The 72,089-nt window shown below is 41.7% G+C and overlaps 2 protein-coding genes across 5 annotated transcripts; both read left to right on the top strand.

The window, feature by feature from the left end:
- Positions 1 to 13,998: 13,998 nt before the first annotated feature.
- Positions 13,999 to 34,316, top strand: def8.S (differentially expressed in FDCP 8 homolog S homeolog). Its single transcript, NM_001087416.1, is given in 11 exon segments — positions 13,999 to 14,251; positions 21,523 to 21,620; positions 22,651 to 22,800; positions 23,108 to 23,249; positions 23,555 to 23,719; positions 25,886 to 26,013; positions 27,301 to 27,414; positions 28,928 to 29,008; positions 29,589 to 29,729; positions 30,189 to 30,298; positions 33,541 to 34,316. Coding segments are annotated over 11 exon segments (1,332 nt in total). The 5' UTR covers positions 13,999 to 14,139; the 3' UTR covers positions 33,632 to 34,316.
- A 1,991-nt stretch (positions 34,317 to 36,307) lies between these two features.
- On the top strand, positions 36,308 to 71,806 carry afg3l1p.S. Of its 4 annotated transcripts, none has more exons than XM_018260534.2 (17): positions 36,316 to 36,818; positions 41,915 to 42,002; positions 43,296 to 43,364; positions 43,452 to 43,552; positions 44,167 to 44,316; positions 51,227 to 51,295; positions 53,575 to 53,699; positions 58,885 to 59,155; positions 59,417 to 59,554; positions 59,652 to 59,805; positions 60,614 to 60,721; positions 67,692 to 67,817; positions 67,920 to 68,030; positions 68,249 to 68,364; positions 69,514 to 69,714; positions 69,949 to 70,143; positions 71,134 to 71,806. In XM_018260534.2, exons 1-17 carry the CDS (start codon positions 36,816 to 36,818, stop codon positions 71,347 to 71,349), a joined length of 2,241 nt encoding a protein of 746 aa, XP_018116023.1. In that variant the 5' UTR covers positions 36,316 to 36,815; the 3' UTR covers positions 71,350 to 71,806. The 4 variants fall into 4 exon arrangements, with proteins under 4 accessions (XP_041417090.1, XP_018116023.1, XP_018116022.1 ...); XM_018260532.2 differs by lacking the exon at positions 36,316 to 36,818 and adding an exon at positions 40,964 to 41,362; XM_041561156.1 differs by lacking the exon at positions 43,296 to 43,364 and having other exon boundaries at positions 36,308 to 36,818.
- Positions 71,807 to 72,089: the final 283 nt, after the last annotated feature.

The raw sequence follows: 72,089 nt of genomic DNA, 5'->3' as shown, positions 1-72,089 counted from the left end.
GACAGAACAAGACATTCCAACTCCACATACAGAGCTAGAGATACCTTTTCTTGGCCATAAATGATAAAAGTGTGCTTTTAGGACAACTTATGTGCCACTTCAGACAGGGAGTAAACTGATTATGGTTAACCTGAAAGTAAAAGAAAAAAAACAAATATATACAAGAAAGGGATGTTTAGAAAATTATTTCAAGAAAAGTTGTTTAACTGTTACAGTAGTATTATCATCATTAAAGGAAATGTCAACCCTATTTCAGCTTACATGGTGTCAGCAAAGGGTGCCTTACTCCCACCTAAACCGCATTATTTTCGTGCCCCAATTCCACTCCTATGTCCTGTACTGCTGTCTTCTTCATCACTACGTTAAGAGTTCCACCCAGTGGCCATTTCCCCGACCTGACGTCATCTTTTCCCTTCTCCCTTTTCTTAATGCGCATGTGTGCATAGCCCCTCCCGTCTAATCTCTCTAAGCAGACATATCTTTCGTCTGCTGTACTCAACTGACTCAAACTGCGCATTCTCCCCACGCCAAGCTCCAAGGATAATTCTGAAGGGAAGGGGGAGAGGGACTTGAGCGAGCTGCTGATATGCAGAGAGAACAAGGAAACAAAGCAGCTTCCCTGTTTACTCTTCAGTGACCGGAGTGGCAAGTATTTCAAGAATGCAGTGAGACCTTTCACTGATAAGATTTTCATTTGGCGGGTTGACATGTCCTTTAAATAATATTATGGGTAATTTCAATCATCAAAAAAATACCAGTGTTTCTGATATAATGCAGTTTAAAAAATAAATAAACTAAAAAAGAACTACATATATCATTCACATGTTAAAGTAGTGTTTTATTTAATGTATTGCATCAATAATATACAGTATATATATATATATATAATTAATCACAAAGAACCGCACTCCAAATTTTAGTGAATCAAGTCACTTTTATTTGCATGATTAATTATGCAATAAAGGTTTTGAACCTGCACGCACAAGAATACAGAAAATCCAGGTTGGAGTGAGGCTGCCTTTGAACACACACATATATATATATATATATATATATATATATATATATATATATATATATATATATATATATATATATATATATAGTCATATGAAGGATCAGCACACACTGTTCTGTAGTGAAGTAATAGTGTTTATTTTCAAACAAAACACATTTTTATCCGACGTTTCGGTCCCACCTGGGGACCTTTTCCTTGAAAAAGGTCCTCAGGTGGGACCGAAACGTCGGTTAAAAATGTGTTTTGTTTGAAAATAAACACTATTACTTCACTACAGAACAGTGTGTGCTGATCCTTCATATGACTATATACGATTTATTGATCGTGCACCACTGGCAACATCTGTCTGAGTGCTGGTACTGTGGGACTGCATATATATATATATATATATATATATATATATATATATATATATATATATATATATATATATATATATATATACTGTAATATATATATATATATATACTGTAATATATATATATAACATAAGGGCAGCACACTGCTACAATATTTGCCTCAGGTGCACAGTAAGGGGCCCATTTACTTAGCTCGAGTGAAGGAATAGAGGGAAAAAAACTTTGAATTTCAAATGTTTTTTTTGGCTACTTCGACCATCAAATGGGCTACTTCGACCTTCGACTACAACTTCGAATCGAATGATTCGAACTAAAAATCGTTCGACTATTCGATTGATTCGAACTAAAAATCGTTCGACTATTCGATCATTCGATAGTTGAAGTACTGTCTCTTTAAAAAAAAACTTCGACCCTCTAGTTCAGTGATCCCCAACCAGTAGCTCGCGAGCAACATGTTGCTCTCCAACCCCTTGGATGTTGCTCCCAGTGGCCTTAAAGCAGGTGCTAATTTTTCAATTCCAGGCTTGGAGGCAAGTTTTAGTTGCATAAAAACCAGATGTACTGCCAAACAGAGTCTCAATATAGGTTGACAATCCACATAGGGGCTACTAAATGGCCAATCACAGCCCTTATTTTGGCACCCAGGAACATTTTTCATGCTAGTGTTGCTCCCCAACTACTTTTACTTCTGAATGTTGCTCACGGCTTCTAAAGGTTGGGGATCCCTGCTCTAGTTCGCCACCTAAAAGCTACCAAAGTCAATGTTAGCCTATGGGGAAGGTCCCCATAGGCTTAGCTATCTTTTTTTTGGTCGAACAAAATTGTTCGATCGATGGATTAAAATCCTTCGAATCGAACGATTTTTCGTTTGATCATTCTAACGAACGAATAGCGCTAAATCCTTCGACTTTAACTTCGACAGTCGAATATCGAGGGTTAATTAACCCTCGATATTCGACCTTAAGTAAATTTGCCCCTAAATAATTTCAATACTTCAAAGATGCTATTCTAATGAAAAATGTTATTCTAATGTTTTTTTTTTAAATATATAATAATAATATATTTTATATTTCCTATGGTAGTGATCTGTCCAAGATCTAAAGGATGGATATCTGTTATGTCTGGGTTATGCATTCTATATCACCATAAAATTATCTTTGCAAATTACAGATTCTGTCAACAAATAAACACAGGGGATAACCCTAGTGGAAGAGCAACTGTGTGTGCTGGTCTGTTTATTTGATCTGTATAATAGGTGGGTACCAAATCCCCCCTCGTTACTGAGCTCCACTACATATCTTTTTAATTCTGGTTGAGTGTGCCTGTGAGGCATTTTACCAATCAATATTTCCCACAAGCGGACCGTTAAACCTAAGGAAACATGGTAAATAATCTCCGTAAGATACCCAGTACCGCATCTTTTTAAAAGCATAGAATTACATACAGCAGAAACTAAATTTATCCTCCAACAGTGTGGGTACAAAAAATTATCAAATGAAAAAAAAACAATATTCTTTAAGTCTCTAAAGTGCAGTCTTGTTTCTCCTGTAATTTTTTAATAGGAGTGAGAAGGTGCTACATGTGACACTATCCTATTATGTATAACTATTATACATCAATATATTTGTCTCTGTATGGGCATAGACATATTTAGGAGTTCAAAGTACCGGTAGTAGTAGTAGTTCAGAGTAGTAGTAGTTCAGAATATAACACAAGTGTTGACTTTTTTAAATTGATTAATTACAATCGATTACTTAATGGATTTTCTTTCTAAAATATTAGCTTAAGACAGCCAGCAACCTGCCATTTACTGAACTGCCTTACATGATGCTACCAGGTTAACTCAGTTTTCCTGTGGCATCTTTGCAGTCTGGGTAAGCACCTGAAAATAGAAACAGGACACACTAAATAGCGTAAGGGTGCTTAAACAATTTATTTTTCATCTATGGAAAGGTGTTACTTCCTGCATATCCAATAGGTTGGCTCTTAAAAATGGAAATAGGGAATTGGTATAGGATAACCGTGTGCTATAATAATAACCCATATTATAATTGTAAATTAATCAGCTGATAAGCAATTTTATTATATACTTGTGGGAAAAAAAAACACTGCAGTATTTATGTAATATTAAAACAGACATACCCTTTTATCATCCAGAATCAAGTTTTTCTCTGCATAGAAGATGCTTCAGAATTATCAAAAATAATATGCGTTGTATAGACATTAATTTTAGCTCACAAGTGGTGGTGCACAAGATGATCCTATCATTTGGTCCTCTGACCACCAATCATACCATAGTAGGGAGCTATGCAGACACGTAGGAAGAGGACCAAATCATAATATATTGGTACAATGTTCCCTCGAATTTCTTTTTGTATGTATGCACAAAAACAATTACTTAAGTGGAGAGGTTAAAAAAAAGTATGAGTACGAGTTTTTTTTAAAAAACAAAATTCTTTGGGTTAATTTATTTTCTGCCCTGTCCTTAAAATTAGTGTGCATGTATATGAGCACATAGATAGCTGCATGATTTTGAGTCACGTATCAATCAAGCAGAACTTCAAATCACTCAATATTTGCTTTTTATAAGTAGATGTTACGTGACTTGGACCACAAAACCCATTCTTTCTTTTGAAATCCAAAAAAATATGTACCCATATTATATAATACAAGAATATTAAGTCACTTCGTGGTTTTTCAACCTAAATATATTGAAATGTCATAGTACACGTACTCCTCAGTGGCTTCTAATATCCTTATAATTAACAGTAGGTGATACATTCTCTGATACTCAGAGTTCCTATATAACTATGTATGGTATCCCAAAACCCAAAAGTCCAAGGTCTAAGCTGTCTGTTCACATAGAGCAGTGGTAATGCAGACAGAATAGAAACACCAGGCCCCCGCTTGAACTCCAGGCAGGCTATTACAATAATTTGGCCTCGAGTCTTGTACTTTTTAATGGTCACATAACTCTTTAGTGACTTTTAATATGGGATACATGATCCCCTTATAATATATGAGAGATACTCAGAGTTCCCTGTTTGACTCAGCCTTGAGTCTTTGGTCACAAAACTCTTCAGTGACCTTTAATATCCTTATAATTTACAATTCAGAATATACTAGCTCTTTTAATATAAAAGATGTACAAAGTTTTAGGTCAGCTTGCACCCACTAGAGAACCATGTGTCAATGAGACACACATACAATACATTTATTAATGCCCTGACTAAACAGACAAGTTCAGTGATTCTATATGGTAACTTATGGACATATGGATATTAACATAACACAGCCCCCAAGAGCCTTACATATACATACATAAAGACCTATTCTGCTACTGTAAGAAATCTAGCACTGATTTCCTTCTTTGTGGCGCTACAGGAGTCCTGTGTCTTCGCTACAGGGGAGAGCAGGTACACCATGATTTGGCGTGCCTCCACCCAGGATCATGACAGACTGGGCTGTAATTCCCCTCCCTAGGAACTTCTTTGATCTGCAATCACACATACATACAGGAAATGTTGATGGATTTATTGGCAGGACACTGTACCTTTAAATTACAGTGATACATACAGCCTGTCAGCCAGGGCCAGACAGAGGTCAGTACAAGAATACCCCCTGGGCCCACCCACCCTGGCCCCCAAGCCCCACCCCAGATCCTGCCCACTCTACATCACAGTTAAAAGTCCACATAGACAGCGCTAAAAAAAGATACCCCCCCCCCACACACAATTTATAAAAAGCTATTGGTTACCAGGGCCCCCCTATAAAAAAAAAACAACATTGGTGCCAGGGCTCCCCTTACAAGTCAAAAAAAAATTTGAGCCCCCAAAGAATATTTTTTTAAAAAAACATTGGCGCCAGGGCCCCCCTTACAAGTTAAAAAAAAATTGCAGCCCCCAAAGAATATTTAAAAAAAAAAAAAACATTGGTGCTAGGGCCCCCCCTTACAAGTTAAAAAAAATTGAAGCCCCAAAGAATATTTTTTAAAAATAAACATTGGCACCAGGGTCCCCCTTAATGTTAAAAAAAATTGGGGCCCCAAAGAATATTTTTTTTAAACAAATTGGTGCCAGGGCCCCCCATACAAGTTAAAAAAAAATTGGGGCCCCAAAGAATATTTTTTAAACCCCGTAACTTTGGGTCTTTTCACCGCTTCAAGACTTCTGCTGTTCAGCTTTTCAGCACATCCCCATTCAAGACTTCGCTTTTCAGCACTTCCGCATTTAGGACTTCGGAAGGAGGTGGCACGGCTTTGGCGCTGTCAAGGGGGGCCCAGCTCTTTCAAAGGTTCAGCACTGCCGGGCCCCCCTTCAGGCCCGGTGCACTTGTGCCCCCCAGATGGCGGCCCTGTTGCTAGCCAGGAGCAACTTTATAGAATAATGCAGACAGAGATCTCTGAGCTGTTGGGTTAAATCCCCACTTCTGTGGCAGTTTCTTCAGAGTCCTGAGAAGTAGTTCCATGCCCTGAGAAGAGCAAGCTTTGCTCTTCAGAGCCCTGACAAGGACCCCCTTTCCTTCTGCACCATAAATAAATAAATAACTTTTCAGCCACTGCAAGAAATCTAGCACTTATTTTCCTTCTTTGTGTTGCTAAAGGAGTCCTGTGTCTCTGCTACAGGGGAGAGCAGGTCCACCATGATTTGGCGTGCCTCCACCCAGGATCAGGACAGACTGGGCTGTAATTCCCCTCCCTAGGAACTTCTCTGATCCGCAATCACACATACATACAGGAAATGTTGATGGATTTATTGGCAGGACACTGTACCTTTAAATTACAGTCAGCCAGGAGCAACTGCATAGAATAATGATCTCTGAGCTGTTGGGTTGAGCCCCCACTTATGTGGCAGTTTCTTCAGAGTCCTGAGAAGGACTCCCTTTGGCTTTCCATGCCCTGAGAAGAGCACGCTTTGTTCTTCAGAGCCCTGACAAGGACCCCCTTTCCTTCCGCACTCTAAATAGAGCGCGCTTTTCTGCCACTGGGGGTTCCCTTCTGACCTTTCCCACACAGAAATCCCTGGGATCGTTCAGCACCTTGCTTTCACTCTGCTGCTTCTCTCTCACAGCACAGGCCTTCCTTCCTGTCAGCTCACAGGACTGGGGACTCCTCCCCCTCTTTGCACAGAAACAACACAGAGGAGATAGAAATGTAGCAGGTGGATGGGTCAGGGTCTTCCTTAACTTTCCCTTGGGTTACTATACCTTGGTTTCGGTACCAGGGCAAGGGGTCCAACTCCCAGCAACTCCCGGTAGGCACGATATAATCAGACTCTTTATCCTCAGGTGGGGCCCTCGCTTATGGTATGGAGGAAGGGATTACCACTTGGCATCAGCACACACCGTATTCACTCTTGATCAAATAAACTTTTGGCGCCAGTGGTTCTATAAAACAGCAGAACATTTATTAAACTGATGGAACACTTCATGAAGCAAGTAGTGGCAGCAGGTCATTTACACAATTACACAGATACGGTCTGATCCTTTGTTAGCTTTGTGAATTGAGCCTTGGCTGCTCACTAACTTTCCTGAACTGATCAGTCACTCCTATAGTGACCTATTATAGTTTCTGACCTGACACTGGCTGCACCTATACTGAGGCCTACCTCACCTCACGCCTTAGCAGCAACACCTCACTTCCAATGGGTGCACTGGACAGAGACGGAACACCAGGGTTGCCAGGTTTTCATTTCAAAACCAGCCAAAGACCATAAAAAAACTAGCCAAAAAGTAGCCAAAAGCCATTTTAAAAGTAGCCCAAAAGTAGCCCAATTCATAAATTGAAAAATCGTAATAAAATAAAGTAAAATAATATGGTTAATAGATCAATTAAGTGTCTGTACTTTTCCCAATAACTTTTTCATTAAAGGGGCCACTTTTACATTTTCGCTGTAAATTGGGACAAATTCTATAGATATGCAAAAAAAAACAGCCTGGGCACTCTCTTAGTGAGAAAGAACAAAATTAAAGGCACCTGTTGTTGAAGTAGCTTGTTCAGTGCAGACTGATGGCTGACTGGTACTGCAAATAATATTGGGTTCTTTTGGGTACTGCCTGGTTGGCACTGTAAATAAGAGGGGTAACACAAGGCATTAAGTTTGCTAAGAAACAATAACACAACCAATTAGATAACATTTACTGTTCACCTGTTTAAAAGCATTTACTGTTCACCTGTTTTACCCCTCTGTGTAAGTCCCCTCCAGCGATGTTCACACGGCCATCTTCTCTTCAAACCTCTTCTTCCGGGATCCGGTGGCGCATGCGTAGTAGGATGCTGCTACTAATGCACATGCGTACAAAGTTCACGGAGTTCGGCGATTGAACTTCGCAAACTTTGTGCGCATGCGCAGTAGTACCGGCATCCTACTGCGCATTCGCCGCCGACAGAGCAGCATACAGGAAGAAGCGGTTGGAAGAGAAGATGGCCCCTGTGAACGTCGCTGGAGGGGACAGAGGGGTAAGTAGCAACTTAGGGGCAATAGCCTGGGGTGAGAGGTAGGTGGGGGGAGGAGGGAGGTGAGGTGTTAGCGCCAGGGGGTTGGATTCCCCTTTAATACTGTAACCCCCTTAGTAGGAGGTCGTAGCCAAATGAATTACGTGCGCACAACCACAGCACCACTCGCATGCGCAACAGAACAATGGGAAGGTAACCTGTACACGTCAAAAAGTTTATGTCATCAAAGGATACAGCTATGGGATCCGTTATCCAGAAACCTCTGAATTACAGAAAGGCTGTCTCCTATAGATTCCATTTTTTTTCCAAATAATCCATATTTTTAAATTTGATTTTCTTTTTCCGTGAAATAATAAAACCGTACTCAAGCTCCACTTAAATATCATTAATCCTTATTGGAGGCAAAAAAATCCTATTGGGTTTAAATAATAAATGATTTTTTTAGTAGACTTAAGGAATGGAGATCCAAATTAGAGAAAGATCCCATATCTGGAAAACTCCCAAGCAGTCTGGATAACAGGTCCCATAACTGTACTGACAGTACTGCGAATACATTGAGCGTTTATAAATGTGTGTTCATAAAAACTGTGCCAGTCAAGACATAATATATCCAGAAGAGCAACAGAAGAGCTTCAGAACATCTTACTGAATGTGGGCTTACAATCAGAAATCTACTGTTCCCTGTACAACATAAAGGAGCATTTGAGTCCTCTTGTAACACACCCAACCGAATATTGTTTTATTGGGGACCGGGCAATGACAGGATTGCAGACAGCTACTCACCAGTCCCGCAAAGCGGCACTGTCGCCGTCGTGTCCAACTCCAAGTCTCCAAACCCAATTCCCGCCAGGAGCAGAGGACCCAGAGAGACAGGCCTGGCCCAGGCGAGGCGTCGGCATGCCGGGCGTGGCGCCACGCTTTGCGCGCCCTGCATGACGTCACGCGGCGCCCTCCTCCTGGGGGACGCTCGCTCGTTGCGTGCCGTGTTCTTCCAGCCTGCCCCTGAGCCCTCTCTGAGTGAGTCTGATTCCCAAGTCTCCGGCTCCGCCCCTTTTAAGAACGGCGTGCAGCCAGCAGTGCGTGCTACTATTTGGGGCGGGCATTGGGCGGTTTTTCCAAGTCCAAACCCGCGGCACCTATTAAAACTAGCCCAAAACTATCCATTGGCGGGTTTGGACTTGGAAAACCCGCCACCACGCTTAAAAAACCGCCCAATTTGGCGGAAAACCCGCCAACCTGGCAACCCTGCGGAATACATGGCAACATCCCTTTTTATAATCTCTGGGGAACTACTCCCCCTCCCCTATGGGAAAAAGGACCCAACCTAGCTTGCTAAGGACCCAGCCTAGCTGGCTAACACTTTCACTGGGGCATGAAAAAACTTTACCCTTTTCTATAGTGACATCTACTGGCAATTCAAGCACACAGAGGCCCAACCAGTTCCCCACCAGCCCAGTAAACAGTGAGTGTCTATGGTATGTTATAGCAGCCACTCTGGCATTTGCCAGAACTCACAGATTGCCAATCTGGGCCTGTACACAAGTACAAGTGAAACACAAGTCACATGCAGGCACCTGTACACACATATTCAAAGGTATTCATAGACAACAGGAAGCAAACACCAATACAAACATACAGTGCATACACTACACTTATTTAAATAGAGATTTCTCACAAATATGTATTCTGGATTAAATGAGTTACCTTTAACTAGAGACAACACTAATTAGATAAGTAAGCATGCTTTTATTGCTACACTTGGAATGTAATGCATACTTCATTATATTTTCTACAATCCTATTTTTCTCTTTCCCTTTCAGCTGTCGATTACGTGTATATATATATATATATATATATATATATATATATATATATATATATATATATATATATATATATATATATATATATAATTTTGCTTGCCATACACTCTCCTCTTCAAGTCCTCTTGTCTCCTACTTTCCACTCTAAGCTTATGTATTAATTTCTTTCTTTTCACCATCATTTTTAAATTGCCTTTCTCTCCCTCTAATGCTGTGTATTTTCCCTGTTAAGGTGGCCAAAAACAGGCAGATTTAAGCTGCCGATTCACCAATCGATATCTGGCCAAAAATCATCCAGATCTCAATTGGTCAGGCTCGATTTTTCAGATCGAGGAACACATTGGCAAGGTTGCCATATGAGCCAATCTTACAGTTTATGGCCACACTAACTCTCCTGTTTCAAAGAAATTTGAAGTGACACACCAGCCCTGTCCATACAAGATGGGTAGCTAGATTCACTCTTATTGTTTATAATTTTGCCTCCAAAACGGTAATTTAGTAATTACTGACAGCATAAGAAAGCTGTATATCAGCAGGAGGTTTAAGATTGATTCACCCTAGCTTTAAGCTTAAAGGGACAGTTTCTACCCCTTTTCAACCTGAGCTCTGTGAGATTTGTGCTAAACATTTTTTTGCATATTGTTTTTAAGTAATATCTATCATGTTTATCATTTCCTGCCCTCAAAGTTGAAAATTAACCTTTCTACATTCTACTTTTACTTCCTGATCCCAATGAGCAAAGTCATTTTCAGCTGCTTTTCAATGCAATCCATTTTACCCTCCATATCATCACTAAACATTTTTTTCCAACTATTTTCTAAATTGGAAGAACTGATTGCTAATTGTTTGGTACATATGTTTATTAGCACCAATCTTTGTGAATAAGCTCTGTTATATTTCCACTGTATATGGTAAAGTTATAATTCAGACATCTACGGACTGTGCCATTTCACTTCCTGAAGTGTTTAACCTTAAGTAAAAATAAATATCTTAATATCGGGTTCATTTGCAATAACCTTCTATAGAGGGTAAAGTCTTTTAAAGAATCCATGTATGATCCAAGATGAGACATGCACAATAGAAATAAATGTAAGGAACGTAATTGAGAAAAGCACAAGAGGAAGGCACTGACGAAGGCTGTAGATAGGCTGCATGGCCATTGGCAAGAATGGCAGATTATCTTCTGCACCTCCCGGATCAATGTTTCTCTTTCTCATGATTTAAAATACTATATGCCACCACTCCTCCTCTTTATCCCAGAGGTTTCCTGCTCCTTCTTCCCCACTTTTTGCCCCATCTTCTGCCTCTCCCTGCCTTAACCAGGATGCTGTTGCAACTCACTTGGAGTAGAAAGACATCGTTACCCATTTCGGATTCGGGTAATGTGTACTTTGCACAAATATATGGGTTTGGGGGGTCAACATGTCTTATTGTGTTTTTACCCCATAAAAAATGCAGTAAATGTGCTGATTATTCAGTAGTTGAAGTTACTTATGGGATAATTTGTTGGGTAACTTCACTTTGGGGTCTCTAAACACCAAAAACTTTGGTAATCCTATGAACAATGGTCATCAAACTGTTTAATGGACCCCTGACATTCATATTTAGGATGTTTTCTGTTTGTACCTAATACTATGTGAGCAATACACACTTGCAAAATTTTAGTTATTTAGTTTAGTTATTTTTTAGAATTTTCTATAGAAACCTCTAATTTAAGAAAAGCTTTGATGTTAGGTTCTTTGGAATAGAAAGACATGATTACATAGATCGTTAGAATGAGTTTTTTTTCAAAAACATGTTTTTTTTTTGTTCCAGGATTATTTGGCTTTGGAATTAGGGTTGCCACCTTTTCTGGAAAAAAAATACCGGCCTTCCTATATATTTATCTTTTTTCCCTATTATTAACATTGGGATCGACCATCATTTTTACCGGCCAGGCCGGTAAAATACTGGCCAGGTGGCAACCTTATTTGGAATGTAAAGTACGCCTTATTCTGGGTAGTGCTTTGAAAATTTGGTAATTTACTACTGGGCATTTTTAATCTAAAGAAGTCAGAAATCTCCATAAAACTATAAATATCTGGTATAGGCACGAGACATATGAGACTTTCCAAATCAGTTACATTTTTGTGAGTAAAATAAAACATCATGAAAAATCGATTGGAAAAATGTTTCATTTTTTTTTATTTAGAGTAAATTTGGTTCCTGCAGAGTTAAGTGCTCCAGTGCACTGCGTGTCAGTCCCAGCGTGTTATAATAAACAGGTATCTCTCTACCATGCACATCTACATCTGCATCTGTCTATTGCACCTGGTCTCTACGTAGCATACTCAAGCCCAGGGTTGCCAGGTTGGCGGTTTTCCAGCCAAGTTGGGCTATAATTTAAAGCCCAGGCTGGTTTTGAAAGTACAAACTAGCCAAGGTATGGATTTGGGCTACTTTTTGTACCTTTGTCTGGTTTGTACTTTGGAAACAAAACAAAGTTTTTCTCTTGCCCTAATGTGCCAAGCCTAGGTCTCCCAGTGCATGTTGGGTAATGTAGTTTTTGTTTAACAATTTCCCGACTGACAAGTTTAATGTAAGACTACAATACCTAGCAGGCAATGGGACTGACTTATGTAGAAGTCGGGTGTTACCGAAGTCTCCCATCCCTCTTAATGGCAGAGACACAAGTGGAGATTCAGGGAGATTTAGTTGCCCGGCGACAAATCGCCTCTTCTTTGGGCGAGTTATCTCCCCGAACTGCCTTCATTTTCCAAAGTCACCATTCTGCTGGCGATTTAGATTCTAGCCGGTGTGAAGGCAGTTTGGGCAGATTAAGAAGAAGAAGAGATGTGTTGTTAATCTCTCAAATCTCCATGTTTGTCTCTGCCCTAAGCATTCTCACATTTTCCAGTAATTTTCCTCAATATCAGACAGTTTTGGGCCAAAAATCTGCTGACCACCAAAATGTCTAGAAGTTGACCTGGTTTACCAATATTTAATGAAATTATATATGTATTAGGGTCCTATGGGACCCCTATACCTCCTAGCCCCCCATGTAGTTACACTCCTGGTAGCAGGTGAATCTGTCCCATTTTGCTTCATGGAAAAAATTGCTAATTTTCACGTATATTCATTTTTTTTTTTAGACGTTGTTTCTCTGCACATATTGTGCTTTTTTTGGGCTACTTTTGAAGTGCCTTCAAAAAGAAATGGTGCATCCAACCTATATAAGCACTGCTATAGTAAATGCAATTTCAATAATAGAATGTAAATTGGGAGGACATACTCACAGTACACCCCATGTACTGTAGGGTGCATATACATAACAATAAAGCCAATAATGTGAGTTCCTCCAGAAATTGATCATGCAGCAAAAATCTATAAATTTATCGGGACATATTAGGACATGGCCTAATGCGTTTCATGCCCAGTGTTGGACTGGCCCACCGGGATAACAGGAAAACTCCCGGTGGGCCCAGGTCTCAGTGAGCCCTCTTGCTTCTAACCATTTAGCTTATTTCATGAACCTTACCTATTCCTTTATGGGCAAAATGCTTAATAATGCAAAAATATAGTAAGTAATTATAAAAGACTAGAAGAATAAGAAGTTGAGAGATGAGGAATAATAGTTTTGAAAGTGGGCCCACTGTCTAAGGTTTTCTGGTGGGCCCCTGGCATGCCAGTCCGACACTGTTCGTGCCTATTGGGGCACTTACTCATAGGGTATGAGCCTATGAGTAAGTGCCCCAATAGGCACAAACGCGTTAGGCCTAGGATTGCTACCTATCCGGTTTTGACCTGGACAGCCCGGCAGGATTCCCTTGATTGACACGGCGATCGGCCGCATCATAGCCCCCCCAGCCCTACGGAAAGTTAGGCTATGTCCTAATATGTCCCAATAAACTTTTTGTATTTTTTTTTTTACTTGCTGCTTGATCATTTTTTGGAGGAACTCAGATTCTTGCCTTCACTTTTGAAGTGCCTATTAGATAGTTTTAGTCTGGTTTTGTAGCTGAAAATTAGACCTGGTAACTCGGCTCAAGCCTATTGCATGGGGGGGTCTCTGTAAAGCAAATTCTAATAAGAGACTAAATTGCAATAAGGAACTAGCAACAACAAGTGACACTAGTTCATATACCTTTTTTGCGCAACCGTTTTCGTGGGGGAAGCGATACCAAGAGTTATAGTCTGTGCCCAATGCAACAACCCACTGAGCTCAACACACAGCACATAGTGAACACATGCAGGAATCCCCTGTATAGCTAAACAGCACTTCGATAACGCCAGAGCGCCAGCATTTAAGAGAAACATATATCATGTGACCATGACATCGCGCGTCACGTGACAGCGACGTCTGAGGCCGAATTGTACTAGGAAATAGCAGCAGTAGCCGCAACCACATCTATTTATAAGGATTTTCTGGGATGGAGTCGTTTTGTTTAAGTCTATAATCCGTTTACATGAGGCGCTGGCAGTTTTCACCTTGCAGGGTGGCTGGATATGGAATACGATGATAAACTGGTCCGCTTCCGCCAGGGTCATCTCAATCCCTTTGATAAAAAAGGGGGAGCAGAGCGCCACCCCGCAGACTCTGAAACGCAGCCTTGCAAAGGTTAGTGTTGTTACATAGCAGCGCCAGGGCATGACACGTGAGAGGGTGATGGAGAAAGCACTGAGAAGTATCTTTATAATTAGGCTCTGATTTCCTTGCCTTCAAATAATATGTAATTCTGCTTTTTAAAATGGCAGTGCAGTCACGGCAGCTTCAGGCAAGTGCCAGTAACTAGGGCCCTATTCTGTGTCTCGGATTAATAAAGACATCACATGAGCTGACATAGGGCTCTGCTATTGTTTTCTCATCTCATAAGAGATTCACTTCTGTCCCATTGATATAGGTCTGTGTGTTTGCTCGTCCTGTGTCAGCTAAACGTGGTCATACATCTGCTTATACGCTGGCAAAAAGCTGGAGAATGTTTCCCTTCTATTCATTCTTATATGTTTTAGAACTGATGCTTCCCCCTGGGCCTTCCTATATATTTATCCTTTTTCCCTATTAATAACATTGGGATCAACCATCATTTTAATGGCCAGGCCGGCAGGTGGCAACCCTATTCCCACGTGGGCACCGAGTTTGGAAGAAAGATTGTGAGGTACAGGATCCCTTATCCGGAAAACCCAATATCCAGAAAGCTCCGAATTACGGAATGGCTCTCTCCCATAGACTCCATTTTATCCAAATAATCCAAATTTTTAAAAATGATTTCCTTTTTCTCTGTAATAATAAAACTAGGGATGCACCGGATCCACTTTTTTGCCGAACCCCCAAATCCTTTAAGAAAGATTCGGCGGAATGCCGAACCCTAATTTGCATATGCAAATTAGGGGTGGAAAGGGGAAAACAGTTTTTACTTCCTTGTTTTTTGACAAAAAGTCACGTGATTTCCCTCCCCACCCCTAATTTACATATGCAAATTAGGATTTGGTTCGGCAAGGCAGAAGAATTAGGCCGAATCCTGCTTAAAAAGGCAGTAATCCTGGCCGAATTCCGAACCGAATCCTGGATTCGGTGTATCCCTAAATAAAACAGTAGCTTGTACTGGATCCCAACTAAGATATAATTAATCCTTATTGGAAGCAAAATTGGGTTTATTTTATGTTTAAATGAATTTCTAGTAGACTTACTAGACGGAGACCCAAATTATGGAAAGATCCGTTATCCAGAAAACCCCAGGTCCCGAGCATTCTGGATAACCGTTCCCATACCAGGGTATAGCTGGTTTCTCACTGCTGGGGAGGTGACTGCCTATGTTCTTTGTACCACTTTACTTGCAGGAGTGCACTTCTGTGGCTGAAACAAATTAGCTTTCTAGGAAAACAATCCATTTTCACAGTTCTCAAGGGACGGTGCTAAAAAGTATTTCTTGCTTGCCACCCCGGGCTACTAATTGCAGTTATTGGTATTCGGTTTTACCCACAGTCACATCAGACTGATAGCTTTCATTCAGACTTTCCTGCCATAATTGGTTCTGTTACTGTTCCTCCTGCTGAATTAGTATGTGGCTAGAGTGGCCACCCGTAGTCACCATAGCTAAATTTGTATTCATGTCATAGGAATCTCCTGTGCAGGAAACCCCTGTAGTGTAGGGGTTCCTTTAATTTGGTTACATATCTATCACCCAAGCACGGAACACCAATGGACTGCTGCTTTTGCCAAAATAGAAGCAGACAGTCTGAAACACTGTTTTGGATTCCCATACAGACCTCTAAAGGTTCTCATAATATGAGCCAAGTGCCATCATATTATCTTTGGATAAAGGAACTTGCTGTAGATGTTCAGTCCTACAATACAAAGCAATTCTGGGTTGGGGACCAAGGGCCCCAGACAATAATGCCATCCTCCTCTGATCTTTAGCTCCCGGCTGATCCTACAGCCCTCTGGTCTACCTCCTGCATGTTTTATCTTGGTACCTTCTGATGTGGGAGACAATATGTTGTAAAATCCATGGTTTGAAGCAAGTTTAAAAAAATTTAATAACTGCTAAGTGTGGCACTTCAGATTGGATTTTTTTGCAGTACAAAAATATATTTACTCATTTTACATTTGTTAGAGTGTTTATTCCTGAAATATATGGTTTTACGGAATTTAACTTTTTGTGGCTTTTGCCCCCCATAATACAGACTTTTTAAAATTGAAGTATTATTCAAAAAATGTATGCACAAGCTGTATTTTTGGGTTGTTTACATGCCACATAATTGTGTAATCATATGTGTATTATGCACCAATGCTCAGAAGGCCCCTGGCATTCACGTTTATTATCATTATACGTGGGAAATAATATGCTAAAAACTGGAAGATCTGATTTGGATTTCAGACATTTCATAGTAACGGAATGAAATTTTAATATTAACTTTGTTGAAATTCGTATTGAACTGTTGATTTTAAGAAATAGTGATTTTTTTATATGACAATAGTTCCAAATAGACAGACAGCTGTTCATAGTGTATTGCTCACCAATACACTTTATTTCATTGATAAATGCCACATGCTTAGGTCTATAGTCTCCCAACAAATGTTCTATGATGGGTTTAGCCTATTGCTTGTTCTCTTATGTTCCCTCTTTTCACTCTCCCTCCTCACTAGACTTCATGTAACACCAACTCATTGAGCCTGTCCGCCTCTCCTTATTCTTGGCAATGCTGCTTTTCCTCACTGCCAATCAGTCAAAGAAACAGTTCTTGACTGTCTGTACCTGACCACTAGATATTGATTTGTTGACCAGTGAACCAAAGAGTGCTGACCACAAAACTTAGCTTGGCCCATTATATGCATAACTATAAAAAATAGATTATCCCTTATATTTTCCCTCAGTGCAGTGTAATGAAAGAGACTTTGGCACAATAATAGCATTCTAGTATGACTGATGGCAGGGTGCAAATGTATGGAAATGCGCCTTTGGTGGGATATATCCACCCTTGAGAATTATTTGAAAGTGGGCAGAATCCCTAGAGGTTTGCGCATACGCAAGTTTCCTGCATTTTCTGATGTGTCTAAAGATTTCGTTGAGGCATGGAATAATACACTATCCTTGTGTTCATCGAAGCTTATGGAACTAATTATTGATTTCCATACCAAACGCCACACTGTGATTCAATCTGACATCAAAGAGGTGCAGTTCAAACTTTTGAACCTTGAAGCCAAATCTGACACTGCGGAACTACTAAATGATATTAAGTTCCGTGTTCATAAATTGGAAACCGATGTTAAACGCAACAAAAGGGAAAAGTTCTTAAGAGACAAGAGAGATTACGAGCTTAACAGAGTTTATGATTGGAACATCAGGACAAACTTTTCGGCTGTTCGTTCCAGATTTCCCAGGAAGCAATTTAAAGGGAAACCACACTCAGACAAAAAAGTTCGCTTTAGGGATCCGGATAACTACATGTCTGAAGGTACTGCATCCTCCTCCTCATATCTGCATACGGAAGGGGAATTATCCCAGAGTGATTCGGAGGATGACATCAGACGACAGGAGCCCCACGATTACAGGAGGGCCCCTTTAGACAGGGATCGAGTCAAGACGCGGAGCCAGCCAGGTGCGGTGGACGCAAGAGGTCTGGATCGAAACAAAAACAAAAAGAAACACAACGACAAACATCACTGAACCGGGATATGGAACAAGCACGATATGATTCACATAACAATGTGATCAATCTATCGAGATATGTATTAACTGACATTGAAATTAAAGTTTTGAACTATGGTTTGAGTTTTGTCCCGGATCATGGCATGCGTACCTTTGACACCATTTTGGACATTAACAATTTCATCCGTAAACTAACCTTAAAAAGACACTATAATTCTAGCAGTTTATTTATAGACGGGCAATCAGGGATGTTGTCAACGGGGGATATCTTGAATCTGGATGATGTGAATAACACCACTGATGCCAATGATACTGTACAGCGTACCGACCAGACTGATGATAACATAGAATTTTCCTTCGATGATTTTTGTACCCTCAATGATATGGAGGATTTGTTGTTAGATTCTTCGAGGAGTAATGATCATGTCGCTCATACCAAGTTGTGCAACAAGTCAAGGTTTTACCCTATTCAGAGTAGAGGCATGCATATCGATATGTTTCAGAGATTGGTTATTGGTGATTTGTCGAAATATAGAAGCAAGAAAAATACTAACAATAACCTTGATAGGAAGGAGTTAAAAGCAATCGCTGATTTGAAAGATAACAAATCTATTGTAGTGAAAAGTGCTGACAAGGGAGGCTCAGTGGTAGTTTTGGACTCTGACTACTATATATCCGAGGCCATGAGACAGCTTCAAGATACTAACACCTATGAGTCACTTGACCATGATCCCACTAACAGATTTAGATCTGCCCTCCGTGGCCTTCTAGATTGGGCCAAAAGTGAGTCCATACTTAATGAAAAAGAATTTATATATCTTGGATGCACGACTCCACGCATTCCTATATTTCACTGGTTGCCCAAAGTACATAAAAGTACATCTAATGTACAGGGTCGACCAATAGTGTCGGGCATAGGCTCTCTCAATGAACACCTGTCAGAGTATGTAGACCGTTTGTTGCTTCCGATTGTGTTGGGCTTACACAGCTACCTCAGAGATAGTACGGATTGTATTAACAAATTTTGTAATACGACTTGGAAGTCTTCCTTTTTGTGGGTCACGATGGATGTGGCAGCACTTTATTCCTCCATAGATCACATATTGGGCACATCAGCTGTCCGTTTTTGGCTAGACCACACCAACCTTTACTCAGAAACACAGAATGATTTTCTCTTGCGCTCTTTACACTATCTCCTGAATACTAACTACTTCATGTTTAATGGTTCCTACTACCTCCAGAGAAGAGGCGCTGCGATGGGTGCTCGGTTTGCCCCTTCGTATGCTAATCTTTTCATGGGGTGGTGGGAACGTTTATTCATTTATGGTGAAGGCAACCCTTACCGTACCCAAATAGTTAAGTATTACAGGTACATTGACGATCTGATCCTAGTATGGGATGGTGATGTTTCTTCAGTGGAGGCTTTTGTTAAATATTGCAATAGTACAAATTGCGGTATTTCCTTTACTTGTGACCAAAATCCTATACATATATCATTTTTGGATATTACTTTTTCGATTGACAATGGCAAGGTAGTTACTGATTTATACCGCAAACCAATCACACGCAATACTCTATTGCATGCGGCCAGTTGTCATCCTTCCAATGTGATACGGGGGGTCCCTGTAGGACAGTTCCTGCGTCTCCGCAGGATCTGTACCTCATGGGACTCATTTAATGAACAGGCCATGCTTCTGTGGGATCGTTTCGTCCAGAGGGGTTACCCCTTTTGGGATATCAAGAGAGCCTATGACAGGGCCGTGGGTACAAGTCGCGAGGATCTTCTGACTGTGAATAACACAATAAGATCCAATAGACATTATCGAAGAAAACAGAGACCTGAAAGACCTCCAGATGAGGCATCAGGCGAAATTGATAGTTTCCCTCGCATAATTACTACCTACTCACATGATAGTTCATTGGTCCGCAGAACAATTGAAAAACATTGGAGAATTTTGAAATTGGACCCCAATCTTAAGGATATCCTACCTTCACGTCCACAATTTACATATAAGAGAGGCTCCAGTTTGGGGTCTATTTTATCTCCTAGTTTATTTGTGGATCCAGGGTTACAGAAACCCACACACTGGTTAGATGTCAAGGGCTGTTACAGGTGTGGGGTTACTCGCTGTGGAGCTTGCACATATATGAAAACATCTAAGGACTTCGTAGGTAACAACGGCCCCCGCAGGTTTAAAATAAATTTCTATGCTAATTGTGGAACCAAAAATGTTATCTATCTCATTACGTGTCAGTGTGGCCTGCAGTATATAGGAAAAACCATAAGACCCATTCGGAAACGCATTTCTGAACATTTGGGTTGTGTGTCACGGCGTGATCACAGCTCTGCAGTTGCCAAACACCTATTGGAACATCATAATGGCAATTTATGCCTTTATTTTCAGGTCATAGATAGAGTTGTTCCGGGGGTCCGTAAGGGGGAAACGGAGACCTCACTTCTGAGGAAGGAGGCCTTCTGGATCTATAAGCTATGCACGGTGGCACCAAAGGGATTAAATAGAGAATGGGAACTAAATTGTTTTGTGGACTAAGATAGTTGCCTAAGTTATTTATTTTTATTTTTATTTTTATTTTTATTTTTATTTTACTTTTCTTATTTTTCTAATTAATTACCATTATGATTATTATTATTACTTTTGGCTAACATTATAGTTCGAGTTCCCTACCTAATTGTGCTCATGTCGATCTTCCCCTGTTCTTATGTGCTCTCAAGAACATCCCGTCATAAAAGTTATTAGTCTCCTATACATATATGTTTCATTGGTGGTTCATATCTGTTTCTTGGCTTTTTCTTGTGTTGCGATTTTGTTTCTTATCTTTAGTGTAACTGTTTAGGTTTTCATTTTTGTATCTATTTTGTTACCAGTAACTGATAAGACATTTACATCCCTTCGGGGTGTTGCAACATTTTTAAATATGAATACTTTGTTATCTTCTTTGAGGATCCCATCTATTATATAACATTGATTCGGCTAATGTCTCTCTCACTGCACTTACTATTACCATATTATTATTAGTTTTTTGATTTAAACTCATTTGGTCAAATCTAATTTAATTTACATTTATTTAATATATGGTTTAGGACCCAATTTTTCAGAATTAATTTGGATTTGAGTTTAGCATATCACTTTTCACTTTCATATTAATTTTAATTTTATTGGCCAAATAAAATTCTAATGTCTGGACCATTCCCTGTAATTAATTAATTAATTAATAATTATTATTACCACCATTATTATTATGATCATTATATATTTTCAATACAATATACATCTTTATCCATATTATAGCTTATATGCAATAACGTGATCTTTTAATTGGTTAATTCATTCTTTTATTGGTGTTGTCTATAAAGTTGTTGTTTCATGGGGAGGTGCTTGAGCTTCTGATGAAGTGACGTATTGGTCACGAAACGCGTCAAGCTACACTCACCCTGCCTGCTTGTACTGTCAATTTTAAGGATTTCATTAAAGTTCATTTGTTTTAACCTATCTTCTGGCTCCACCGCTTTTGACGACCTTCCGGACGCCACCCTCCTTCCCACTCTCAGTGCTTGTTTTGTTTGCAAATGTATGGTTCCATGTGCCAGGTTAAGTTGTTTAGAACAGCTGGCCATTCCAAGGTACCTGTTTCAAAAATACATATATGTTCCTATGTTCAACTCCTATTTATCCAAATTGCTTTGGCATACAAACTAATTGCTGTTTCCTCTGTTAAGAGTCCTCTACAAGTTCTCCACTCTCTGTACCAGAATACAACTACCCAGACAGAGTGATGGACCTTGGAGTATCAGAGGATCATTTCTCCCGGCCAGTGGTGAGTATTCATTGAGAAGAGAACTAAACATTGCATTTTGGTCTGCTGCCTTGAATAAAAAACACAGTCAAGCATTTCAGTTACGACACACATTCTAATTTGTTCTAAAGCTGATAAGGATGCATCACATTAGAAAAATAATAAAACAGCCAGAAGGCAACCCATAGCTTTCTCCTAACTTATACAGGAATTTTAGGAGAATTATTACCAAATGATAACATCAATTTCCAAAGTTAAATATACCCTCTAGGGCTATTGAATGAGAAGGCTGTGCAGGGTCACATTGCAATTACAGTACTTAAAATTATGTCAGGAACATATAGAAAAGAGACTACTCGTTATGGGGCAGATTTATTAAGGGTCAAATTCTTTTTTGGTCAAACACTCAAATTCGAATTGTGAATTATCCAAACTTGATTCGAGTTTGAATTCAAATTTGAGATTTATCATACTCTGGCCTTTTTTGCTTCTATACTACGAAAAAAACCACCAACACATATTAACCTTTAAAATCGAAAAATCTTTATTAAAAAATAACTTACCGAAACGCCACTTGTGCTCCTCTTCAGAAAGGGCAATCGTGCTGTGCTCGATTTCTCCTCCCTGCCTTCCTTATAGGACATTCAAGTTTTTTTAATTTGATTCGAGTTTTCCTAATTCAAATCGGATTCAAGTTTTCGGGTCGATTCGTCCAACAAAATTTGAAATTCGACCCTTGATAAATGTGCCTCTACATGTCCATTGTGGGATAACATTGCTTGTATGGTGCTAGATAATCTAACTTGTGCATATTATATATCATAAAAGGCGACAAGATAATTGCATATGGGTTCCAGAATGTAGCACTAACTTTGCTCTGTGTCCTGTGTGAATCAGCAGTAAGACTGGTTCGTAGCCAGGACTGTCCAGCTGGTTGGCTCTAAGTAGCCTCATCATTCAACAATATTTAAACCCCATTGTTATACTGCTGACTTGGGTTTTTATCTACAATAATTTATATTTTATCTGTCCCTGTTGGTGCAAAATGAAGGGCCTTTTCCTAGCATCTGATATCCAGCAGCTGAGACAGGCAATCGAGGAGTGTAAGCAGGAGATCCTAGAGCTGCCCGAGAACTCTGACAGGCAGAAGGATGCAGTTGTTAGACTCATCCACCTACGGCTCAAGCTGCAAGAACTGAATGTGAGTGACATGAGGATCATGGGGTGTCTGAGACTTCTGCTGTCTTTTGTTTCTTTTCTCTCGTATTGATCTGCTGGGTTTTTTCTTCTATGTATTTGTACGTTTTATAATGGTAATTTGGGTAATTTTCATTGCTGTCACTACTCACTAGAGTCCTGCACCGGGTCGGGAACCCACGGAATACCCACAAAGCAGCAGGGTTCTGATCCTCTTACCATGCTTATCCTTGACCAAAAGAGACATTGTGAAACTTATGTAACATTAAACTAATTGTCTCCCTTCCACTACAAACCTTTTCTGTTCTCAGGACCCCCTTGAGGATGAACCAAATCTGCGCATTTTGTTGGAGCATCGATTCTACAAGGAAAAGAGCAAAAGTGTGAAACATCTTTGTGACAAGTGCAGCACATTTATCTGGGGGTTGATCCAAACTTGGTACAGCTGCACTGGTGAGGGTGCTGACTTTGTAACTAGATTGGTAGGTCCATATCTGCAATTTCAGGCGCTTGGCAGAATGCACTAAATAAGGTCTTGCTTGGTGGCGCATACATATGGGCCTGCAGTGTCATCCTTTGTGCATTTCAATGGTGGTTGTAAGGTGGCCAGAATTGAAACATTTGTGTTTCACCACAATATTCTCAAATATAGTGATTGTAAGAGTTTCATTTACTACTTTATATTGAAGCTAAATAATCCTTGAAGATTATTGACCAAATAATTTGAATTTGAATATTCTGTTTTTGTTTTGTCTTAGGTTGTAGCTATAGCTGTCACAGCAAATGTCTAAACTTAATCACCAAACCCTGTGTGAGATCAAAAGTCAGTCATCAGGCAGAGTATGAGTTGTCTATTTGTCCAGAGGCTGGGTTGGACAGTCAGGACTACCGTTGTGCTGAATGCCGAACTCCCATTTCTTTAAGTAAGTATAACCTGTGTCCTGTAGGATATAATAAACAGGGGTCTTACATTGCTTATTTATATGCTAACAAACAAGGGTTACAGAATAAAAATAGGATTAGGATAGGATAGGTGCTTGATCAAGCGATTAAAACAAACTTTAAATGTGAGAAATAAAGTTTCCCTTTCAGACAATACTGGCCCTTTAACTACAGTGTTAAACATTTGGCTCAACTATTTTGTGTTTACAGCAACTCTTTCCAAACATTTACAGGTGACCCCTCTGACATTCAGTTGGTTTCCTGGCAGAAAAAAACCTTCCTCCCAAACCCAGGCCCCCCTCTTTCACTGCACCATCCGTTTGTCTCACAAGTGACCTCCTTTAAATATGCGGTTTTCTGCAGTGTGTTTGGCAGGCACCATCTTAAACTGCTATTTGGCCTTGTCTTTTGCAAGCTTGCAGGGAAGAGTTTAAGCAGATCTGAACTGGCGTCAACTGCTTGTGCTGCGTGTCAGCAATCACACAGAAGTGATAATCCAATGAGAGATGGTACCTGCCAAACCAGTTGTACAACTCCGCATTTTAAAAGCAGGCAGATACACTTGTGAGGGTTACAGGTTATTGTGGGAGGATTTTGTTCTCCTGTAAAGGAGAAGGAAAGGTAATTTTTTAAACCAATCTTTAAATGTTGCTTGGGTGCTCCCCTCCTGACCTGCATTACTTTCGCTGCCCAATTCGGTCTCCTGCACTCACACCGACCCGTTGAAGTTTCAGCCCTTTCCAAACTTTGCGGCCGCCATGTTGTCCGAGTGCGCGTCACGTCCCTGTCTGAAGTGCGCATGCGCTAAATTTAGTGCTCCCCCATTGCCATTGCCTGTTGCCTTGTACCACCTGACCATAATATCGCCGCTCGCATGGGGAACAAAAGGATATTGTACGCATGCGCAGGGCTTACCAAATTTTTACTGTGCATGTGCAAGCCCTATTACAACAGATTTGGATAGCGAGAGGGATGGATTTGATTTTATATCCACCCTACAAAGATTTTTACTACGATCTTGGATTACAGAAAGAAGGGAAAACGTATAGAGCAAGGAATCCTGTATGTATTTCTCTATTTTGTGGGCAATCTATACAACTTTATTTGTATTTTACCTTTCCTTCTCCTTTAAAGGGATACTATCATGGAAAAACATGTTTTTTCCAAAACGCATCAGTTAGTAGTGCTGCTCCAGGAAAATTCTGCACTGAAATCCATTTCTCAAAAGAGCAAATATAATAATAAATATATTTAATATTCAATTTTGAAATCTGACATGGGGCTAGACATTTTGTCAGTTTCGCAGCTGCCCCAGTCATGTGACTTGTGCCTGCACTTTAGGATGGAATTACTTTCTGGCAGGCTGTTATTTCTCCTACTTAATGTAACTGAATCAGTCTCAGTGGGACTTGGCTTTTGCTATTAAGTGCTGTTCTTAGATCTACCAGGGAGCTGTTATCTTGTGTTAGGGAGCTATCTCGTTACCTTCCCATTGTTCTGTTGTTAGGCTGCTGGGAGGGGGGGAAGGGTAATATCACTCCAACTTGCAGTACAGCAGTAAAGAGTGATTGAAGTTCACAGAGCACAAGTCACATGACTGGAGGCAGCTGGGAAATTGAAAATATGTCTAGCCCCATGTCAGATTTCAAAATTGAATATAACAATATCTGTTTGCTCTTTTGAAAAATGGCAATATCCCTTTAAGTAGGAGAAATAACAGCCTGCCAGAAAGTAGTTCCATCCTAAAGTGCAGGCACAAGTCACATGACTGGGGCAGCTGGGAAACTGACAATATGTCTAGCCCCATGTCAGATTTCAAAATTGTATATAAAAGAATCTGTGTTTTTTTGAGAAATGGATTCAGTGCAGAAGTTTGCTGGAGTAGCACTATTAACTGATGCGTTTTGAAAAAAACATGTTTTCCCATGACAGTATCCCTTTAATATATTTTTTTGTGAGTATGTAGAGGTATAATGACTAGTCTGCTGCTGGCTGAAGAAGCTTTTCTAATGCAGTGTTACCCTTTATGTTCCAGGAAATTTTAAATAAATGATACTTCAGTGTATAGTGTTGTTATTTGTTATGTTCTTGTTTTGATTTGCGATTTTTGTTATACCATGGTATTTTTTTTTTCTTTTGTGGTACAGGAGCTGTTCCCAGTGAAGCACGGCAATGTGATTACACTGGGCAGTATTACTGCATCAGTTGTCATTGGAATGACCTTGCTGTCATCCCTGCGCGGGCCATTCACAACTGGGACTTTGAACCCTGCAAGGTAATACTGTGGAGCAGGGGCAAAGTAAAGACTAAAGGGTTATCAATGACCTTGGGAAGGCAGTGTGCTGGCTTGTTCTTTACTTGTAAAATTGGATTTGGTGCGCTATGTCACAGAATGGCAACCACCTAAAAATAAAGAAAGCATCGATAGAGTGTTAACCTTTATATACCAAAGGTAATGTGCGCTCAGAACTACTCACATGGAGTACGGCAAGTGTTAAACGGTTAGAATCCGTGATCGCTTCAGTGTCTGGTCGAAGTCCGTCTTCTCTGTTGTGTGCCTAGCGGGGAAGATCTTACAATAGTGCAGAACGGCTGGCGTACGGGAGAGGAAAAAGAAGTTTTACGCTTACCGGCCAACAAGTATTCAAAGCGCGTTCAGTCCTCTGTGGATAGCGGTCGGATGTTGCAGTCCTCGTGGATGGATTAGCCAGTCGGGTCCACCATTCTTAGCGAAGGTTGCTGGGAGATGAAGTTCAGCAGCAGGCACCAGATCTACGGCGTGTTACTCCCGGAAGTCGGCTCTTAGCTTTTGTCAGACGCTTCAGATTATGAAGTTTGTCTCTGCTTCTTCTTTTTAGGTATTATCACATTCATGCACATTGAGTCGTAGGGAATGAATGGATGATTTTATTGGAAATAAATAAATAAATAAAAACTTTACAAAGCTTTAGTATCGCTCATAGCCCAACGCGTTTCGTATCCTGGAATACTTCCTCGGGCGAATTTGCGAGTAGTTCTGAGCGCACATTACCTTTGGTATATAAAGGTTAACACACTATCGAGGCTTTCTTTATTTTTAGGTGGTTGCCATTCTGTGACATAGCGCACCAAATCCAGTTTTACATCTAATTACAAGTGGACAAGTGGGTCCATATTTTTGGTGCAGCTGATATCCCCCCCCTCCCCCTTTGAAGTTAGCGCGGACTACAACCCCCTGTACCTAATTGTTCTTTACTTGAATTGCTGCATTCTGTATTTCTATGGGGCACATCTTATCATTCAAAAGCACAAGTTAGGGATGCAGGCTCTGTGGGCAGGCAGTAAGAACAGGGCTGGTCTGCGCTTGCTAACCATACGCCAAATTTCTTATGTCTGGCAAGGCATACAGTGTAGACCACAGTGAGTAGGGCTCTGTTCTTGTGCTCTAAGGGAAACACTTATGCAGTTCTGCATGTAAATGACCCAATAAATGAAATGAGTTACTACACAAATCCACGCAGCCCTTGCCCAGGCTGCACAGGCTCTGAAATTTTTTACCCTCCCCTACCTTCTCCCATTGCAGGTGTCTCGATACAGTATGCGATATCTTGCTCTGATGCTGGGTCGTCCTGTGCTAAAGTTACGCGAGATTAATCCATTGCTTTTTAACTACGTGGAGGAACTGGTAGAAATTCGGGTGAGGAGATGTGACCGTCACTTCCTAGAAAACTTAATTGTGTGGAGTACAAACACTAAGGGATCTATTTATCCTGCTGTGTAAAATGATGCAAAAAGCAGTGTAAAATAAATTGTATACCATGCACATTAAAGGGATTCTGTCACAATTGTTATGGTGTATTTTTTACATGTTTTATTGTTACATTAGAAATAATTCAATCTACCATATACAATTTTATTCCTGAACCAACAAGTGAATCCCTTTAATTATTGTGGTAAATGATTGATGTATATTGCCATATGAACATGCATCTCTCTATGAATTTGTTTTATATTAGGCTAACAAAAACATCAAACCTTTGTGTAATAATTCCAATTTATATACAAGGCAGCAATTGTTCTTTAGTGCTGTATAATTGTGGTGGGGATTGTGCAAGTATGATTTGTAAATATACAGTGACATCATAGCTATATATTGTTGGCTTTGTAACATTAGGTAAGAAGCAATAACCTTTTATGAAAATGTGACATTTTAGGGATAATTCAAATGCTGAACAAATATTGGGTTAAATAAAAACTTAACATTTATTTTTTACTAAGTAAGGTGTCCACACACAATTTAGGGGTATGAAAGGATTTTGGCAGATGGCATGGGAGGAAAGGCCCACTCTCATTCCTGAAATTGGTCACTTTTGTTCTGGCTCTGAAGAACTTGTGTAATGGGCAGCCCTGACATGTTCATGTGGCCATTTGTCTTTTTCTGTGCCATGTTCATCTGTCACAATACTGCATGAAAATAACTATGAGGTTGATTCCATGTTTCAGGTGATTAACTGACAGGGTTGTTGGGCTGATCCAGGCATGGTATCAAGCTGGTTGCTGAACTCAAGGAATTGAAAGGTGGATTTCAGAGAAGACCTAGCTAAAATTGAATAGAGACAGCAGTTAGTGCTAAATGTTTGGGGTTTTTTCCAGCATAGTCTGTAGTGTTCTGAGGTTTTTGTTGTACAGTTTGATAATGTAGATTATTGGAACCCAAATAAAAGAATGGCAAGAAGATAGGGTGGGATGTAAGATGGCTGCAGTAGGGATTATGGACAGTTATTTGGCTGGAATTAATCAATAAATGGATATTAATTCACTTATTGTAAATAAATGGGGGGGGGAAAGACATGGATTGTGAGCTTTGTTCCATGTAGTCGGAGGGATGGTTGGATGTTTTGATGTACAAATGTAGCATCATACTGAATACAAATTATTTTTGCAGGAAACGTTTTTACCATATCTCGCCAAACTAAATTTAAACCTTTGCAGCTGTTTGGCTTTAAAGTTCCTGAGAACAGTTTTTTACAGAAACCGTACACAAGTATGAATAAAATTTGATATATATTCAAGAAATATATATAGTAAAATGCAAATCTTATGAAGGATTCAATATGTGGCTGAATCCAAAAATATAGAGCCCCTTCAACTTAGCTGCAATGTCTTCTCCCTTCTTATTTGTCATGTAACAATTTTCTTCTCAACTACAGAAGCTGCGACAGGACATTCTTCTCATGAAGCCATATTTCATCACATGCAAGGAAGCCATGGAAGATAGGCTTCTTCTCCAGGTCAGAGAAAATATAGACCTTCCACACATTATATTTCTCTTTGGCGCAAGGGACATAAGAAAGAAAATGTTAGCTAATGTTATTAAAAGGGGTGGGTAAGTTAACATTCAGTATGTTATAGAATGACCAATTCTAAGCAACTTTTCAATCGGTCTATATTATGTATTTATTTTAGTTTTTTTTCTTAATTATTTGCCGCCTTCTTCTTCCCCTGTCCAGCTTTCAAATGGGTGTTACTGACCCAACCTACAAAGTAAATGTAAGGCTGCAAATTTATTGTTACTGACACTCGTCTTTCTATTCAGGCCCTCTCCTAGTCATATTCCAGTTTCTTATTCAAATCAGTGCATGGTTGCTAGGGTAACTTAGATTGCTGAAGTTGCAAACTGGACAGCTGCTAAATAAAAAGCCAAATAACACTCAAACCACAAATATATAAAAAAAAAAATAATGAAAACCGAACAGTCTCAAATTACCACTCTCTAATTTATACTAACAGCTAATTCAAAATAACAACCCCTTTAACTGTGAACTACGCTGTACTGGGCAGTGTTTTCATAAAATCAATTTCTCTCTGCAGCTGCAGGATCGCCAGCACTTTGTGGAAAATGATGATATGTACTCGCTACAAGACTTGCTAGACATCAGCAGTGGGCGCTTGGGTTGTTCTCTTACAGAAATTCATACCACCTTTGCCAAACACATAAAGCTGGACTGTGAGGTGAGGTGGTGCTGGGAACATCTAGGTGACCTTACTTCAAAAATGCAGAAGAAAACAATGAGCCAGACTAATGAAGAGCTTGGGGCTCTTACACACAGCATTTTTTTCTTGTTTTTCAATAGCATGCTGAGCCATGAAAACACATATATTGCGTTTTTGTCCATTTCAAACTCAACCCTCCATCCCATAAAATGCTAAGTTCAAGAAAATGCAGTGTGCTGCGTCTAAACAAATGCAATGAAACGCAAATGGAGTAAAACTAAGCTCTGAACGCTCATGATTACAACCAGGCAGAATATAATTGAATCAATTAGTGAATGTGTTTAGGTGCGCTCAAACTTGCGTCTTAAATACATAAAAAACACACCGTGTGTAAGAGCCCTAAGTACCAAGGGGAGAGTGGCATCGGCTTGGCATTAATAAGAGGTGTAACTGCAAGTTAATTTTTATTTGTCCTAGCGATGTCAGGCCAAGGGTTTCGTGTGTGAGTTGTGCAAGGAAGGAGACATCCTCTTCCCATTTGACAGTCATACATCTGTGTGCCAAGACTGCGCTTCTGTGTTCCATAGGTAAGCTTGCATCACTGTCAACTCACACTGCGTTTTTGATAAGCAGAACATTACATTATTATGCCTATAGCTGAATCTTATGAAAGGTGCCACAAAGCAGAACATTATATAAAGGATCAAGAACTGATATAAGATTTTTTTTAGTTGTATGTGCACAAACTCAAAGGACTTACATATAGTGAGAAAGAAAAGAATGTAATAGAATGGGGAAAGGCACAATTTGTCAGTTGCTGCAGGAATACAACTCCAAGAATGGAATATGTTGAAATGTGGCATCTTTAAACGACAACTATACCCCCCCGAACAATGTAGGTCTCTATAAATAATATATTGCATAAAACAGCTCATGTGTAAAACCCTGCTTCATGGAAATAAACATTTTCATAATAATACACTTTTTTAGTAGTATGTGCCATTGGGTAACTCTGAATAGAAAATTGCCATTTTAAAAAATAGGGGTCTCTCCCTGGGATCCTAGGATTCATAGTGCACACAAACACACCATACATATTAGTTCACATGAGCCATGAGAGTTCTGTCTTTTGCTTCCATTCTTCTTCCTTTTACAGTTATAGCTGTAGTATTTCTGGTCAGGTGATCTGAGAGGCAGCACAGAGACCATTACAGAACGGTAGTTCAAGGCAAAATAAGTAAAAGGGCAATGTGTACTTATCTTGTATACCAGTTTGGTAAGATTCTTTAATACGCCACTTTGTTTATATCAAAATATCTGTTGCTTAAGGATGAATTTTGGGGGTATAGTTTTCCTTTAAAATGGGGCTCATGTACAACCACAAGTATAACTGCAAGCGCTAGCTTGTATTGAGCAGTATAATCAAGCCTGCCCATAACAGGTTGCATCCATGAATGCAATTGACTGGCACCTACTGAATTGGGCACTAATGAAGCATGATGGAAATGCAAGCACCGCTATTAGGCTGCACAACTTGCACGTGATTTTCTAAAAAAAATAATTTCTTAATCACCTATTCTTCTGGGCGACAATCTCCCTGAACTGCCTCCGCGTGTCTTCCCATCCGCTATAATGAAAAGTCGCCTGCGCTAAAACACATGCAGTGCTGTGTTTTCAGAAGTCGCCCGAAGCGGCTTCACAAGGAAACTTCGGGCACTTTGGAAAACACAGCGCCGCGTGTGCTTTAGCGCAGGCGACTTTTCATTATAGCGGATGGGAAGACACGCGGAGGCAGTTCGGGGAGATTGTCTCCCAGAAGAAGAGGCGATTAGTCTCCAGGCGACAAAATCTCCCTGAATCTCTTCGTGTGAACTAACCCTAAAAAAAAACCTTACTTGAGATTTAAGTTTTCCTGGATTTTACATAATTTTTTCCCTGGTCCCTGAAAAACTTAAAATGGGGGTTCTACTGTATATAAAGATTTGGTAGGTATAGGATTCGTTATCTGGAAACCCATTATCCAGAAAGCTCTGAATTATGAGATGGCCATCTCCCATAGACTTCATTTTAACCAAATAATTCAAAATTTTAAAACGTATTCCATTTTTCTTTGTAATGATAAAACTTCTTTGTACTTAATCCCAATTCAGATATAATAAATCCGTATAGCAGGCAAAAAAATCCTACTGGGTTTATTTAATGTTTAAATTATTTTTTAGTAGACTTAAGGTATGGCGGTCCAAATTACAGAAAGATCCATTATCCAGCAATCCCGGTCCCAAGCATTCTGTTTAAGTGGTTCCATACCTGTATTCCTAGCAACTTTGCAATTGGTCTTTGTTTATTTGTCATAGTTGTTTGGTTTAACTTCCTATTAGCTTTAAGAAGGGGTCATGATCCCCAGCAGCCAAAAAACTATTGCTCTGTAAGCTTAAATTTGAATTATTGTTACTTTTTATTCTTTAATTTTCTATTTAGTACCTTCTGCTATTCATATGCAAGTCTTTCATTCAAACCACTGCCTGGATGCTGAAATTCTAAACTGGTAGAGCTGTTGAACTGATAAAACCAAATTGCAAATTGTCTCAGAATATCAATGTCTTATATCATAATAAAAGTTACTTTAAAAGTGAACAACCCCTTTAATATAGATAGAGCAGTATTTTAAAGCCAATTATATCGTGCTTTTGAATTGTTGTGCTTAGCAGTGCCAATACAGTCATTGTCTGTGGATGTGATACAGCAGCTGTAAGCCCCTAGAAATCTAAAGTAATGATCTGAGGGTAAAACCTGCAGAGTAAGTGTAGGTTTTTTGCACTTGTGTACTCCCAGGATGAAGGATTTAAGGGACATGCAATATATTAGGGTTATTTATGACCCCAGGGGTGCATTTTCAAGAACACAGTTTGGAAAGGACCCTGATGTGGGCTGTGCCTCCTGCAGCTCCTTAGTTAACACTTCTAAATGACACGTAAGCTATGAGGTGGGAGGGTAGGCACTTGTGTGCTGCACCCCACTATTAGTGCTGACTAATGTAGTGGGCAAAGTGCAGAAAAATGGTTGATTGTGTGTGGCAATGTAAATGAGCCCTATAGTCTTAAATTGGTGGCACAAGTAGTCATATCATTAACTTCTAATTTGATATCAGTAGCCTGTATCTAAAACAAAGTCCCACTGCCCATGTTTTCGTCAACCAAGAACAATATAAAGGTTACTGTGGCTTCTAGTAAATATACAACACATGTTTCATTTGTGGAAGAAGCAGGATTAGTAGTTAACACAGAGGCAGTGTAGATCCTCGTGACTTGGGTAAGTCTTCCTTTGCTGTAGACGCACACTTAGATATACTTGTGTCTACAAGCCTTCATATACCTGGTATCGCTAAATCAGGGGTGTCCAAACTTTTTGCAATGAGGGCAAGATTTGGTGAGCTGAAAAAGTGTGGGGGCCGACCACTCAGCCTGACATTCTTTGAACCATTAACATAATTTAACTCATTTAAACAAAGAATCGCCTAGCTGTAGCAGTAATATTTGGTCACATTAGTGAAATGATCTGCCACTTGGGCTATACTGCTGCCTGTGTGCTGAAGGTGTTAGCAATAGACTAGGCGAGGCGATTCCTGATTGCACTGTGCTGGCGGGCCGCAATTTCATGATGGAGGCTGAGGGCCGGTGTAAATATGAAGACGGCCACATTTGGCCCCCTGGCCACACTTTGGACATGCCTGCACTAAATGAAAACACAACTCTACTTATTGGAACTTTTCATATTTATTTTCAGTACATAGTTTGAGTCAGTTGAAGATATTTTTTTCTTTTCCTCTTAGGGACTGTTATTATGAAAACTCCACCAGTTGTCCACGGTGCATGAGACTCAACCTAAGGAAACAGGTGCAGAATCCTGGAGCGGAGCCATAGCTGAGTACCATCATCTAGATTAACTTGTGTATTGCATTAGGACATGATTTAAGCCTGAGCTTGAACAATCGGCCTCTATACATTGACTAAACAGTCAGGCATGCACTACATTTAACACTTACTGTAATTTATTGTATATATTTTCTTGTGCCTGGGAGATCTACAGCACATTCCAATAGCACCGTTACCAGATCCTAACCCTACTGCAACATTTGGACATTTCTAGTTGCATTCCAGGAAAAGAAGGAGTTGGTGATTATTCTTATACGGATCTCCTATGGTGCCTTATTAGTACATGGAGAGCATTATGTCTTATCTTTCTGGGAAACATTTAGCACCTGGATGTTCTTGTCCTTTATCAGTTACTCTACCCTTGGACCTGCTCTCTTGTTTGAAGGTTTGGAGCCTGTTGCACCATGTGATGCGACACTGTACAGCTGCAGCGGCTGGAAAAAAAAGGGTGTATAATTTATATGCTACAGAATTATGTCTACTTTGCAGAGAACTCTTCTTTTACTTTTATAATACAATTGCTCAGTATTTATTGACAGAGGCCATGAAGCTTCTGTATTACCCTGAGTGGAAAAAGAAATGATATTGGGAAACCATGAAAAAGAATGTTAAGGGGTTGCACTTTTGAACTATTTCTGCTGCTAGTATTAAATTCCTCCTGAACCAATGGAAAGATGTTGTGCTCTGTGATTCTTCCTACTTACCTAAGATTTGCAGGTATCAATTATTACAAAGTGTAATGTGTTTATAAATACAGTCCAAGTTAATGTGCCAGTATCAGCCTTGAAGGGTTTTGTCGATTACAGGAGAAAAAAAGCCAATTTCTATGGTATTACTTTTCTTTTTATATACAGCCTGGTCCCTTCATAGGACTGATGGGGTTTTTTTTTTGCTATTTTTAGGCTTCATACAACCTAAGGGCTCTTTCACACAGAAGTGCGATCTGATTCAGAATGTCCCATATTGATTTCTGACTACCAGGAATACACTTTGACCCAATATATATTCAATGCCAGTGGTTCCTAAACTGTGGGGATGGCCCAGGGGGTTCTAGAGCAGTTATCTGCCCACTTCTGCAAAAGCTGCAGCATTTATTCATTTGCTTTCAAGGTTGTTTTTGACTGATTAATCTTGGAAATTGGAGTTGGCAAAACTTGAATTTGAAAAAATCAAGATTGAGATTAAGGTTTGTTGACTATTATTTTTCACAATAGACCCCTTATTATTTGACTGACGGAATACAGCAAAAAGTCTTAGGAATCTCAAAGGAAAAGGAAAGTCACACTTGGGGGTGCCAAATTTTAGGGCTGGTGCTCCAATCAGCAGAAAACTGTACCGGCCCGGGGTTATTCCAGCGTGCACCATTGATCGCTCTTCTTCCGGGTTCTTCTTTCTTCAAATTTTCCAGGGCAGACGCATGCACAGTAGAATGGAAAAGCCAACTTTTTAGTTAAAGTTCAGCTTTTCACTCTAATGCGCAGTTGCAAGAAGAAAGAAGAAGCCGGAAGAGGATTACTCCATGGTGCTCGCAGGAATAACCCCGAGCTGGTGCGGTTTTCTGCTTATAGGAGCAAGGGCCCAGTGTTTCGGTAAGTAAATACATTCACTTGGGGGTGCCTAACATTTGGCACCCTCAGTTGTGAATTGACTTTCCTTCTCCTTTAAACATAATCCTAAATTCAATGCATTCCTGCCGATTATTAATACATTCTGATGCAGAATGCACTGGTTTCTGAGCTGCTGTGTGGTGTGAATTAACACAAATTGCCAATAAAGCCTTGCATTGTAAACTATGTATTGTTTATAAACTGTATATTGTGAGCCCAAGTATGTAATAGCAGCCCAGAGCATGTGCAGTGAATCAGCAGAAAAGTAGATGGGGAAACTACTGGAGCATCTTTGGATACACATATCTTCCCTGCTAAAGGGCTGTGGTTGCCTTGGGCTGGTATAGAAGCCCAAAACATAAAATGCAACATTTCTAGACTAATTTTTGTTAAGATTTTGTTATTTCTTAAAACAATAACTTATTAAAGGGGTAGTTCACCTTTTAGTTAACTTTCAGCATGTTATAGAATGGCCAGTTCTTATCAACTTCTCAATTGGTCTTTATTTTTTTTATTTGTTATAGTTTTTCAATTATTTTCCTTCTTCTTTTGACAATTTTTAGCTTTCATATGGTGGTCACTGTTGCTTTGCATGACTACCGTTTTATCATTGCTACTTTTAAATACATCTCTTCTTTTCAGGCCCTCTCCTATTCACTTCCCAATATCTCATTAAAACCTGGTTACTAGGGTAACCAATTGCAAATTGTCTCAGAATATCAGTACTACTACATACTAATTGCTATCGGCAATATCAACAGTGATGTTAGTCTCCATTTTTTACACTAAACGATAATTAGGCCCCTAGGTGCGCATTAGTGTGTACAGTACATGCTCATCGCACATCCAATTCCAGGAAATTAACCCATTGCAATTGGCCCCAAACTTTTTGATAACAGAGTGGACACGAACATTATCATCTGGTGATGGACTTGCCTATTCAGACAGTTCTCTGCTTTTCTTTCTTTTCTTCATGTTCAGCATGGTGCACACAGACAATGTCTAAGAGCCTTGAATAACCTGTAAAACACACCTTTATAAAGTGCTTAGTGATGTCACTTGTATTGAAACCTGTGTATTGTAAATAATAGTGCAGCACCCAGGCCCGGACTGATAACCTGTCTACCCTGCTTTAAAGTGGGCCGCCCCCTGCCTAATTAGATGCAGTGCTAGCTTTTTTTTTTTTTAAATCGGAAGTTACTTGTTGTGCCGTAGGAATGATTTTCAGCCTGCCTTGTTCTCTCAATTTATTTCCCTAACGGTTGCGAGCAGTAAAGGAGCGAGTGAATGAAGGGACTGATATTGTCCGGGGTTTTCTTTGGTTCTGACAGTTTTATGGGTGACCTGTCTGCTGCCTTCTTTGCCCGCAGCTCTTTGAGAAATAAATGAAGCAGAGGAGATAAACACACACCCTCTTCCCAAACCTAAATGCGGTAGGAACGCAGAGGGAGAAGGCAGGCTGAAAAGCAATCATAAAGCACCCGCTGTCATACCCCGAACAGAGAGAGGAAAGGGAGCTCTCCCAACAAGTGGGACCCAAACTGTGATTTCCGGAACCATCAGCAATGGTATGGCAAACATATGCAAATGAATGGGCTTCTTAAAATGGGGGAGACCTGAAAAGGCATCACATATGTCAGCTTCCGTCCCTGCCTTCCTTCTCACAAAGTCACCCAAAAATATTAAATTGCATGTATCACAACTGAGCAAGAGTATATTAAGTGACCAATACAATGGAATGAGTAAGGGGTGCAGGAACCAAAGTCAAAAAAATTATAAATATTTATCGCTAAATGTATTTGGTCACTAGTGCTGTGCACATTGCCAAATAAATCATATTGAGTAGTGAATTATTAGTAAGATACAGGCCCTGAAGAAAGCAAAAAAAACCCCAAAAAATACTGTTTAAAGATTTTTCCAATTTTGATCAGAAAGGAAAAAAATGCCTTCCTTGCAGAAAAATGCAAACTGAACCAGGCCCCACTATTGGCAGGCCTTATCACACCCCGTTGCAACCTTTAGCTAGAATATGTGAATATGTGTTGTTGAAGCCCATTGCTGGATTCATGTTCTATCTATACTGTAATAACCCACATTTCTTCTGTTACCAAGAGAACTATGGAATGTTGGTAAAGGTAGTAATAAAACGTATTTAGCTGACAATAAGCACAGCGGTCGCCAGGCTATGCAGCTGTAATATTTGGGAAGCATGCTATTTGCTGTCATGTGTAGACCAGTCTTATGGATAATATAACAGCTCTGTTTTTATGTCTATAACCTTATTATGATTGATCCTGAACAAATAGGGGAGAAATGATAAGGATATTAGATGTCACTGAGGGGGTTCTATGACCATATAAAGACACAAGGCTGCAGGCTGAGTTATACAGGGAACTCTGAGTATCACACATGTATTATAAGGGATAATGTACCCCCTACTGTAAATTATAAGGATATTAGAAGTCACTGAGGGGTTCTGTGACCATATAAAGGCACAAGGCTGCAGGCTGAGTTATACAGGGAACTCCGAGTATCACTCATGTATTATAAGGGATAATGTACCCCCTACTGTAAATGATAAGGATATTAGAAGTCACTGAGGGGTTGTTCTGTGACCATATAAAGGCACAAGGCTGCAGGCTGAGTTATACAGGGAACTCTGAGTATCACTCATGTATTATAAGGGATAATGTACCCCTACTGTAAATGATAAGGATATTAAAAGTCACTGAGGGGTTGTTCTGTGACCATATAAAGACACAAGGCTGCAGGCTGAGTTATACAGGGTTATACAGGCCAGCAGAGCAGAAGCAAAAAGAGCACTAGCTGCTAAATAAAATCTTGAAAGCTTGTTCTCGATCACTATTAATCCTGCTTCTTAGAGCGTTCATTCTAAAACTGTCGGGTTGCCCCTAAAAAATACAGACTACAAACTGAGTAATCAAGCCAAAATTTTAATGACTCACTCTTGTTTATAATGTTCTAATTAGCACTAGTCACTTCTGGATTGTCTTGCTCAGTGGATCCTATCTAGTGTTAACTGATGAGAATATCCATTACCTTATTGAAACTTTATGCATCATGTTTATGGGGGTTATTTATTAAAGTCCGAATGCCAAAAACTCGAAAAATTTGAGCTTTGTTAATTATAAAATCCGAATTTTTAGTAGAAAAAAAACATTTTTTTAGATGTATTAACCCCAGAGGATAGAAAAAGTCAGAATCCAAAAATCCGGCATCTCGGACCTGCCGAGGTGGTATATAAGTCAGTGAGAGAGGTCCCGATCCTATTTTGAAGGTTCTGTGGTCTGCGTTGGAATTATCCGAAAATCTGACTATATAGGAATTTTCGGATAAAGATCCGAAAAATTTGGACTTTTCAGGAAAAAATCGAGCGATTCTAGAAAAAATACAAAAAAATCATACAATTCGGATTTTGCTCGATTTTTCCGTGTTTGTCCCTGATCCGATAAAATCGTAATTTTTTAAAATAATAAATAATGTACAATAGTGGATTCTAGTTTGGTCTGACTTTTTTCATTAAAAAAAGTCAGATAAATTCGGACTTTGAAAAATAAAAGGCCCGAAGTATATGAGTTCTGTTGGCCTCAACCATTTACTCCAATGAGGTCCTTCTTTAATTGATAAAGGAACAGTTCAGTGTAAAAAAAAAACCTATCAAGCCTTCTTCACCATAAACAAGAAGCAAAACAAGACCAGATTGTCCAGTAAGAGAAAAATTGACAGTGCACAGTTTGCCTTTAAAAATAATTATTACAAAAAAATGAGGTGTTAGTACCACACTGTGGTCAAAATATGTAAGCTCACGAGCCACGTCAATGCCCCTCATTGTACGTGAGTCCTACACTATCCATTAGCATTCTAAGTTTGCAGTGCATTTAAATTAAGTAAGTAAGTAAAACCAACAGTACACTTACCCTTATCTAGGAATCTCTAGTGAGAAAGCAGGGAGCTTTTAAGCCACAGCCAAGGTTAGACCTAGTGCTGGCGATTTCCTTTGTGTACAAAATGTAGCCAAATATTGCTTATAGCTGCCCTTCAGCTTTTAAAACAGGGAATGATTTACAGGTGTATATTAATGGGCTGGGGCTTAATGTGGCATGAGGGACCTATTTTGGCCAAAGTGTGGTACTAACACATCACATTTTGTAATACTTTTTTTTAAAGGCAAACCATACACTGGCAATTTTTCTCTTTCTGTACAAATATTGGCTTTTTAGCATTTATAGCAGCTGGTCAACTCCAGATTATGAGTTAGACCAAGCTAGGGTTGCCACCTTTTCTGGAAAAAAATACCGGCCTTCCTATATTCTTGCCCTTTTCTCCTATTAATAACATTGGCATCAAGCATTAATTTTTACCGGCCAGGTGGCAACCCTAGACCAAGCGCTGGCACAACTGTGCTTCTAGCAGCTGGTTAATGCCACAGCATGGGTTAGACCCATCGCTGGAGATTTCTTTCTGTGTTTCATGACCAGATTGTCCACTGTTTGCTAGGCTGGACGCAATTCAACAACCAGGTGTATCTGTCTCTGCTCTTGTGCCACCCTGCTTTCTCAGTTATTGACTTTGGCCTGTCCTCTGACTACAGTCTGCTTCTTCCCTGTTCCTGCTGTGTACATTCTGGTTCCCTTCCCTGTCCAGAGCCTGTGCCTTGGTTTTCTCACCTTAAGATCTGGTGGCATCTGAGTAGCGGAAGGCTCCTCCCAAACAAGCCCGGATTTGTGGAAAGGCCACCAAGGCCCAGGCCTAGAGCAGCAGGATTTTAGAGGGTGGCATGTAGAGTTGCCACCCGGCCGGTATTTTACCGGCCTAGCCGGTAAAACACCTGCCAAACCTGCAATTGCCGGTAATTTGTAATACCCTTTAAAAAAAGCCCCTGGCCTGCCCCCAATTCGCAAAGAACTTACCTTTTTTCTAGCGCTGTGGACATCTCTGCGATGTTGCTCCGCCCCTTTTGCAGCAAGCAATGTAGCTCTGCCCCCTTTTTGCATCATGGACCACCACTTTTGGTGCCAGCCCCCACTGGTCGGTAATATTTTTTAGTAAAGGTGGCAACCCTACTCCCCACTGCCTGTGCTAATGCTTTTGCTCTCTGGGTGTTGGGGCTGGGAGTTGTAGTACAATAACCAGTGGAGGGAAGCCAGTTGCACTACATCTATTACATCACCTTAGTAGGGACTGCCATACAGATCTCCCTGCCCGTTTAAAGTGATACAGCTTATTTACAATTAGTGTTGCCACCCAGCCGGTATTTTACCGGACTAGCCGGTAAAACACCTGCGAAGGCTGGGGCCGGTATTACAAATTTACCGGCAATGTGCCGGTAAATTTGTAATACCCTTAAAAAGACCCCTTGGCCTGCCCCCAATCCCCTGTAAAGACTTAGCTTTTATGAACGTCTATAAGTGTCGGTGTCGTGGCCACGCCCCTTTTACGGCACGGCGCCGCCCCTTTTGACGTCACACCTCTCCTTTTTGTTCCCGTCCCCCACCAGGCCGGTAAACCAATTCTGAAAAGATGGCAACCCTATTTACAATTTATAAAATGAACGTGGTAATTAGGGGGTGTGGCCGCAAAAATGGGCGTGGCCAAAACATTTTGCACAACTTTTTGTCCCTCTTTTGAATGTTGGGAGGTAAATAAACTCCTTCCTTTATATTTTATCCAATATTAAACGCACTCGCACAGTCAATCCTCAAAGTATATTTATCTTCTTTGTATCGATAATAAAACTATTCTTATTAGCACTTTTCTGCACCCCAAAGCGCCATTGCATAACTATAAGGAACACAAGTTCTAGTTCGCAGTTTCTACCCGGAGAGCTATAGCTGATGGACGTAAAAGAACCCTGAAGGAAGGACCACTGCAGTGTGTTTTCTGTGTGCCTGTAGAGGATGCGCTTTTTTGATTGGGCGGAAATCGACAGGCACAAGAGAGAGTGGCCAAAGCTGTCAGGTGGAGTGACATTGCTTCAGTCCCATACAGTGAAATGAGTGCCGGGATCGGGCGCCTGGTTTCTGCTGGATTTTTTGGAGTGTCTCGCAGACTACGACTCCGTAGTTTGTACGGCAGAGCTGCTCTGCGAGAGGCAAGTAAAGGGAGACAAAGTCATTAGGCGGAGAGGGCTGTTTGGCTTCAGGCAGCCATTCCATAGAATGAGGCTGATTAGCAGACTTGGGTTCAACACAAAATATGTAAAACCTGTTGTGTATTGTTACATAAAGTTCCATACCCGAAGATCCCAATATTTGTAGAGGCTTTTGCCCACTAGTCAGTGCTTCTAAATCCATAAAAATAACCTTTTTCAGCTGTGAGTATGTAGGTCCCCCGAGGAGTGAATTTTATGACCACACATTATGTGCATCTGTAATGTCCCTGTATCGCTTGCTTGGTTCTGATTCATTGGACCTGAACATGATCTGCATATTTTGCCCAGATGTATCTGCAGCACACGCTTCTACCCACTTTTCTGCAGGGAAAATAGTTTGATGTTATCATTTGCGTAAAGAATAGATGAAGCGTTGAAGTGATCATGTATCTGATCTCTACATCAGACACGTGCCCCACTATAGAATTTTGTTAGTACAAAGCAAAAGTGTTGCAGATAAACGTGCATATTATGTATTTGTGTTTCTTTCAGTTTGCAAGTAGGAGCATTACTACCAATATCTGCCAGTCTTGGAGATGGAATCCATGTCTATCTTCTGTCTTTTGTAAACCACCCAAAGGTATGTGTTCCTAAACTGCTCCTGCTATACAAAGAAATGAAAGTTAAGTCATGTATGCATACTGATTAATATTATAATTCTATTAGGGAAAGCTTTATAAAAACAGGAACTGCAGTACACAGTGTTTTATTGTTATTTACCATTCTGCATTCTACATATTGGACTTGCTTAGGAAGTTCGCAACAGCACATATCAATGCCCCAGACATTATCACATTTTCACACTATTGTCAGTTTTATCAGGAGCCAATTAACCTGCATGGATGTTTTTGGAGTCTGGGAGGAAAGCAGAGTACTCGGTGGAATACCCACTAAGGGCAGTGACCCATGAAGCTACTTGTAGCCAGCTACTTATCTCGACTATAAAATAGACAATAGTAATAATTGTCTCTGCTAAGATATTACGTGTATTTTAACAGAGGCAATTCTCTTTTGTAGCCACAACAAGTAGCTGGCTACTAATAGCTCTGTGTGTCATTGCCCTTAGGCATACCGCTGCGGTTTTTTTAATAAGCAGACTGCTGCGTAAATCCATAGCATAAACTTGAAACTGCTAAGCGTATTTATGTAGCAGTCACCTTTTTATAAAAGATTGCGGCTTGAATCTCAACTATAAAATAAACAATAGTAATAATTGTTTCTGCTAAGACATTATGTGTATTTTAACAGAGGCAATTCTCTTTTGTAAGCACAATAAGTAGCAGGCTACTAGTAGGCCTGTGTGTCATTGCCCTTAGGCTATTGACACAAACATACTGCCGTGGTTTTTTAAAAAATCGACTGCTGCGTAAATCCATAGCCCAAACTTGAAACCGCTAAGCATATTTATGTAGCGGTCGCCTTTTTTAAAAGACGCAGCGTGAATCTCAGCTATAGAAAAGACAATAGTAACAATTGTCTCTGCTAAGATATTACGTGTATTTTAACAGAGGCAATTCTCTTTTGTAGCCACAACAAGTAGCTGGCTACTAGTAGCTCTGTGTGTCATTGCCCTTAGGTTACGGACACACACATACCGCCGCGTTTTTTTAAAAAGCCGACAGCTGCGTAAATACGCTAGTGAAAATGCCATAGCCTAAACTGGAAGCCCCTAAGCGTATTTACGTAGCGGTCGCCTTTTTAAAAAACCGCAATGTGAACCTGCCACAGAAAAATGTAGGTGTTATATAGCCTTAGACACTGGGACAACATACAAGCTCTTTGCAAATAGTGCCCAATCTGGAATCAGGATACCATAAATAGGAAATTTTTTTTTGCTTTTTTTTATCTGCCACAGTTTTTTGTTATGATACAGGTTTTGAAAAATACTTTCAGAAGAATGAGAAGGATTCAGGTTCTAGGAATGCCAGCGATAAAGGAACTGGTAAACAATGATTGGTATTTCTATAGTACAACCACTAGAGGGAAGCAGACTTAAGATTTGAAATTTTTTTTTTTTTATGTACTGTAGGTGATGCAAAGGAAGAAGAGACAAAAAGAACTAGTGGGGGCCCCAATAACAGAAAAGATGGAAATCATGAGGAGTCTACATGGTGGCGGAGACTTCAGAAGGTGTGTACTTCATAACATATAAGAGAATCTTTGCATGAAGGCTCGTTCATTTTTAATCCACTTTTTCTGCCGTTTTTCTACACTGTTGAATGCAAGAATGCACTGATTCATCCCTTTATCTCACTAGTAGTCTGTTCTAGTGCACTCACTTGCTTCAGTACACAAAACAGGAAGCCGCATAAGATTTACCCGATAACATAAGATCAAGAGAATAACTTGGGCATGTCCCACACAGAGAAGAGTAGCTGATATTTTTTTATGCCCTGTACAAAACAGAGAAACATTTCTACTGTTGTTAATTTTTTTTTTTTTTTGTTCAGAAACTTCCAAATTTTGGAATTCAAAGTGCTCGCATTCCAAGTATGCTGTTGTACTGCCTTGTTTAGCTGTAGATTCTGCTGTTAGACAATTCATCCTCATTTTAATTTGTTTACGTTTTTCTAGAATGTGCAGAATTTCTTCCCAGGGGATAGATTTACAGACTAGTAAATATATATTTATACTAGTGTATATTTAAATAAATATTTATACTAGTGTAGCTGAAGCTCTTTCCAAGAAAGGCTTTTGCTGAGATCAGAATTTGTAATCCTGATAATGTTGATGCTGCCCTACAGGGGGACTTCCCGTGGGATGATAAAGACTTCCGTAATTTAGCAATCTTGGCTGCTGGAATTGCTAGTGGATTTTTATTTTTTTACCTGCGAGACCCTGGCAGAGAAATCAACTGGAAGGATTTTGTACACCTGTACTTGGCAAGGGGAGTGGTAAGTAGGCATCTGAAAACTTCACACCAAGGGCCAGATCTACTAAGCTTCGGATGGTAAATTAGATTTTTCAAATTGTTTTTTTTTTTTTTTTTTTTTTTGGGTCAAAACTCACGATTTTGGATTTAAAACCACTAACTCGAATTTGAATTAGAGTGTAAGATTTATCACACCTTGACCCTGAAAACTGCTCTAATTCAATACTTCGCCACATAAAACCTGCTGAATTCATGTAGAAGTCAATGGCAGAGGTCTGTTAAAACCATTTAAAGATGTTAAAGGGGCTGTTCACCTTTAAATTAACTTTTAGTATGATGTAGAGCGTAATTTCCAATTGGTTTTCATTTTTTATTATTTGTGGTTTTTGCATTATTTAGCTTTTTATTCAGCAGCTCTCCAGTTTGCTATTTCAGCAATCTGGTTGCTAAGGTTCCAAATTACCCTAGCAACATGCATTCATTTGAATAAGAGACTGGAATATGAATAGGAGAGGTCTGCATAGAAAGATGAGATATAAAAAGCAGCAGTAACAATCAGTGTGTAGCATTACAGAGCATTTGTTTTTCAGATGGGTCAGTGATCCCCATTTGAAAGCTCAAAAGAGTCAGGAGAAGAAAGGAAAGAATTCATAAACTGGAAAAATGAAGGCCGATTGAAAATTTGCTTAGAATTGTTAATTCTATTACATAATAAAAGTTAACTTAAAGGTGAACCACCCCTTTAATTGCCTTCCTGACATTCCAGTTTTTTTTTTCGGAGGAAAACACGATTCAAATTCTATTAACATTTTCGGGTTGTTCCTATTTGATCGAATGTTAGACATTTTTTCATAAATAACCTCCCATTCAAGTTGTTAGTATATTCGAATTTATTAGAGTTAAAAAAAAAATCACCTTTGATAAATAACCCCCCTAAGAATGAGGATTCCTAATTCCTTTGCTAATATTCTTCAATTGAGTGTTTAAAAGTTGCATCCTGTGCTAGTCTATACTGTTTATTTGTTAGAGTTCATTATTTACAGTCCTCCAATAACTCAACAAGTAAAGGTTTATCTTTCATATAAGCACTGGGATATCATATGTAAAGCTTACATTCACTCAGCAATTTAGAAATACACAAGTCCAACTAGTTAAACCCATAAATAAAATGATTATCTATGTGTAGCTTGTTTGCAGGATGGATGTGGCCCTGTAATGCTTTTTTATGCCCCCCATTACCCTGCCCATAAGGTCAATTCAAATCGTTTTAATCGTAATGCACATATTAAATTATTGGTCTACAAAATGGAAAACACTGAAAAGCACTGTTTAAATAGAATGGCTCTATAATTCTTGGCCTAATAAAAATTGGTGTATAAAGTTGTCTTTGGATTAAACATTTATATAAGTAAATTATTCTCCTTTTGAGAATGAAAATTGTTACATTTTGAGGTGAATATTTCTCTTGCCTAGATTGGGGGGGACACATGCACCATGGGGATGAAGATCCTGTTGCTTGGAGAAAGGACACTAAAAGGTTAAAGTGGCTCCTGCTCTGGGCTTCATCCCCGCCTACCTTCTCTATCCTCGGTTTTCTTTTAGTGTCCTCAGAAGGAGGACGGACACTTCGTGGCTGGGAGCAATGGTACAGATTTCAGTATCATGCCACTACTGGGGGTCAGTGTTTCTCTTCCAGAACCCCTCCAGCCAAGGACTTCTGATCTGAAGATGCTCTGTAGCCTTTCCGCTCTACGGAGGCTGGGGGCTCCCCCCCCCACACTACCCTGGGCAACTGGTTCCCGCTCCCAGGAGGCTGCAGCAGTAGCCACAATGGAGGGTACACCTTTTATTGAGCATTCCCGGCTGTCATTTCCCTCCTCCCTCCCCTCATTTCTTGCTGCCTGTCAGCTCTGCAGAAACGGCATTTAGTTTCACTTTCACTGCTATTCTCTCACGGGCACCATCTTACTAATGTACTATACCAAAGTCCTGGAAACCTCTCTGGCAGCCAATTTGGATTCGCATCTCTCTCCAGCACTGAGCGTTTCCAGCCTCACTGTCTCTCACAGGGAAGAGCAAGGCACCATTTTTTCCTACCTTGGTTAACAGGTAGTTACACTTCCCTTATCTATCTCTCTCTCTCTCTCTCTCTCTCTCTCTCTCTCTCTCTCTCTCTCTCTCTCTCTCTCTCTCTCTCTCTCTCTCTCTCTCTCTCTCTCTCTCTCTCTCTCTCTCTCTCTCTCTCTCTCACTGGGTGGCACTATCTACATAGTATAGCCATGATGGGCAGGGCAGAGGACTAGTACCTTCCCAAGCAGGCAACTGCACGTACCACCAATACAATTTAGTATTTGGCATGTGCTACTTGCAGACCTAAATTTGCTAGCGTTTCGGCTGAGCCAATATGTGAAGCCTGTAAGCCTGCAGCAGTCACTGCACAATTACAATCCCACACAGCCCTACCAGCCAGCTTTGCAGGTCTACAGAACCTAGCCAGAATCCCAGAGACTCTAGATAAGGTCCTACAGCACCTATCTACACAGCCTCACAGACCGGTCACTCAGCAGTCGGCCACAAAGCGACCTCCTCTTTCCCCACCTGTATCTCCTGATAAACAGGAAGATGCATCAGGGGAAGAGGGACAGATCCAACCCGGAGATTAATCAGGATCAGGATGCCCCTAGATCACAAAGAGATGTCGAGAGCCTGATTCAGGCAGTATTACAGGCACTATGTCTAGAAGGCACCCCGCCTTCATCAGAGCCAACCAAAAACATTTTTAAGAGGCAGAAGCCTATGAACAGCTGGATGTTAAAGCACGATGGAAAATGCCAGACCATAGAGTCCAATTTTCCAAGCGCTTTACTCAAACGTATCCTTTTCTTAGGACTACAGACCTTTTGTCTTCACCCCCAGCAGTGGACCCATCGGTCTCGAGACTGTCAGAGACCACCACCATTCTAGTAGCTGATGCGGCTTCCTTTAAGGATCCTATTGGCAAATGTCTTGAGGGTTTCCGCAAGGTGATTTTCACAGCAGCAGGCTGAGCTCTCCGACCTATTTTTGCCACCGCATGGGTATCCAGGGCAATGGAGGTTTGGGTGGAAAAGGTGGCCCAACTCATTGGTTAAGAAGACCCCTCCATAGACCTCCTTGTAGCTCAGATAGCGGGCGCAAACATATATTTGTGAAGCGAACTTGGACGCGGCTAAGCTCATTGCAAGGGCTTCGGCACAATCCATTGCAGCCAGACGTTTCCTTTGGCTAAAGAACTGGTCAGCAGATCTTACCTCGAATTGGTCTCCCATTTCTCGGAAAACAACTTTTCGGTGCTGAACTAGAGAAGGTAATTTCTCAAGCTACAGGAGGCAAGAGCACTTTACTTCCGCAAAACAGACCCAAGAGGACTACCTTCAAAAGGCAACCATTTTTCGTCCCTTTCGCCAAAATCAGAGGCAAAGGTCCCAACATGAAAAACAACAAGCTCCAACGCACCTCAGATTCCAGTCAAGGCAGAGCACTTCTTGATCAGGAAGCAGAGCTGCACCTAAGCCCACACAGGACAAAACAGCCTCCGCATGAGGAGGTGCCCACCCAGAAAGCTTACCCTTACACGGACGCTTAAGTCACTTTCGGGAGGTGTGACGGCAGAGATTACTGGACCCCAGGCACTCCGCGTTCTAAGGGGGTCTACAAGCCCTGACTGCCTATGTGGTAGTACAGGTGGTCCCTCAAAGGGAGAGGGGCTTCGGTTTCTACTTAAACTTGTTTATAGTACCCAAAAAGAATAGATCTTTTCGCCTGGTGCTAGACGTAAAGGCACTAAACGACCATCTAAAGAAGCACCACTTCAAGATGGATTCCATCCAGTCAGTCCTAATGTTCCTGGACTTAGAGGATTTCATGGCGGTGATCGACATCAAAGATACATACCTGCATGTCCCCATACATCCCAACCACCACCGGTTCCTTCGCTTTTCAGTGGCAGGAGAACATTGGCAATTGTGGCACTCCCATTCGGACTATCCTCTGTGCCAAGGGTATTCACAAAGGTCATGGCCGCAGCTCTAGAGGACCTGCGACTGCAGGAAGTGAGTGTCATACCATACCTGGACGACCTACTGGTAAAGGCCCGTTCCATGGCACTGGCCGCAACTCACCTCCAGACAGTGATGCAGACACTAACGCTATTAGGCTGGCAGATAAAATTCCAAAAATCTCGATTTTCTGATAGTACAGAATATTTAGGGCTTGACCTAAATTCGTCATTGGGAAGAGCCTTCCTTCCCCAATCCAAAATCACCTCAATGCAGCGGCTCCTTTCAGCTCTGCAGTAAGCGGATCAGGTACCTATATGATTTGTCATGAGAGTGCTGGGGACTATGGTTTCATCCCGCGATTCCATACGCGCAGCTCCACACCAGAGCCTTACAGAGACTGATACTCCCAACACCAGAGGAGGAACCTAGCGGACCTAAACCACTATCAGAACTAGTTTGAACTTCAATCAATTGGTGGCTTTGACCAACAACACTTCAGTCAGGAAAACTCTTCCCCAATCACCAGTGGACAGTCATCACAACAGGAGTATTGGGAGATCTAACAGTACAGGGACGTTGGTCACAGAAAGAACTACTCCCCATCAACATCCTGGAATTAAGAGCAATCCTCTCATTGTTCCACTGGTCAGGCAGACATCAAGATCTACCTGTAAGAAAACAGTCAGACAATGTAAGAGCTGTTACATCAACCCACAAAGGAGGCACAAGGAGTCAAGCGGCCCTCGCAGAGGCACAGCAAATTCTTCTGTGGGCGGAAAACACAGTACCAGCTATCTCCGCAGTTCATATCCCAGGAGTGGACAATTGGATAGCAGATTTTCTCAGCCGAGAAACCTTAGATCAGGGCGAGGGGAGGCTACACCCAGAGGTTTTTCAACTGATTCTGGCAAGTTGGGGCACTCCGGAAGTAGACTTTTAATGGCATCCAGGTTCAACAACAAGCTTCCGAGGTTCATCGCAAGAAGCAACGACCCGTTGGCCCTAGCAACGTCACACTGGTGGTTCCGTGGCAATTTCACCTAGCATATGTCTTCCCACCGCTGGCACATCTGCCAAGGGTAATCCAGAAGATAAGACAAGAAGGGTAGAAACAATTCTAGTGGCACCCTACTGGCCACGCCGCACTTGGTTTGCAGAGCTCATAAGTTTATCAGTGGACGCACATTCCACCTTCCAGACAGAAGGGATCTGTTATCTCAGGGACTGATCCTTCACCTGAGTTCACCACGGCTGGCCTTAACGGCATGGCACTGGAAGCCCTAATACTAGCCAGATCAGGAGTTCCAAAAAAGGCCATACCGACCTTACTAAGGGCCAGAAAGCCCGTCTCGGCACGCATCAACTACAGGGTTTGGAGGACATTCATATCCTGGTGTTAATCTAAAGCCAAAGACTTTATTCCTTCAGGAGGGTTTAGACTAAGGGCTGGCGCTCAGCTCACTGAAGGTTCAGGTATCAGCCTTATCTATCCTTTTTCAGCAGCAGCTTGCAATGCTGCCCAACACCAAGACCTTCCTCCAGGGAGCATTGAGTTCAATCCATTGGATTCAATTCCATTGCCTCTGCTGACTCTTAAGGTAGTTTTTCTATCAGCCATCACATCCGCTAGACGAGTTTCAAAACTAGCAGCTCTATCCTGTCGTCCACCATTTTTGATTTTTCACAAAGACAAGCCGATGTTGAGACCTACCCTGGATTTTCTTCCTAAACTGGTGTCCGAATTCCATCTTAACCAGGACCTGGCGGTTCCTTCATTTTGTCCTGAACCAAAGACAAAAGTTGGAACAGAAGTTACACAACCTAGATGTGGTTGGTTTTCTCAGAACATACACCAGGGCTACCAAGAGCAGAAGGAAGGTGGACAACCGCTTTGTCTTACCAAAAGGACCACGGAAAAGCTTTAAGGCATCTAGCGCCACCATTGCAAGATGGATTAGGTCAGCAATCTTGAGGCCTATGAGGTACGAGGTAAGGCCCACCCCTTCAGGTTCAGCTCATTCTACTCGTTCGTTCAGCACTTCTTGGGCGGTTTGCCACCAGGCTTCAGCAGAACAGGTCTGTAGGGCTGCAGTGTGGTCATCCACACACACCTTTTCCAAATTCTACAAGGCGCGAGCTTCGGGAGGAAAGTGTTGCAGGCGGTTATTCCCTGAACACTAGGGGTAAAAAGTCTCGCTCTCATGGGTAGCTTTGGGACGTCCCCATGGTGCCTGTGCCCCCAATCAAGGCAAGAGAAAAATAGATTTTTGTACTTACCGTTAAATCCTTTTCTCTTGTCCTACATTGGGTGGACACAGGCCTTCCCTCCCTGTATTAGTTCAAGTTAACGTTGATCAGTTAATATATTATATAAATGTTATTGTTCAAATATCATCAAACTCAAACAGCAGGTGGTTCATACCGTGCTTAGCTTGCATTGGGATGGTGCTCCTTCTCTTCACATGGGCAATTGGTAGGGCTCGTCATCTCTTCTTCGGTTAAAAAAAATGAGGATTGAGAAGGTAGGCGGGGATGAAGCCCGGAGGAGGAGGAGCCACTTTAACCTTTTAGTGCCCTTTCTCCAAGCAACAGGATCTTCATCCCCATGGTGCCTGTGTTCCCCAATGTAGGACAAGAGAAAAGGATTTAAAGTACAAAAGTAATTTTTTTTTTACCTGGGTACATGTTGTGCATAGATGCATTAGAAAAGTTTGGATTAAGAGAGACAACTATTTGAGTGCCAAAAACTGAAGTAGAAATGAATCTTCCACTCTTGCCAGATATATAGTTAAAAGATTCACTAAATAACTAAAGGAGAAAAAAATAGATCTCTTTTTTTGTGTGCGTATAGAAGTTCTATATGAATCTTACTCTCTCCTTTCTCTTTTGAAGGTTGATCGCCTTGAGGTTGTGAACAAGCAGTTTGTGCGAGTGATCCCTACAGCAGGATCCACCTCCGAGGTGTGAGGTCTACTTTTTAAGCTAAACAGGCTGCTTTCTAGAAATTGCTCTGCTTTGAATGGAAGACTTCAAATGTATTATTCGTGTATTACTCTTCTGACCCATGGGTAACACTAGGGGGCCGATTCATGAAGCTCGAGTGAAGGATTCGAATGAAAAAAATTCGAATTTCGAAGTATTTTTTTGGTACTTCGACCATCGAATTGGTTAAATTCGTTCGAATTCGAACGAAATCGAACGAAAAATCGTTCGACTATTCGACCATTCGATAGTCGAAGTACTTCCCCTTTAAAAAAAACTTAAACCCTTTACTTCGGCAGGTAAAACCTACCGAAGTCAATGTTAGCCTATGGGGAAGGTCCCCATAGGCTTGCCTGTGATTTTTTGATCGAAGGATTTTCCTTCGATCGTTGGATTAAAATCCTTCGAATCGTTCGATTCGAATCGATCGATCGATCGCAGGATTAACGCTAAATCCTTCGACTTCGATATTCGAAGTCGAAGGATTTCAATTCGAGGGTCGAATTTCGAAGTATTTTTAACTTCGAAATTCGACCCTTAATGAATCTGCCCCTAGATGTTTTCATTAGCCTGGCCTATGAAAGATATACATGTATTTTCACCATAGTTACCGACCATCCATACACTCCCATAAAACGGAACTTACCAATATCTATACTAATTGTAGATTTTAGTATTACAATAGCTTTGTATATTACAGTGTGCTTGTCCAAGAAATCATCTAAGCTCTTAAAGGCATTAACAGAATCAGCCATAACCTGGCAGTGCATTCCACAACCTCACTGACCTCACTGTGAAGAACCACCTACGTTGATTCAAATGAAAGTTATTGCACACACACAGACACACTAGAAAAAACATTGGCTAGTGGGTACAATAATAAGCGGATACAGGCAGGAAGGACATAAGTGTGCTTACCTGCCATATCAGTAAACCGCAGTCTGCTGGCCAGACAGTTCAGTCCCATTTGAACAAGAGGGGGGGAAGCTTGAGTCTGGGTGGTCAGTGCCAGGGCACAAAAGACCCCGGAGACAACCAGTTGGAGGGGGACATGGAGGCAAAGCACGCGGTGTGGATGCCCATTCCAGCCTCATTGTGTATAATTAAAAAATAAACAAATAAAAATAAAGAGAAAAATAAAAAACAAAATCTAACTCCAGAAGGGAGAATATGTCCTAACCTCCTGAGGACACAACGAAAACTGGCTTGGCTCCGCCTGGGAGCCGGGGGAATAGCAGGAGGAGGAGGGATTAGTTAATGTTTTCTTTTTTGTTGTGTCCTGCCTCCTAGTGGTGCAAGCTATACCCCATAGTCCCTGTGTCCCCCAAGCAGACCAAGGAGAAAAGTAGAAGGGGTGGCCTCTGATGCAGTGATCCTCTTTATGGTTAATATATATATGGGACCTTTATATATATCATCCGTTGCCAGACTACATATTCGGTTAATTTTGTAAATGAAAAGTAGAAACAACTAAGAAAATATCAACTGGTAATGCAAAGTTGCATTTTATTTCGCAAACTTTAGAACACAGGAATAAAAAATATAGAATTGTGTCATTTGTTCAGTGTGGACACCCAAGTAAGCTGCTATTTAGTAACACTCCTTTTGGCAAATATCATAGCTTGTAAATGTCTTTGTATCCTGATCATATTCTTCCAGTTCTTGTTGGAGGGGTTTTTGCCCACTCTTCCGTGCAGATCATTTCTGTAGGCTTCCTCTGATGACTTTTCCATGCAGATCATGTTTGTGAAGCACCACCCTGTATAAGGCAAACATTCCTGCAGGTTTGTCTTTGCCCTTCTGGCCAGCAAATGGGCAGCTAATAGTTTTCTTGGTCATCCAGATCTTGCCTTGACTATCACAGTTTCTTACAAATTACTTTCCTGGTGAAATTATGGACACTGGAAATTGTTAGCTGGATGAGTTTTGCAATCTTTTCGTAGCTTTCCCCTGCTTTGTAGGCATTAATTAATTTCATATATTCAGATCGCTCCGTTGCTTAGAGAAGACCTTGGTTGTTGATTTTATTAAGTTAATTGCAGAGCGATTATTTTGCAATCAACTGTATATGTCTATACGTTCATATACTCACCCATTGTTTGTGGATACATTTTTCTTTTAGCATTATTGATTAAACTTTTCAGATCCCAGACCATACCCAGCTATTTTTTAAATTTATTTTCATGCATTTATTCTCTTTATTGCATAAAAGAAGCTAATGTAATAAGTGTACATATAACTGTTAATGTCGTTTATAGAAATATGTGTGGTTTAACATCGGCAGCGTAGACAGCTTTGAGCGCAACCTGGAGAATGCACAAGATGAGCTGGGGATAGAAGCAGCCAACCGTGCGTCTGTCATTTACTCCTCTGAGAGTGATGGGTAAGTAAAAGCCTTCCTAGTAATATTGTTGTATGGCTAGGTCTGTTAAACATGGCAGCTAACCCAAAGCTGTAATTTTCTGTAATAAATGTAATTATTAGTAACTAAGCTTACCCGGACCCCTGTCTGTCTGGGAAAATCATACAGACCTGGTATTCCCTGCCTATAGGCTATTTATGCACTTAGTAGAGGGGATTTTGTTATTGAGTCCAGGATGTGGAGTAGGGATGTGAGGGCTGGCCCGGGACCCCAGCGCACCTTTTGCGAGTCACGGGAAGGTTCGATTTGAGCTCTTCTGCCTGCTCTCCTTGCCTGTGACCTTACCCTTCCGCTTTTATAGGTGTGCACCTATCATGTCCCTTTTGTGATGTCATTGGCAAGGCGGCATAGGTCTATAAATAGAAGGGGAAAATCGGGTAAGGGTTGGGTGCTGGTCGAGGTTTTCTCAACCCGCTCATCACTAATGGGGAGTTCACAACTCATTCCCTGAAAAGGATTCATTTGTAATGGATTTACAGGTCCAATTGTGGATAAAAAAGGAAGGCTTTCTTTTGCACTAGCAACACTTCCCCCAAAATCCCTTTATCCACTAGACAGGAGTCCTTAAGTCATACAATAAACCCTTATTAAAGTTGGAGAAATCTTAGTCCAGGACAATATAAGAACTCTTTCTAGTAACTAGAATTTCTCTTGCCTAAATTGGGGGACACAGGCACCATGGGGATGAAGATCCTGCAGCTGGAGACTGGACACTAAACAGTTAAACTTTTGACTCCTCCTCCTGCTCTGGGCTTCATCCCCTGCCTCCTCCTACAATCTCCAGTTTCGTTTAGTGCCCTCAGAAGGAGAAGACACAGATTTTTGTGGCTGGAGCAACTGATCCATGCTCCAGGTTATGATCACGCCACACTATGGGGCCATTGATACATTCAGGAGCCTCTCCAGCTTTTACTTATATACCTATGCCCTACAGCCTTCCCGCTCTATGGAGGTCTGCAGGCTTGCTCCTATCTCCCTGCGCTGCTTCCCGCTCTTCGGAGGTCTGCAGCAGCGCCATACACTCACCCTGAGTGTATCCTCTGATACAGATACTGATATATGTGGTTCCCATATATATTTTTATTTGTTTGTGTAGGGAGATCTATCTGATGGGCTTGAACTAGCTGGCATCAATCGTGAGTATGTTTCACCTTATCCAACCCCCCTTCTTGTTATGGCTGCATCCCAGCCTTCCCTCTGGCCCATCTTCCCTCTGCGTTCCGTTTCCCCAGCCAGGCCTCTCCCTACCCTCCGTCGTGCTCTGCGCAGGCACTTCCGCCTTCTCTCTCTTGTCGCCGGTTCCATTCGCTTCACGCTGAGACGCACTTCCGCTTCCGCCCTGCCCTTCTCCCTACGCAGAGCGGTTTAGTTATCCCGCGCTCCAACGGAAGACCCTGGGAGGAGTACCTCAGTGTCGCCCTCTTCACTTCTGCCTCCTCTGCTGCTCCCTTCCACACGGTCTCCAGCGTAGGTGCAGCGTCACAATCCTCACGCTCTTAGAAACGCACACACGTGTGTTCTCACCACACTGTTCTCAGGCAAGTAATCTCCATTATTTCTCTACCTCATGCATGGAGGGGTGCCCACCCCCGAGGGGACTCCGCTAGGAGGCAGACTCAAGTCCTTTCGGGAGGTGTGGCAACAAAAAGTACGGGACCAATGGGTCCTTCGGGTTGTCTCACAAGGACTTTTGATCGACTTTACCCAACCTCCACCCCACAGATTCTTCATCTCACGTCTCACTCATCACAACCACAACAGAGCCATGTTTCTCAAGGTCATCCAGGACCTCGCCAAGGCAGGTACAATCCAACCAGTACCAAAAGCAGACAGAGGAAGAGGATACTATTCCAACCTCTTTATGGTACCCAAAAAGGATGGGTCGCTGAGACCAGTTCTAGACCTCAAAGATCTCAATCCCTTCGTAAAAAAGTGCCATTTCAAGATGGAATCCATTCAGTCGATTTTGGCTTCCATGGAAGAAGGCGAGTTCATGTCTGTCATCGACATCAAAGACGCCTACCTCCACATACCCATTCACCCGGCTCACCATCGGTTCCTCAGATTTTTCGTCAACATTGGCAGTTCATAGCACTCCCCTTCGGGCTGTCATCAGCCCCACGCACATTCACCAAGGTTATGGCGGCAGCATTGGAGGAGTTAAGGCTCCAGGGGATACCCATCATCCCTTATTTGGACGATCTTCTCGTCAAGGGCCCATCCAAAACTATTGCGCAACACCATACAACATTAGTCATTTAGACACTCACCGACTTGGGGTGGATGATCAACTTCAAGAAGTCCAATCTCTCTCCAATGCAGACAATGGAATACCTGGGACTCATACTGGACTCCAGGAACGGGAAGGCCTTTCTCCCGCAGGACAAATCCATCACCCTACAGCACAGGGTGAGAAGCCTCATGAGTACCTCTACTGTACCCCTCCGCATGGCCATGCAAACTCTCGGGACGATGGTGGCATCCTTCCCAGCAATTCGCTATGCCCAATTTCATACCAGACCTCTCCAGCATGCCATACTGGCTCAACAACGCAAGGATCGGCACGATCTAGATCGCCCGATAGTCCTCCAGCAACACGTGAGACTATCCCTCCACTGGTGGCTCCAACCTCTCCGCACCACCACAGGAAGAACCTTCCCTCCCCACCACTGGTTGTTCCTCACAACAGACGCCAGCCTGAGGGGGTGGGGAGGTGTACTAGGACAAACTACGATCCAGGGAATCTGGGATCGGGAGGAGAGACAAATGCCTATCAATCTCCTGGAACTGAGGGCGATCCGTTATTCCCTCGAGCGCCTGACATCCCTGCTCCAGGGCCAAGCTGTTCAGATTCAGTCTGACAACATTACAGCCGTAGCGTACATCAACCACCAGGGAGGCACCAGAAGCCAAGCAGCCTTTCGAGAGGCAAACGGAATCCTAAGGTGGGCAGAGACTCATGTTCCGGCAATATCGGCGGTCCACATACCAGGGGTAGACAACTGGATAGAGGACTACCTGAGCAGGGAAACCCTAGATCAGGGAGAGTGGAGTCTGCACCAGGAGGTCTTTCGTCTTCTCGTGGAAAAGTGGGGCCTACCCGACATCGATCTGATGGCGTCCCAGAACAACCGAAAGGTTCCAACCTTCGTGGCAAGAAGTCTAGATCCACTAGCACACGCAGTGGACGCTCTGGTGATTCCGTGGCAGTTCTCCATGGCCTACATCTTCCCTCCTCTGGCGCTTCTACCAAAGGTCGTCAAGAAGGTCAAAAGAGAAGGCATCCCAACGATCTTGGTGGCACCATACTGGCCCAGGAGAGCTTGGTTTGCAGACATAGTGGCGTTAGCAGCGGACGCTCCATTCCACCTTCCCCATCGAGAGGATCTGCACACTCAGGGCCCTATCTCTCAACCGAATTCTCATCAGTGGGCTTTAACGGCGTGGCTCTTGAAGCCCTAGTGCTAAAACGAGCGGGAGCTCCTTTGGCAGCCTTGCCTACCATGCTTCGGGCTCGAAAACCCGTCTCAGCCAAAATATATCACAGGTTTTGGAAGACTTTCATCTCCTGGTGCGAACATCGCGGTAGGGATCCTCAGAGAGCAAAAGAGAGAGACATTTTATCCTTCTTACAGGATGGATTGTCAAAAGGTTTGGCCGTTAGTTCATTGAAGGTCCATATATCGGCATTGTCCATTCTCCTCCAGGAAAAGCTAGCCATGAGGAGTAATATCAGAACTTTCATTCAGGGAGCAACTCGGCTGAATCCTCCTTATCATTTTCCTGTACCACCATGGGACCTTAACCTGGTTCTTTCTGTCCTACAGGAGGATCTCTACGAACCAATCGACAACATTCCTCTGTCTACACTTACTGAAAAGGTGGTGTTCCTCTTAGCCATCATTTCTGCTAGGAGGGTTTCCGAACTTGCTGCACTGTCGTGCAGATCGCCCTTCACCATCATACATGCCGACAAGGTGGTCCTTAGACCTATTCCGGACTTTCTGTCAAAGGTTGTTTCGGACTTTCAGCTTAACCAAGACTTGGTGGTTCCTTCCTTGTGTCCGGAACCCAAGAATCCCGCTGAGTGTAAACTGCACAACTTAGATGTGGTCCGAGCTATCACGTCATATCTGGAAGCTACTAAAGATGCGAGGAAGACAGATGCAATGTTTATTATCCCACACGGGCCAAGATGCGGCACAAAGGCGGCCAAGGCCACATTGGCTAAGTGGATTCGAGCCACCATCCATAGAGCATGTGCAGTTAGAGGGAAACAGCCACCGCTCAAAGTGAAGGCACATTCTACTCGTTCGATCAGCACGTCTTGGGCGATTCGACATCAGGCATCGGCAGAACAAGTTTGCAGAGCGGCCACCTGGGCATCCCTTCACACTTTCACGCGATTCTACAGGCTTCACACACAGGCCTCAGCCGAAGCGGTCTTCGGGAGGAAGGTGTTACAGACTGTTCTTGGTTGAACACCTAACGGGGGTTCAGTGTCCCACCCTCATGGTTGCTTTGGGACGTCCCCATGGTGCCTGTGTCCCCCAATTTAGGCAAGAGAAAGAGAGATTTTTGTACTTAGCGTTAAATCTTTTTCTCTTGTCCTATATTGGGGGACACAGGCCTTCCCTCCCTGATAGACACTGATTTTTCAGCTCCTGTTGGAGTCCAGTTGTACTACGGTTCATGTTTTTATATATATATCCATTATATATGTATTCTGTTTAGGGGGTTGAGGTACTCTTCTTCTGTTTTCTTCGGTCGAAACTGGAGATTGTAGGAGGAGGCAGGGGATGAAGCCCAGAGCAGGAGGAGGAGTCAAAAGTTTAACTGTTTAGTGTCCAGTCTCCAGCTGCAGGATCTTCATCCCCATGGTGCCTGTGTCCCCCAATATAGGACAAGAGAAAAAGATTTAACGGTAAGTACAAAAATCTCTCTATCAAATCTTAGATCTAGGAATCAACATAGACGATCTCTGTTCTCCAGAATTTACAGTTTATCTCTGTGATCTTCAGTGGATGCTGGAGTTATATTGACTAACGAGCGATTTTTTCATTAACTAAGAAAAGGTTCCTGATAATGTTCTGTTTAATATGATATATAATTGGGTTGTATTTTTGTGTCTGACTGCTTTCTGCAGATCCTTCCTAATCAGCTTGATACCAACGCTTCTGCTGGTAGGCTTCCTACTCTTTAGTCTGCGCAGAGGTGCTATGGGACCTGGCCGCGGAGGCAGAGGTGGGGGATTGTTTGGTGTTGGAGAGACGACTGCAAAAATGTTGAAAGGAAACATTGATGTAAAGTTCAAGGATGTGGCTGGTTGTGAAGAAGCAAAGCTTGAGATCATGGAATTTGTGAATTTCCTCAAAAATCCTAAGCAGTACCTGGATTTAGGGGCCAAGATCCCCAGGGTGAGAACTAAAGAATCGGGGGGTATATTTTGGTTGTAACTAGATTCAAGTTGCTGTGGTAGCAGCACAATTTTAAGTGGAAAATTCAGCTGTTCCTCTTTCTTTTTATATTTCTGTAATGTCATTCAGTGTTTGTATGTGATCTGTGTGTTTGGTGTATGCACCCATCTATTGTTTAGGGCTGTGAAATATGTTGGCAATTTAAAAACGTGTCAATACCAATAATATCTAACATAAATTAACTTGCTATTATCTCTCTAGGGAGCAATGCTTACAGGTCCTCCAGGTACTGGGAAGACTCTTCTTGCAAAGGCTACAGCTGGAGAAGCCAATGTCCCATTCATTACTGTCAATGGATCCGAGTTCTTGGAGATGTTTGTTGGAGTTGGTCCAGCAAGGGTAAGAGCAACATGGGAAGCACACATTTCTAATATTTTCATATTATGCACTCACTCAGGAGTGGATTATTACATTTGTTACCTTGGACTTAATGCAGGTACGGGACATGTTTGCAATGGCTAGGAAAAATGCTCCTTGCATCTTGTTTATTGATGAAATTGATGCAGTCGGGAGAAAACGGGGAAGAGGAAATTTTGGTGGCCAGAGTGAGCAAGAAAATACCCTTAACCAACTCTTGGTGGAAATGGATGGTAAGAGATGTCTGCTGGCTAAGACATAATGGGTGCCCAGACCAAGTCGGCAGCTTATTGGGCAGTGTATGGGGCAAGATGTTTATGGGTAAAGTTTTAAAATCCTGTTGGATTGAGGACCGAATTGGTCGAGTGGATCTGCCCATGTATAGTCACCTTTACAATATTAATTATAGTTCTGGTGCTTTGGCTCCTTTGTGATTTTGTGCAGTCAGAAAAAGTACTTCACCTACTAAAGAATCAGAACAATGTCTTTTTTATGGAGATTATTTATTGTTCACTTTAACAAATAGATTGACATACTGTATATCCAGTGAGGCTTTAGTCTGTTTACTCTTTCTCGTGTAGCAAGAGAAAGGAGATAAAGACGTTTGGGAATGAACTGCAATATATAAATATTTTATATGTTACACTGCTCTGTTCTTTATTGATGAATTTGCACTTTTTCCCAGTAAAGGTGTGTATATGATAACTTGTGGGTATCATTAATGTGTTCTGGTTAATTCAGTACATAGTTGGTAAGCAGTATTATCATTATTGTTTTCTTGAAGGAATCAAGTGTAAAACTTTTGCCTGATGTCTGGAAATGCTTCTTCAATAAATTTACTAAAGCTGGGAATTAACTGTCCTGGTAAAATGCCACTGGCAAGAACTTGTTTCCAAACTTGTCATGTCTTATCCAGTCTGTTAACTATATGATGAAACTGGCAAGTTATGACTGCACTGAATTATCTATTCCTTAACTATGTAAGCAGAAACTGAATGTAAACATGGTCTGGTTCATAATAATTTTTCTTTTGTTGGTTAGGCTTTAACTCCAGCACAAATGTTGTGATTCTTGCTGGCACAAATCGTCCGGACATCTTGGACCCAGCCCTGATGAGACCTGGTCGATTTGATCGTCAGATTTATATAGGTAAAAATCATTTACAGTTTATAGTCTATCTTTCCCTCATCCCAAGTTTAAAGAAAAAATATAAATAATTAAATGAATAGGATTGGTGCAAAACAATAGCTTTGTTCATTTACTGTAGTCAAGATGAGGTCAGAGTAGGCAGTTCCCATAAAATGAACGTTAATATCACTGGAAGGCTGCCATTGGTAGATTATGCCACCTATTCAGATATAAGATGATGTTCAATTGCTTGATGTCAGTAATCCAGTACCTTGTAGGTTCCTCTTACAAAAGATGGTCATACATGTAAAGATTGCTCGACTTATCACCAAACAAACTGATTTTTCACTGATATTCCCACATGAGGTGCCCACGTGAGGTGTGAACTCAGTCCAGGACATAATCAGTAGCTTTTATCAGCCTGTGTATGACTACCTCAGTGTGTCTAGTGGAATGCAGCTGCAGCCATTTTTAGCAAGAGCTACAGTCGTGCCATAACCACAGAAAACCCTGCAAAGAAATTTAGATGTCTTGTGATGAGTGCCTTCCCTAAAGTGTATATTTGATGCACCAAAGAGAACAGATATTAGTCTTTTTGGATGTAAATCACTTTTCTCTTCAGCGGCCCTTCCTGTCAGTGCAGACACCATGGGGTTAAGTATCCACCTCCGGAGGCAGGACAGAAGAAGAATATTGGCTCCTCCCCCTTGATATAAGCTGCTTGTTCCTCCTGTTCCCCTCAGTTTTTTTCTTCTGTCCTGCAAGCGGTTAGGACAGTATTTATTATATTATTATTTTTTTTTTTTTCTTAAGTTCTTTATTTTTTATCCTACTTTAGCATTGCTTCTAGAAAGAAGATCAATCGAATGAGCAGGAGGGCATCCTAGCTCAGGACATGGCAGCCCCTTCCATCCCTCAAACTGCCTCAGACCATCCTCAGGATTGGTGGCATTAATAGAGGAAGGGCAGCTGCTTCACACAGCATACATTCTCACAGAGAACGGTCTTGTGTCAATCCGGAGTGTGAGGTGAGCGCATTATCAGCAGCCCTTCAGGTATGCGTGCGCTTCCGGGTTGTTGCAAAGGCGCCAAAGTGAGGTGCAACGTGCAAGCGTATCCAACATGCCACGTACATCTGGTCGCTGCGATCAGCATGCAGCGACCCGGCTACAGCACACTCTGTGTCGCAGGGCTTTTCAGGTAACAGGCACTAACCACAGCATGGTAATTATATGCGCTAGTCAGCGCAAGGGCAAGCACAGCCTTTAGGCTCATGACTTGCTTAATCCCCATCAAGACTGCCAGACAAATGCCTACACGGCAGATAGGCTCTGGGGGGTACTATAGCATTATCATATGAATACCTATACAGCATATTGAAACAGTTGGGCATTATTAACCCATTAATGCCTGCAGGGCAAGGGGCACCTTATCATGCCATCCTCAGAACTGGCATAGTATTAATAGCAGCCAGGTCCCCACTAATTAACAAGGCCTACAGGGCATCTAACACGCAGATAATGGGGTACCTAGACAGTACAGTTCCGGTTACTGAAGGTGGTTTTGTTTCTGCTATACTGATACTCCACTATGGATCCACAGCTAGAGCTGGAAGATCTTAGGAGGGATATGACCACCATTATCAATACTCCCAAGACAAGGAAGGCAACAGGCAAAAAGTCTCACAACCAATTTAAAAAATGCAAGACTTGCTAACATACTTTGTGTAAAGGGGAACAAGACATTTGCTTAGATTGTGCAGATCCACCGGATTCTGCACCAACGTTGTCACCACATCCACCACATTTATAACAATCTAATAGTAGTCCTCAGAATGTTGAGGCACAAGGTCCTTCCACTTCAGCAAAACCTCCTCAGATGGAGGAGTTATTTGAATGGATCAAATCCACAATTCAATCCTTCATGAGGCAACCACTCCGTCATACTAAAAAGCGGAGGGCTCAGATGAGCTTAGATGCAAATTCTTCTGACTCAAATCACACTAGCGACCAAGATAGTGATCCAGAACCAGGAGAATTATCAGCTAGTGAAAATTCCTCTGATAACTCAGAGAGCAACAGTATCTTTCTCTTGCAGGGCCAGACACAGCAAAACGCCTCTTACGTGAAATGCTAGCTACGCTAGAAATCAAAGACGAGACAGCAGCCACTTCAAAGGCTGATAAAGTCCTAGGAGTTCAACCACGGAAGTCCTGAGTTTTTCCCATATTTAAATCTGTTTCTCAAATAATAGAAAATGAATGGTGTAAACCATATCATCGCCTAGCACTAACTCAACGCTTCCTTAGCACCTATCCTATTCCAGAGGAGCAGCAAAAACTTTGGGACAAGGCTACTAAAGTGGAATCCGCAATAGCTCGACCACTCAAAGAACACAACACTACCGACAGAGGAGGCTGCTATCAGGGAGCCAATGGACAAAAAGATGGAAATCTCTTTAAGGCGGGGCTATACTCATGCCACCGCTATTCTTAGACCTGCTGTGGCATCCCCAGGCCTAGCATGTACGGCTAGATTCTGGTGCCAAGAACTTTTAAAAAATCCTCCCTCCCCTGAGGACTTACAGGAGGAACTACAAAGGCTTAGTTCTGCATTGGATTTCCTCTCGGACTCAGCCATGGACCAGTCAGATTGGCGACCAAAACTGGTATTGACACAGTTGTTGCGAGGAGAGCACTGTTGGCTGCGGCATTGGTCAGGGGACACAGCCTCAAAAAAAAACAAATTGCTTAACCTAAAGTTTACTGGGGACTCACTTTTTGGTCCTGACCTCAAGCAAATGATCACAAGGTCACCGGTGGCAAAAGCACTTTACTACTATCTGGAAAGAAACCCAGAACGGATCAACCACACAGACCATACAACAGGTCATGGGGTGCAAGAGGACGCTCCTTTTGTAACTTCCGGAGTTCCATATTTCGGAATCCACATTCAGCTGGAGAGGCCAAGAGGGGCAGACCAGCGGGGTCCAATCAAACACGACAGGCCAGGAAACCAGGGCCCTTAAAGCCTAACTCTTCCTGATTTCCATGGATCAGGTGCAGGAAAGGTAGAGGGACGGCTTCAAGACTTCTTTCCACTGTGGCGCAACCACATTTAGGACAATTGGGTAATATCCATCATCAAAGAGGGATACCGAGTTCCGTTCGACAACCTACCTTGCACGTTAAAATGCTCAACTAAAGCGCTACTAAAGCTCTACTAAACATAGTTTCAGACCTACTCAACAACAATGTAATTACAATTGTTCCCCCCTCAGAGCATTACAGAGGATTCTATTTGAATCTATTCCTAGTTTCAAAGAAGGACGGGTCTTTCCGACCAGTACTCAACTTTAAAGTCCCTCAATCTCTTTGTGTCCACACAAAAATTCCGCATGGAATCAATCAGTACTAATGTCAATGACACGGGTGCTACATGACAAGGTGGATCATCCGGATGCCTACTTACATGTCCCTATCAGACAGGAGTCCCAACAATATATGAGGTTTACGATTCTAGACGATCATTATCAGTTCAGAGCGCTCCCTTTCGGCCTTTGCACTGCGCCCAGGGTGTTCACAAAAATACTCAGGCCTCTTATTGCTCACCTCAGATGTCTAGGGATCTCCATCACTCCGTATCTGGACTACCTGCTCATCAGATCTCCATCTTACGAACAGTGTCTCACGGACACCCAGACCTTTGTCACAACATTGACACAATTCGTTTGGATTGTGAATCACAACAAGAGTCAGCTCATTCTGACACAACAAATCCAATTCTTAGGAATGTTTTTTGACTCATCCTTACAAACCATTGCCTTGACAATGGAAAAGATTCAGACACTGACACAATCGGCACAACATGTCCGCCTCCAAACCATGATATCAGTGGAGAAGTGCTTGCAACTTCTAGGCTACATGGCCTTCGAAGCACTACCATACGGCCGTTTCCACATGTGACGGTTCCAAAACCATTTTCTACACTGTTGGAACAAGAACCATTTCAACCTATCCCAACAGATGCCACTCAGCAGACTAGTCAAGGATTCGCTCCATCGGTGGTCGTTTCCACACAACCTAGCACAGGGCAAGTCATGGACTCTCCATCAATGGACGGTAGTCACCACTGACGCCAGTCTCACGGGGTGGGGGGCAACATGGCCACCCCACACGTGCCACAAAATCTGGTCGCCAGAGGAGTCTTGAATACCTATAAATGTGCTGGAGATCAGAGCAATACGAAATGCGATCCTGCATTGGTCAAGAGAGTTGTCAAATCAACCACTCCACATACAGTCAGACAATGCCACAGCAGTGGCTTACATAAACAAACAAGGGGGAACACGCAGCAACCGAGCTATGCGAGAAGTAGCTCAGATACTCAGTTGGGCAGAACTCCATGTTCCAGCCATATCAGCGGTGTTTATTCCAGGCGTACTGAACTGGGAAGCAGATTATCTCAGTCGTCAACAGATCGATCCAGGAGAATGGTCACTTCATCCACAGATATTCCAACAGCTGGTGTCCAAATGGGGGTTTCCAGATGTAGATATACTAGCGTCAAGACACAATTGCAAGGTACCTACATACTGCACCAGGTCACAGGACCCGTATGTGGATGCCTTAGTCATACCTTGGACTTTCAACAAGGTCTATGCTTTCCCACCCCTCGCAATTATACCACGTGTCATACGCAAGGTGTGGCAGGAGGGGACAACAACCATCCTCATTGCTCCAGATTGGTGGAGGAGAGCATGGTACTCGGAAATCATCAACATGTCGGCAGCTTCACCGTGTTGTCTGCCGCTTCGTCTGGACTTACTCAGGGTCCAATAAAGCACGACAATCTACAAAGGCTCCATTTAACAGGCTGGTTGTTGAAGCTGAGATCTGGCAGTCAAAAGGTTTTTCAGCCAGGGCCACCGACATTTTAATGCATGCCAGAAAGCCATCCACTATAAAGTATATTATAGGACATGGAGAGCGACTATTGCGAGTCCATGACTATACCATGGAAGCGAGCAACAACGCAAACGGTTGTTGAATTTCTCACTCAAGAGTTCCACTTAGGGCTGTTGAAGTCCACATTGAAGGGTCAGATCTCAACTCAATGTTGCTTCAGCATCCGTGGTAACGGGAACCAAATATTATGCAATTTGTGCAGGGCGTAGGTAAAGTCAGACCACCTTACAGAGACCCTACACCTTCCTGGGATCTCACTACAATGCTGAACGTTCTACGAGAACCTCCCTGTGAACCTTTAGTGTCATGTGCACTGAAGTTCCTCACCTGGAAGATGACTTTTCTCTTGGCTATTACCTCAGCTAAATGAGTTTCGGACTTAGGGGCCTTATCCCATAAAGAACCATGGCTGATATTACACCAGGATAGGGCGGTTTTCAGGACAATTCCATCCTTTACACCCAAAGTTGTCTCGGCTTTTCATATCAATGAAGAGATCAATCTTCGTTCCTTATGCCCAAAGCCGTCTAATGCCAAGGAGAAATCATTACACAAACTAGATGTGGACAGAGCAGTACGATACTATCTTGACAGATCCAAGTCCTTTCGAAAGACTGATGCCATTTTAGTCACTTATGGTGTTAATAAAGGGTCTCCTGCATCTAAACGTACCATAGCTAGATGGCTCGTTGACACTATAAATTGTGCTTATGATCTCAGTAAGAAGACCCGACCCTTCAAGGTCAGGGCACATTCCACCAGAGCACTAAGTACCTCTTGGGCTCTACAAAATTTAGCTACCCCAGAACAAATCTGTAAAGCGGCCACTTGGGCCTCATTGTCTACTTTTGCTAAATTTTACAAATTACATGTGTTCCATTCAGCACCTGCAGCTTTTGGTAGAAAAGTGCTTCAGGCTGCAGTTGGGCACCACTAATTCTAATCTGAACCCAGCCCTAGAAGTGGGACAGCTTTTGAACGTCCCATGGTGTCTGCACTGAAGGACCGGTCTAGAGAAACAAGGATTTTTTTACTTACCGAAAAATCCTTTTCTAGATGGCCTGGATTGTCAGTGCAGTAAGCCCCACCCTTTAAGTTCAGTTATCGTTGGATGTTATTAAATGTTATTGAATGTTAAGTTGTAGGAATCTCTTGTCGCTCCTCTCTACTCTACTCTCTCTTCTCCTACTAACCAAGCTGACATACACAAACTGAGGGGAACAGGAGGAGCAAGCAGCTTATATCAAGGGGGGGAGCCGAGATTCTTCTTCTTCTTCTGTCCTGCCTCCGGAGGTGGATACGTAACCCCAGGCCGTCTAGAAAAGGATTTTTCAGTAAGTAAAAAATCCTTGTATTTTGCGGTTTCTGCTGCTTTTTTTTTTTAACCAGATAAGGTTAATGCAGTCCGAGAATCAGCCCCTACCAGGGGCGGACAAGGGGGCCCGGGGCCCACCGGGACTCCTGTGCAGGGCCCCCGCTACCTACTTGAAGTGAAGCGCCGCTCGGCACGCATGCGCAAACGGCGCGCATGCGCAGACGGCGCTAGGCGCGCCGAAAAAAAAATATTGTTATTTTTTTATTAAAAAAACTGTTTGGGGGAGGGGGTCTGGCCCGGCGGGGGCCCACTAGGGTCGGGGCCCACCGGGTATTTTCCCGGTGTCCCGCCGGGCCAGTCTGACACTGGCCCCTACTCTGGTATCACTCTTTACCTTTAAATCTGCTTTGTGTGCTAGCACCTGAGCTGACACTCTGGCTTTGGGACAGGAACAGGGAAAGGCTGATTCTAGCATAGGGGCTGAATACAGGACAAGAATCGGCCCTGTCTTGCATTAACCTAACAATGTCCTGCTAGAACAACAAAACTATGTAATGTGTGGGTTCACAGAGGTTAATTTTTTTATTCCTGTGATGTTATATGTTATTGAGCAATGCCACAGCAAAAGTAACCCTTTTAATGTCCACTACTTTTATTTTAAAAAATGTAAACTTTTTCTGATAGTGTTATCCATATTTTTCTAATATCAGGCCCCCCGGATATCAAAGGGAGAGCTTCCATATTTAAAGTTCACCTACGTCCCATAAAGTTGTCCGAGAGTCTCAGTAAGGAGGCATTGTCCCGTAAACTGGCAGCTTTGACTCCTGGATTTACTGGTAATGTGTTGAACATCTGCTCCATGAGCCTGTAGAATCTAGTGCTGTTTCTTACAACTTGTTAGTCACGTTGCTGCTTTCCACTTTTGCCACACAATTTAGGTGCTGATATTGCCAATGTTTGCAACGAGGCTGCCTTGATTGCTGCACGATACCTGAAAGATTATGTGGTGGAAAAGCACTTTGAACAAGCCATTGAACGTGTTATTGGAGGTAAGTGTGGAACACACAAATTGTAAATAATTGCATGAAACCTCCTTTGGTAAATCTCCCACGATTGTTGCAGACAGAACATAATAAAGCATATGTCGTTTTTTTTTAGGCTTTTCAAACAGTGTGTAAACTTGAGATCTAGTGCTATCTATGGCTGTAGCCAAATAAGGGTTTTACATTTTTATAGTGTTCAGATAGTGATTAATACCTTTTCACAGGCCTAGAGAAAAAGACTCAGGTCCTACAACCTGAAGAGAAGAGGACAGTGGCTTATCACGAAGCTGGACATGCTGTTGCTGGATGGTTCCTGCAGCATGCTGACCCTCTGCTCAAGGTATTACAGTAAACATAAAATCAGATGTGTTTAATAGTGGCATTATATACCAGCCAATTGTTGTTAAAATAGAGCATAAGCATGATCTCCCTGTGCCTCTCTGAGAGGCATAAGATAGCTAGATCTGAACAATTTAGGGTATAGTACTCTGTTAGAATAAAGTATATAGGAAGTCAGCATATACAGTTTTGGGGCACTAAGGTTTAATTATACCACAGTAATGGGATGTGTTATCCAGAAAGCTCAGAATTACAGAAAGGCTGTCTCCCATCGCCTAAATTATAATCTAATAATTTGTAAACGTAAAAATAAAACCTAGTAATAAAAACAGTATTTTGTATTTGATCCAAACCAAGATATAATTAATCCTTATAGCAGTGGTCCCCAACAAGTGTCATGGGAGCAACATGTTGCTCTCCAACCCCATGGATGTTGCTCCCATTGGTCTCAAAGCAGGTGCTTATTTTTCCAATTCCTGTCTTGGAAGCAAGTTTTGGTTGCATAAAAAACAGGTTTACAGCCAAGCACAGCCTCCTGTAAGCTGCCAGTCCATGTGGGGCTACCAAATATCCATTCATAGCCCTTATTTGGCACCCCTAGGAACTTTTTGCATGCCTGTGTTGCTCCCCAACTCTTTTCACATTTGAATGTGGCTTACGGGTACATAAAAGTTTATTTAATGTTTCTTTTTTAATGATTTTCTAGTAGACTTAAAATATGAAGATCCAAATTACGGAAAGATCCGTTATCCCAAAAATAGCAGGTTCCGAGCATTCTGGTACTTATTATAATCTAAATGGTTAATGGTAGACTGAAACATACAAGCTTTCATCGCACAAAGAAGAAAACCTGCACGTCTGTGGCCATCTTAACTATACTCCATTCTTTCTCTTTTGTCTACAACACAGAAATAACCTCTGTATTGAAAGTTCATTCCCTTGGACTACCAGTTAGGAATTGTGAATCAGTCCTGAATACCCCATGTGTTAGATATCAAGTTGAGATCACTCACAGCTAGGTTCCTTAAAAAATGTGTTCTGTTGATGTTAACTTCTGTACCAGATGCATCTATGCATTACAATAACAGGGTCGTGTACAACAATCCCATAATCCTTTTCTATTTTACTTCTTAATTTGCTCTTTTTCTAGGTGTCCATAATTCCTCGAGGGAAGGGCTTAGGGTATGCCCAGTATTTGCCAAAGGAGCAGTACCTTTATACACGAGAACAGTTGTTTGACCGCATGTGCATGACGCTAGGGGGACGTGTATCAGAACACCTGTTCTTTGGTCGTATTACCACTGGGGCACAGGATGATTTAAAAAAGGTCACACAGAGTGCTTATGCCCAGGTATGGAATCTTAATCTTGTAAAGTAGGCATACGTGTAATGTACAAGTGTATACTGTATTACGCCTAGTTATATCTGTTTATGCAGCACTCTATAGTTTGTGTATTTAAATGATTACTATTTACGGAGGTCATTAGTACTCAATATTTATTCTAGCATTGTCCCGTTGTTTAGCTGGAGTTTTCCTAGTGAAGGAACTATCGCCTGCATCTTATGTACTGTTTATTTTCTCTAGATTGTGCAGTTTGGTATGAGCGAAAAGCTGGGCCAAGTGTCCTTTGACCTTCCACGTCAGGGAGAAATGCTTGCAGAGAAACCTTATAGTGAGGCAACTGCAGAGCTGATTGATCAGGAAGCCAGAAACCTTATCAATACTGCCTATGAAAGAACACTGGAGCTTCTTACAAGTTGCAAAGACCAAGTAGAGAAGGTAAGCTAAACAGTGAGCTATGAAGGACTGAGAATGTCAGAACATTATTCATTATCACTAAACGAACACTTAGTCTGTAATAAAACTACATAGGTCCCGCTAATTCCTGATCATTTCATTCCCACAACCTCTGAGCTTGTAAGCTCATTTCAGCAGTTTTTGTTTGCCTAGTGTAAGGAGCTTCTGCTCCATCATATTTTCTGCTTAGCCTCGCTGAAGAAGCCCAGACTGATCAATTCAATTTATGAACCCTGCCTGAACATTAGGAGCTGGGCAGCACAGGCACTGAAGAAGTCCTCTCTATCAGTATGTTTAAACAAAACATATATTTATATACACTTAAAGGAGAAGGAAAGGTTAAAACTAAGTAAGTTTTATCAGAAAGGTCTATATAAAAACACCAGTAAACCTTCAAAGTAATGCTGCTCTGAGTCCTCTGTCAAAAGAAACCCCACATTTCTTTCCTTCTTTTGTGTACATGGGGGTTTCTGTATTAGACTTCCTGTTTTCATCTTAAACCTCCAGGGCTGGGGCTTGAGCATGCTCAGTTAGCCCCCCCCCCCCTCTCCTACTCTGAGCCCAGAGTTATCAGTCAGCAGGGAGAGACTCAGGCAGGAAGTTACATCACACCAAGCGAATATGGCGGCTGCTATCCTAAACAAACAGAGAGAGCATCTAGAGCTGTTTACTCAAGTATAGTAAATCATTCTTCAAAATAAATAAAAAGATATAGCTTGCATTATTGTGGCTAATATATTGGCAATAAACTACCGAAGTAGCTTTCCTTCTTTTTTAAGTGGAGTTCTCCACCTGCCATATGCTAATAAAACCAAGTTTAAAATAATTTGGACTTCTTCTTCAACATGAAATATGTGGAAACCTTATTAAGCTAACAATATCTTATTGTGTATCTGCATTACTGTAAACTACTATGTACTAGTAGTATCTTTTACTACTTCTTATACTTACTGTATCTTTGATATCTTACAGGTGGCACAGCGCTTGCTGGAAAAAGAAGTCCTGGAGAAATCAGACATGATTGAGCTACTGGGTGCAAGACCTTTTCCTGAAAAATCATCATATGAAGAGTTTGTAGAGGGTACTGGAGGCTTTGAGGAGGACACCTCTCTCCCTGAGGGTCTAAAAGAGTGGAACCAAGAGAGGGAGAATGGGCAGGAACTCAAGCGACAGGAAAATACCTCTTAATCTTTCAGCTGCAATCAGGCCTGAAGCACACTGCCTTCCCTTTTTAAAGGGCTATGGCCATTAAAGGGACAACCTTTTGTTCCTCCCTTTGTGCCCATCAGTGATCTTGCCAGCAGTGCCTCACTATTGTTTCTGGAAAAAAATCCTTCATTTAGTGCTTTGTGCACTAACTGCAGTAATTCAGGGATTGTATTGTGTAGTTATGTGAGTTCAGAACAGTGGGCAGTTACTGCTGTCTGATTCCTGGTGATGCAGGTAATAGTTCATGGTGTTCCATGGTGCTGCATTTTAACATTTCTAGCTGACCAAATGGTTATGTGTTATACTGGGTTCTGAACAGGTCAGGACCGTGACTCTGCTTCCTCTGTTACACTAAAGACCTTGGGGACTGCAAGAGGAAAACGCAGATGTATAAGTTAAATGCTGTTTATAAATACAAAGTGTGTATACAATGAAACCCTGTCTCTTGTTTGTCTTTTCATGGCAATGGGTGAGCGGCTGTTTCAGATAATCCCATGGTCCCAGTTATATTCACACTAGTAAAGATGCATAAGAATTTGGAGAGACCTATTTTATCATCTAACAGGTCACTTAATAAAAAGTTGCACAATATTTGGACATTCTATTACAACCATATATAACCTCTATTAGTAGTAATCTGAAAGATACCACTGATTTTTTTAATGTTGTACAAAGTCTGCCAGTTAATGATATGCCATTGGTTACAATATACAAAGTCT

The sequence above is a fragment of the Xenopus laevis genome, chromosome 4S, assembly GCF_017654675.1.
Source record: "Xenopus laevis strain J_2021 chromosome 4S, Xenopus_laevis_v10.1, whole genome shotgun sequence".
Classification (NCBI taxonomy): domain Eukaryota; kingdom Metazoa; phylum Chordata; class Amphibia; order Anura; family Pipidae; genus Xenopus; species Xenopus laevis.
Note: the sequence above shows the minus strand (reverse complement) of the source record. Positions and strands in the feature narration are given on the sequence as shown.

Excerpts from the sequence above, each read along its gene's own strand:
- afg3l1p.S (XM_018260532.2), top strand. The coding sequence starts at position 41,264 with ATGAGTGCCGGGATCGGGCGCCTGGTTTCTGCTGGATTTTTTGGAGTG. Across the intron at positions 42,003-43,295 it reads CTTTTGTAAACCACCCAAAG|GTTTTGAAAAATACTTTCAG; the intron begins GTATGTGTTCCT and ends GTTATGATACAG. Across the intron at positions 43,553-44,166 it reads GGTGGCGGAGACTTCAGAAG|GGGGACTTCCCGTGGGATGA; the intron begins GTGTGTACTTCA and ends GCTGCCCTACAG.